General features: G+C 43.2%; 2 protein-coding genes across 2 annotated transcripts; both read left to right on the top strand.

Moving 5' to 3' along the window:
* The first annotated feature begins 11,297 nt into the window (after positions 1-11,297).
* CITED2 (Cbp/p300 interacting transactivator with Glu/Asp rich carboxy-terminal domain 2) lies at positions 11,298-14,105 on the top strand. Its single transcript, XM_005507688.4, has 2 exons — positions 11,298-11,493; positions 12,128-14,105. The coding sequence occupies exon 2, from the start codon at positions 12,135-12,137 to the stop codon at positions 12,855-12,857; it is 723 nt and encodes a 240-aa protein (XP_005507745.2). The 5' UTR covers positions 11,298-11,493; positions 12,128-12,134; the 3' UTR covers positions 12,858-14,105.
* A 14,765-nt stretch (positions 14,106-28,870) lies between these two features.
* On the top strand, positions 28,871-65,542 carry TXLNB (taxilin beta). Its single transcript, XM_005507689.3, has 10 exons — positions 28,871-29,086; positions 34,355-34,771; positions 36,710-36,801; positions 40,601-40,771; positions 47,017-47,211; positions 48,949-49,068; positions 54,631-54,705; positions 60,299-60,391; positions 61,101-61,196; positions 62,349-65,542. Exons 2-10 carry the CDS (start codon positions 34,369-34,371, stop codon positions 63,162-63,164), a joined length of 2,061 nt encoding a protein of 686 aa, XP_005507746.1. The 5' UTR covers positions 28,871-29,086; positions 34,355-34,368; the 3' UTR covers positions 63,165-65,542.
* Positions 65,543-72,089: the final 6,547 nt, after the last annotated feature.

Raw genomic sequence — 72,089 nt, 5'->3', positions numbered from 1 at the left:
GGGGTTTAAAAGTGAACCCTCACTCAGCCCCAAACCGGCATGTGGGTACTTGGGTGAGCCCTTGCTGAGAAAGTGTGATTTCTCAATTTTATTTTATTTTTTGAAGCTCTCAAGTGGCTACGAGAATTGCTTCTGAAGAGATTGCTACTCTTAGAAAAGCCATCAGGCCACTGGATGGATTTAGTTTATAAAGTAGCTCCCCGTTGCAGCAGCAGCACTGCAGTAAAACAGGCCTGAAGCTCACCTGCTTGTACGGGATGCCAAAATAACAACTCATAGCAAGAAAAACTTCGGGGTCAACAAACAAAAGTTTGCGAGAAGAAAGAGGGCTTTGATGTCAGATCTCTGGATTTTGTGCAATTTTGTGAAGCAATAGCAAAATGGGGAAGCAGAGGAAGTTATTTAAACAGTCAAAAGGCTTTGAATAAAGGCTGTTCACAAAGGGCTACTAAGGAAAGTCAGTTGCCAGGAGGAGAAGAGGTGGTAACATCCTGCCAGTCGTGGATGCAAATCCAGTTAGGGGATAGCAGGCAGGGGCAGAGCAGGAATAATTGCTCGGTCCTCTTCACAGCATTTAAGTCGTGGGGTGCCTCAAGGATCAATACAAACAGTGGCATTGTTTAATGTACTTATTGAGGACCTACTAGAAAGGCTGGATACGTAAGAGTGGCAGGCAAGACAACGCTGGTGGATCATGAGGCACCTCAATAAGCCTTGACAACACTAAGTAACTGAGTAATGCATCTGCAGAGGGAATGCGGTGTAGGTAAGTGGAGAATAGCGTCCCTTGGAAGGCATGATTTAAACTACTCATATACACAGATGAGTTCTGAATTAATTGTAACCTTTCAACAAAAAAGACTGAGGCATCAGCATGGACAGCTTAATGAAGATGTCGGCTCAGTGTGCCGCAGTGGTCGAACACAGAAAATAAGCTGTAATTAAAAAAATGGATGGCAGAAAATATTGTAATATGATTATATAAAACACTGATAGTTTCAGTTCAGCAGCCTTAGAGGCATGCCAAAGAGAAACCTGCCTACAGAATAAACTGAACAACCTTGTAGAGGTCTGTCCTGCCAAGTGCCAAGTTATCTCCCCTGTTACTGACTACAGTGAATCCTGGGCTCTCAACACCTCAACTGAGCAGAATGATGGCTTTTAAAGATAAAGTTCATGCAATGAAGGACAGACCAGACATGACACATGGCATGTTTATGTACGTTGTTCAATGGTAAGGAAATATGCCAAAGGACATATCAATGCAGCATATAACTAATCTGTAGAAAACTGGTCATAAACTGTTACTAAGGTAAATAGCTTGATTTACCACCAAAACAGAGAAGGCTTAAACATACATTGGGGGGAAGAAAAAAAAAAAAAAAAGAAAAAAAAAAAAAGGAAACCCAGTCTTTCAGCTCATGTAAATTGAATCAGTCCATTAACTGCTGTAATCAGTAGAACTGATTATACAAGCCAGGGAGGTACCATTTCATCAGTTGTGGTACAGAAAATAAAAATGACAAGAGCCTTCAACTTCCAGTGTTCAAAATTCAGCAGGGTTAAAACAGAAATCCCTCAGATTTATGTCTCCATCAGTGATGATATAACTGGCGAGATGCTTTATATTAGAGGTTTGTCTTCTCAGTTGTATGGCCACAAGGGAATCCTTCCCCAGGTATAGTGTTGTTGAATGCCTGATGCATTATGAGTTCCTTAGAAGACGTTAGTGTTGGTACTGCGAGTAGGCAGATACCGAACTTAGTGTACCAGCAGCTTTTTCTGTGCTATGAATACCTATCTTCAGGCAAAATACATGTGACTGAATTTCAGATATCCTTTTAGCTATTTGTTCTTACTGAAATCAAGTTCCCTTGTGCTGCACTAACAAAAACTGAGCCAGGGATAGCTAGCCATAATACATGAGCAGCAATGAGCTTTATATTACAGTTAAAAATAGCATTAATCAGAGCTATACACTGAATTTAAGCCAGTATTAGTCACAGAGCTGTTTGTTCTATTCCACAAGCAACATAAATATTCTTGAGCAATCAACTAGCCTTGAGAATTTAATACAAAAGACAATGAATGAAATGTTCATAAAACACTGCAAACTGGCAGGAGTTTTGTCCTTAAATGTGAAGACTTTTTGAAAATCTGTAAATGAAAATACAGAGTAGTGGATATTTCTCATTCTTGGAGGACTAAAAGCTATATGTACATGTTTATGAGTAGTAATAATCCTCTTTCTACCCCAGCATGGGACTTGCAGGGAGAACTGGAAGACCAGGCAACCTCAGAAGGTAGAAGGGTACACCAGCCTTACACTTGGAGGAAGTATATTGCTAAAGATCTTGAAGACAATTTCAGATGGATGTAAGAGCACTTAATCGCATTCTTGCTATTGCTGAAGACCTTCCATTCCAGTTCAAAATACAGGATATTTGTTTTATTGTGCATGGGCACTACAGTGAGTTAAAGTGTTGGATTTAACATTTTCTTCATGAATAGAAATGGTTTATTGAGGTGTCAGAGTCTAGAGAGAAGAAAGAAGTTGTGGTTGTGATTATGCAAAGAAGTTGTTGTCAAAGAACATAACTTCACTGTGATGGATAATAAGTTGTTGGACCACTGCTGTTCACCCAGTGAGAGATTTGGTGGGGGGTGTTTAATGTAGCTGCAGGAAATGGGCTATTTGGAAGGAAAATTGCAGTGATCTTCCTGGGCAAAAGCTATGAAGATTGAAAGTTTGCAGGGATGATTCATCCTGGAGCCGAAAGGACACAAGAGCCTCCAAAAAGTCTTGCAGAGGTAATTGGTAAGAAGTGGTGAGAGTGGAATATTTAGGATGCAGGGAAGGCAGAGAAGAGAGGCGAGCAACCTGATCTAGTTGAATATGTCCCTGCTCATTGCACGGGGGTTGAACTAAACAACCTTTGAAGGTCCCTTACAACCCAAACTGTTCTATGATTATATGATTTTGTCCTGTTGCTTGGGTGCAAGTGAGCGCTGCAAGGAGCCACTGCCAGGAGGTTATTGGAAAGGACCTTTTGTGTCAGATTAAAAGTGACAGGTTGGAACTTTCCTCCGTTTAACTTGATGATGATAATGACTCTTTCTACCCACACTAAGGTGGCCAGGGTCCCACTCATGATCTGAAACACAAGCAGAAAACTAGGATAGCTTTAAAACCTTTTTGAGATCAAGCATCAGTGGCCCCAGTAATGATACTTAGGCGTTCAGCCAAAAATATCTCTGCTGGGCACTTTTGAGGAGGAGAGTATCAGGGTTTTTATCCATTTTACAGAAAGAGAAACTGAGGTCTGTGTGAGACTGTCACAAGGAGAAAGGAATTTGGGTGCCTAAGTCTGATTTTCATTACATTGCTGGAATTGAGAGATGGGGGAGAACAAATACCCTGGCTCCTGGCCTGTTGATGAGACCACTACATAGGCTGTTAAATAAGGTATTTTCTTTTCTGATTACATACCACCATTTAAGCCCATCAGCTTCTCCTTTAAAAGGAAAAGAGTGGATGCTCAATTCTAGAGTAATTAGGTAATGTTGGTATTATGCTCTGAAGCTGTAAAGTGCTAATTTATGTAAAAGGCAAGTAGTAGTATTATTAGTGCTTGAGTATGATATCACCAGACTGACACACAAGAACAGCAAAGTGTGAAAAATCACATACATCTGCTGTGCCTTCCTAAAAACAACTTCAACTGAAATTCATCAATTGCAAAAATCAGTGTATCGTAGTTTTGCAGCACTCACAAAGATATGTCTGATAAGACAACAGGGTTTATCTTCATGTTTCCAAGTAAGGGCCACAAAACTTGAGTTTTAACTAGTTTCAGGAAATATGAATTATTTTGAACTATTTACACTTATTTTGCTTACATTTCATTATTTTTTTCAGGGTCCAACTGACTTACTGCACACATTTCAGAGCACACCCTGAAACTTAGTGAAATTGAATCTGTTGTTTCCGAATCCCATGGCCCAACGAAACAGCTACTTACACTAGTAGAAAAAACCACATGGCTGGTGCAAAACAAAATGAAAGTCTGAGAGAAAACAGGAAGTAATCCACATAGAAAAGTGTGTAACTCATCTTGAGAGGGACAGCAGCAAGCCCCCTCTGCAGCAAGCGCTCAGGAAGGGAGAAGCACAGATAGGAATCTTCTACACTGAGAATGGCCTGTCTGAGTGAGATTAACCCTTGCCACAGAGAACAAAGATAACATATCAGTGTTCCAGAGAAACACAATGTGAAGTACTGGATTGAGATGAGACCCAACTTGAAATGTAAAGCCTCAAAATCAAGGTTTGCAGTAGGAAGGGTGACAGGTTCTCAACTACAGAAATGCAGTGAAAATCTACTGAAGACAGCTCAGACTGGAATGATTCCCGGAACCTTCATACTTGCAAAAGGAAACCACACTGGAGAAGGTGTAAGCAAAATACATTGCCTGAAATGCTGAACGAGATGAGGTTTACTGCTTGCAAATTCTCCTGAACCCACAGCACATTCATAAAGGCCTGGAATGAATGCTGCTGCCATTACCACACCGTACACACATTACAATTATTTGATTTAGGAGAAAAACATAATCAAATCAAAGGAGAAAATATAACTGAAACTGCAACTGTCTGCTGACAGCGCGTGACACGTGACCACAGCTGCTTGTAACCCTTTATCATCATGAGGAGGATTAAACTGCTTCCCTCTTTATTTAAATAAAATTCAGAGTGGCAGGGATACTGGAGAAGGCTTAATGATCACAATAATTATACTGAAGAACTACACTGTTTTTGGCACACACCTGTTTGCTGTACAGTGATGCCTTGTAGGGTCCCATGGAAGTCAGCACTTCTCATGTGATTTAGAAAGATTCTGCTGCATATGATACCATTTGGTCCAATAAGCATGTCCAAAGTATGTGCCTACCGAAATCTAAATGGACATTCAGTACAGCAACAGAACGTTTCTCTTACATTACCATTATGTTAACTTTACTAACATTTTGTTCATGTGAGAAATATTGGAACTGCAAAGGGAAAATGTAGACTTAATCAATCAAATAATATAATCACATTCTAGATTGGGTATTATTAAATTCCAGGCCAGACACTCACACACATGAGTGTCTCAAGTGGATTCTTGTGCTGTAAAGATATGACCACCTCGAAATCCAGTCCCAAGTACAGACCATTCTTGGATTTAAGTTGTGTCATTTTGATCAGCTGGTGGTTTGAGAAGTTAAGATTTTGTTCAGCCTTACTCATACTGAGAAGTACCTTACTTCCTGCATAGCCTCAGTGATTTAAAATAGAGTATTTGTGTGCAGATACAAGAGAGTAGGGTACTGTGTGAAATTATCTGCCTAAAAAATGTCACTGATAATCGTGTGTAGAAATGTATCCTGGATTGGGGCCTATATTTGTAATCATAAATCTTTCTTTTTTGGAGCATTCAAATTCATTCTAATAATAAGCTTCAATTATTCAGTGGACTTCAAATAAATTACTTGTCAACTGCCAGTTCAATTAATTACAGAATATATGCAACGAACACTTTGGATGTAATCATCCGGGTCTAATACATACTTAGAATTATGTACTTTGCTTTCTAATAGTTTTTAATTAAATAAAACATTTCATCCTACCTGAAATTCTTTAAAAAGTCTTTGTTGACCCAAAACAGTATTATTATTACTTGGCTCGGTCCCCAAACAGAACAAAATCTTGTTTGCCCAGCCTAGCTGGTGACTGCTTTCCCTCTCTGTGCTCTCTTTGAATCTGGTGTTATTTGGTTTACTGCAGAAGCTACTAGCACTTTCTCAAAGGCAACTGGGCATTTTCCTTTTATTATTTCTGGTTCCCACTGATACCCAAAAGTGACGAATAGCAAAAAGGTCCATGTGTAGCAGAATACAAATGAAGCGATACTTGATTAATGGTTTACTTATGTATATTTATGTATATTTACATCCTCTTGAACCTCTTCAAGAAATTATGTTCTTAATAAGTATTCCCATTTTTACAGAGTTACGTTTTAAAAGAATATACCTTGCAGTGAAATTGCACATAACAAAGAACCTCAGTTGTGATCACAGTCTTGAAGCACTGTGCTGAGAGGGCACAACAGCAAAGCAATGGAGCTTGTCACCCTTCCCAAGACTTTCTCACACGAATAAGACAATGCAGAGGAAGAGTGCAAAGCCACATTAATTATTGCCAATATAAAATATACTGACATATTACTGTCTTGAGCCATCTAAACAAACAGGAAAAGGTAGGTGAAGAGAAAGGAACACAATTTGCATAGCCTGTGTTCCTTAATTTAGAACAGCAATTTGATTGGTACATCTTTGGTTTCTGGACACCAACAAGGGATGAAAGCACATGAAATCACACAGAATCACAGAATGTTAGGCATTGGAAGGGACCTCAAAGATCATCTAGTCCAATCCCCCTGCCGGAGCAGGAACACCTAGATGAGGTTACACAGGAATCTGTCCAGGTGGGTTTTGAATGTCTTCAGAGAAGGAAACTCCACAACTTCCCTGGGCAGCCTGTTCCAGTGCTCTGTCACCCTCACTGTGAAGAAGTTTCTTCACATATTTAAGTGGAACCTCCTGTGTTTCAGTTTGTACCCATTGCCCCTTGTCCTATCATTGGTTGTCACGGAGAAGAGCCTGGCTCCATCCTCGTGACACTCACCCTTTACATATTTATGAACATTAATGAGGTCACCCCTCAGTCTCCTCTTCTCCAAGCTAAAGAGCCCCAGCTCCCTCAGCCTTTTCTCATAAGGGAGATGCTCCACTCCCTTAATCATCTTTGTTGCCCTGTGCTGGACTCTTTCAAGCAGTTCCCTGTCCTTCTGTAACATACCCCCAAATGCTTCAGGAAGTTCCTTGCTGTGGGTAACTCTTTGCTTTTCATAAAGATTTATTGCTAACAAATACACTGGCAACCCCCATCCTCAGCAGAGTAACCCCTTCCAGTCAGCAAGGCGATGGATTACCTTGTGAAACCTGGCAAAGAAAAAATTAGTCCTGTGCTGACTAATGGACTGTCTAATGCTGACTAATGCTGACTATCTAGCACATGCGCTGCCTCTCTGCATTTCCACCAACTCTCCCACACTAGGCAGCTGTGAGGAACGCAGTACGGGTTTGCTCCCTCCAGTAACTCCTTGTAACATGCGCCACCACTGAAATAAATCCCCAGTGGGTCATCTCTCCCACATTTGGGCTGCCTACCCCTGTTTCAGGTGCACTACCTCACTGAGCGGTGGCTTTCCCGAGGACAGCACACTGTTGCAATGGGAGGGCAGATGCACAGCGCTGGTTGGTGTCTGGACGGGCAGAGGGGAGCTGTGATGGCTTCAGGAAGCCTGTGCCTGGTATTGAACTAATTGAACTGAGTTAATCCTGTGTTTTCTGCCATGGTCTGGGCTTCAATGCTGTTCAAACAGTCAGATTTGCCAAGGTTATTCCTTCCCACCTGAATACTCGGAGGAACTCATGCCCAGATCCGTGGCTAAACTTGTGTCCACTCTTTCCCCCCCATGTAAGAATAATAGGTCTCTCAGTAAAGCATCTCAGAAAACAGAACTCCCTCCTAGTAAAAAACCCTGTGTTTTCACCCCACAGGCAAAAAAAAAACACAAAAAAAACAAACAAAATCCTTACTGTTCTTCTCACAAAGGGAATTCGGGGCGGGGGGGGAGTAGTGTATGTTGAGAGATCCAAACAGTTTTGTCTTCTTCTTGTGTGTCCATCTGGAACAAACCTGTCATGTTCATTGCTTTTCCTCGGGGTGGGCAATGAAACCAGTGGCAGCCATCCAGCTTGGTGCCAGTAAAGCAAAAAGCTGGGGACCTCCTGCACCACAGTTCCCTCTTCCCTCCCAAGTACCAGGTGCCTCGGGAAAGGGTGGGATTGAAGGAAGCTATGAGGAGGTCAGAAGCGAGAGCAGCCAGAAAATCATGGCTTGTATTCTCTATAGAAAAGCTTAATAATTTCTACAGAAAGGGCATTTCTTCCAGGATATCATTCTAATATAAAATTTCCTACCAGATAACCCTTGCAGATATCCTGAACTGGGTTTTCCTGACTGCTTTGTGTCAGCGTGGGAGAGAACACATAGAAACTCACCTCCAGGGTGATCTGAGAGAGACAAGTTACAGAGAATTAGGGATTATATTTTCAGAGTTGCAAAAAAGGACTTAGAGATCCAAGTCCCCCTGAAATCCACTGCCCTGTGTATCTTGTTCCTGTGATATACCCCTGGAAATACAAGTATTCAGCCAGCTTGAGCATTTCCAGTAAATACCTGGAAAAACACCATCTGCAATTCTCCTTTTTGATTTTCCTTTCCTTCCTTTCACAACTCTCTCCAGACATTCCAGTCTGGAAGGAGTGAGTAGGGCTGCATCCAAAACCCAGCCTGAGTGCATGCCTGACCTTCTGATCCGAAATGTTAATACCCAAATGAGGATCCATCTTTTCCCTTCTTTTCTGTTGTCCTCGCGTTTGATATTTCTCAGTTATTCTTCCTAGATGGGCATAGCAGTCACGTTCTGCTTTCAACTCTACTCAGATTCTTCACTCAACAGCAACTCTGCGAACCTGCTGCTTTCATTCCCTCCACTGACGTCTTCGGCATTCTCCCAATACGCAGTGCCCCGCTTTCTTGCTGTTTGACTGAAGAACCAACTCGGGTATGCAGAAGACTTTGAAGAATAAGAGTGAAAATATTTCTTTAAATAACTGTGCCTTAGGTCAAGAGAGGCAAACAGCTGAGATCCCAGGCTTCCTCCTAGCTCTGTGGTGATGGGCTCATGCTTTGTCCTGCATTCTCTTAGCTGCCTGTCACCAGTCTTCCCACCGTTTCCTGGAAAGCAACTGATTGTGTTCCCACTTTGCTATGGCCATAAACAATGAAAAACTTGGCTTTTTTGGCACTGCTTTACTGAACCTTATCTGGACCCCATTGCAACCCTTGATGAAGAAAGCTCCATCCTGCCTAATTCTTTGTATATGGGCTGTAAATACCTGAAGATACGTCTTGAACGAGCGAGGTGCCAGGGAGGCTGCAACTTCCCTGCTATTGCTTCTGGCAGTCTCATGCCAATTCTCCATAACTCATTTTGGCAAGCTGGCAGCTTCCAGCATCTGAAAGTCAAAAATAGGAAAGGGCATTTGCAGGGCGGTGATATGATGTGTGCTTTGCTTTAAAAAGGATCACAAACTTAAGGCAGTGGAGAGCAAAAAGGCATACCAGTATCACCATGGATATGTGACATTAAACAAACCACTTGTCATGATACTCAGCTGACTACTTGCCAAATGGAACAGGATCTTCTTATTATTCATTGTTTCGCTCTACAAAACCTGCATGACCACAAGAAGGAAAACTCTCCAAAAAGGGACTGTCACTTTTCTGACCATCCCGGAGGTCCTGATTCAAAGGCAACTCCCAGACGTCCACCTACTCACACACATTTGAAGGCAAAAACATGAAATCATGGCGGGCACCTTTCTTAATTGCTGCAGGAAATGGAGCGGCAGGATGAGGTCACTTCCTCAAGGTAACTCAAGGTTGATTCCATCCCTGCTGTCCCTCACAGCTCGGGTGTCAGCAGGGCATTTTTCTGGCATTTTATATGTCCCCACCCACTGCCGCCTGCCTGCATGGCTTTGCCAAGGCTTGCACTAGCCACACAGGGAATTGCCCTTCTCCTCTCATCCACCACACCTCACTGCACCCAGTCACCCAGCTCTGCCTCCATCCCAGGGGGAGATGAGCTGGAGCTAACCCTACTTTCAGTTTCACCTTCATAGTTCACTGCAGCCAGGTAAGGGTCTAGCCCACCCAAAAGGGGGCAAGAGGGCTGCCACATGGACAGCATCTTGAAGCATCCAATTTGCCCTCTCCTGTGCCACCCCCAAGGAGGACCTCCTGCATCACTACATCCTTGTGGAGTGCATGAAGGAGCAGAAACCCCAGCTCAGCCTACATGATGGTCATTCTGACCTCAAAAGAGGAGTTTGGCGAGGGTGTCCTGCCTACCACTGCCCTCTCGGCATGCCCATGGGCAGCTGACAGAGGGAAAGTGGACAGGGTGAGCAGAAAGCAGAAAGCCAAGGCACTGTTGAAAACAGGTCACGATCCACAGCTTCCCCACGTCAGGCTTTCCTTGGCCCCTCAGCACTTCCCTGCTACTGCAGCACGAGTGCCCTTCGAAAGGAGCTGCCCAATCTGGAGCAAGAGGCAGGAGCGCTGGTCTTGTGGGCATGGGGTCTTGCAAACGCATGGCACTGCTGGGGTGGTGCTGCGAGGTGACAGGGGACATGCCCAGCCAGGCCGATCGCCTGTGCACAGCGTGTACCCACCCGTGCTCTTCAGGTTCTGTTTTTCTTTGCCATTCCAAGAGCAACAATCATAAATAATGCTAATAAACCCCACCACACCGGCCAAGGGCAAGAGTGGGTGGGCACTTGCCCTATACACCCCAGGTGGCTGTGGCGCTAACACGAGGAGGGAGTGGAGGGAGGTGGGAAGGTGGGGAACAGTATGCCGGCATCCCCACGCACACCTCCCACATGCGGTGCCCGTGTCTGTGGAAAAAGGTGGATCTCGGATCTCGTCTCCGGGAGTGGGGTCGGCCCCGTGGGCACCCACGCAGGTCCGGGGTCCCACGCCGGCGGAACCAGCGCCGGAGGGGCGGACCTCGTCCTTCTGGGAAGTGCTGCCGGAGCGCCCAGCTCCACGCGTGTCCGCGGCGGCCGCGCTGCAGCGACACGAGCGGACGGGACGCGAGGGAGCCCGGCGACGCCTGAGCCGAGCCGGCCGGGGCCGGGGCCGTGAGCAGCGAACGGCGCCCTCCTCCGCGGCCGCGCCGGAGGAGGGCGGGTGAGCGGCAGCGCGGTGCGCGGGGCGCCGCTCTCTGCCGCCCCGCCGCCAAGCCCCGCTTTGTTCCCGCGGGAGGCGCGGAGCGGGGCGCAAGCGACCCAGGCACACACATGTCGCCCAGCCATGGGGAGCGGGGTGCTTGGATGCCTGCCAGACCCGTTTGGCCCCTTCACGCGTGTCCCCGTGCGCGCGTGTGCCCTGTGCGTGTGCGCGCGCGTGTGTGTACGCGCTGGGTGCTGTGGGTTTTTTTCTCTCTCTCTCTTTTTTTTTTTTTCCCTCGCTTGCTCCAGGTTTTACTTCTGGTTGCCTGTAAGGGTTTTGCTCCTCCCTTCTGAAATCCTATATTAGCTGTGGCCAAAGCTGGGTAAGAAACACAGCTCATTGTTGGCAAGTGCCGATGAGCCTCGCAGAGGAGTGAAAAACAGCTCTGGGGCTGCGGCAGCGATCACAGCGCCGTCACGTAAGCGCCGAGGAGAGAGCCGGGGAAGCCCTCTCTATGCTGGGTGACTTTTACTGACTGATTTCACCGCCACCTTTGAAGCAAAAGAAGAAAGAAGCCGGGAGGTGAGTGCGGCGGTTCTTGTGGCTGGTGCCGGGTGTCCCTTTTGTGTGCAACAGGAAAAAATGTGACTGTTTAAACACGCGAGGAAAGGTATTTCTCAGCTGCCTGGCTTTGCCTCCGTATCTGTGCATTACTGTATTTTTACCAAAATTCGGACCTCAGTCCGAAAGTTGCTTGACAGCGGCTAGGTGGGACTTGCCGATTCTTTGCTTGTTTCCCGCAAGTTAGCGAGTGTGCCGTGGAAATCCGCTGCCTTCCCTGGCGAAGCCGGGGGGCTCGGGCGCGTTTTGAACGTGCGGGGAGGAGGCGGCTGTTGCCGTATGCAACCCTTTCCGCTGATAGGTATGCACAAGTTGGAGTGGGAAGGCGTGTTGCTTCCCGGATTAGCGGAGGGACTGGGATTGTCGTACCGCAGGCTCCCCTTTTATTTTTTCCTTTGTACTCGGTAGGATATTTCTTTTTTTTTTCTTCTTTTTTTTTTTTTTTTTTTTTTCCTCGCTTCCCCAGTGGAAGAGAGGACGGCGGGATCAGCCAGGTCGTTTCTCCCAGGGCCGGGTAGATGCAGCCGGTCCGGGCGAGGGCTGCTGGATGTCCGAGGGTGTATTTTCCTAATGTATTGGCACGCTGACTTTCCAGGTGGGCAATGGCAGACCACATGATGGCCATGAACCACGGGCGATTCCCCGACGGATCCGGCGGGCTTCACCACCACCCCGCGCATCGGATGGGCATGGGGCAGTTTCCCACCCCCCATCACCACCACCAGCAGCAGCAGCCGCCGCAGCAGCACGCCTTCAGCGCCCTCATGGGCGACCATATACATTACGGAGCTGGGAATATGAACGCGAGCACCGGGGTGAGGCACGCCATGGGGCCGGGCAGCGTGAGCGGAGGGCACCCGGCCGGCAGTATGCCGCCCCCCGCCCGCTTCAGCGGCTCCCAGTTCATGGCCCCCCCCGTCGCCAGCCCGGGAGGGCAGCTGAGCGCCAGCATGCAGCTCCAGAAGCTGAACAACCAGTACTTCAGCCACCACCCTTACCCCCACAGCCACTACATGCCGGACTTGCACCCCGGCAGCCACCAGCTGAACGGCAGCAGCCAGCAGCAGCATTTCAGGGACTGCAACCCCAAGCACGGCGGCGGTGGCAGCGGCTTGCCGCCCGCCGTCCCCCACGTCCCCGCGGCAATGCTGCCGCCCAATGTCATAGACACTGACTTCATCGACGAGGAGGTCCTCATGTCCTTAGTCATCGAAATGGGGTTGGATCGCATCAAGGAGCTTCCCGAGCTGTGGTTGGGACAGAACGAGTTTGACTTCATGACAGACTTCGTTTGCAAACAGCAGCCCAGCAGGGTAAGCTGCTGATTCATTTAAAACAAACAAAGGACTTTCTATCGGTGCGAATGAAAACATTCCCCTAGACACGGTGTCTCACTTTTCAGGGCTTGAAAAGGTGAGAATCTGGAAAGCAGAGTCAACTATGCGCTTGTATATTTTTTTTTTTTCTTAAATCGCTGCCACTTTTTTTGTAGCTTTGACATTCACGTCCCCTCCCGTAGTAATAATTTCTAGCGAAGTCTGCCTTTTTTTGTTGGTCGCCCCCCTCCCCTCCTCTTTTAATTTCCTCGCAGTAACGTGCCCATAATTCCCACAGTGCTGAACTGTTAGATATTAATCTTGGCAAATTGCTTAATCTTGTGGATTTTGTAAACGATTATTTCCAATTACTTGAACTGCATTCAAATTCTGAGTGAACAGGGGAAAAAAATTGCATTAGTTGGTTGCATGAACTTTGAAGGGCAGATCCTACTGCACAAATGCTGCCATCTTGCTTAATTTTTAACTATGCATTGCAGTGCAGACTATTTTTTTTTTTGAATACGCTTAAACTGGAAGCTTAACAGATGTGGGCCAAACCTTTCCAGATCAGGAAAAGTAATACTGTTACTTAAAAGTCTGCTACCCATTCCCCCTCCCCCATATGTACAGACAATAATATGGTGTGGATGGAATGTTGACTAGTGGCAACCATTTCACAGATTTTTTTTTTAATTATTATTTTGTTTCTGTCTTCAGCATTTTGACACTGTGCTAATATAGTTTATTCAGTACATGAAAAGATACTACTGTGTTGAAAGCTTTTCAGGAAATTTTGACAGTATTTTTGTACAAAACATTTTTTTGAGAAAATATTGTTAATTTATTCTATTTTAATTTGCCAATGTCAATAAAAAGTTAAGAAATGCTTTAGTTTTTCTAGAAGTCATTTACCAGTATTTTTCTTCAAAACAATTCCCCACTGTCCCTGGTAAGTAGAACATCTATCTGTACAACCGTGTTGGTGTGCAAAAAGACATTCCAAAATAGAAAGTACACTACACCCATATATATGTCATGGTGAACTCGGTAGGTGAGCGGGATTTGAACATAATTACAGCATAAAGCCTCATACATAACATTGTAATATGCCTGTCAGTGTGGTTTTATGAAAAATAAAGTTGCCAAGGCGCAACTTTTTTTGTGACTTGCCAACATACTTGCTTTAAATGTAGTTGTCCAGAGTTATGATGCATAAAGTATTTATTATATTTATCTATTAAACTTGTAATTTTATACATCTTCTTTCATTTATATAGTAGACTTTGTTTTTTGTATATTTATTATCTCACCTGAAAGAGCTGTGTAAATGACTAAGTGCTTAACATGCAAGTACTTGGAACTTGGGAAGGGAGGGTGGTGGGTCTGGTCCGCCCCTCTCACCTCACATGGTTAACACGGGAAATTGCTGCATCAATCCAGATCTGCATTCACCAGAACTGTGTTTCATTTCCAGTGCCTTAGAAGAAGGGGCATGTATCCCAAAAATACTCCACCATGGTACATCTCTGACCCTTCTCTCCCAGAAATTGCCACTAACTAAAGACACTGAGACAAATCCATACAGGTCTACTTTAATATTTGGCAGAAAAATGCCCATTATTACAAGGCAATTGACATCTCTCTCCTTTAGTGCCAACTGTTGCAGCCTTCTGCCCCCACTCAGCCTTTGGCAAAGCTCCCATCTAAGTTATTACTTGGGTGAGGACTGCCGGATCAGGACCCTAATAATACATGTAATCCCATTTAGCCGCGCTTCCAAGTTAAATACAGGAGCGACACCACCATGCTTTTTGCCTACTTTTCCAGCCTCATCTTCTGAATTTATTAGGAAGAAAAACAGCATGGTGGATGTAGTTAAATTTTAAACCTGGGCACATAAATGGACGAAGATAACACCACACAATGGGAGTGTAAATAACAGTGTTTTCCATCAAGCTGGGAAATTAAACTGATTACTATTGCTAAAATTGCCCCAGCTGGTGAGAAAAGTGATACTTGGCCTTCTTGGTATTACAGATGTGAGGCGGCTAATATGTTTTATGAATATTAAAAAAAACAATGCTTGTATTAAAGTATTAGCAAAACTGGAAAAAAGGAGGTGTACACTTCTGGGAAAACCCGATGATAAAGTGCTCTCTGCAGGCGATAACAGCCTGGTCTTAGACAACTCACAGCACCCAAGAATTTAAAAAAACTACTGTTTGGTTTCAGCAAGTGTTTGCTAATGTTTTGTGACAGTAAATTTAACATCAAGTGGCAGTGAATCATAACTTATCAACTCACCAATAATGTAAAAGGGTGTTTAGGAGAATACTGCTGTAGTTTTAAGAGCCATTGCCCAGCTTGCCACTATATAAGTCCTTTTCCCATTGTAAGGCTGTTTGATCTGTACACATTGCATTGCCCTCTTTGATTTTTCTGATTCTAATCAACTTCTTATAAAACAGACTATCAAATTATGTGCATGCCAAATTGCATAGCCTCCACGATCATCTAAAACAAAAGGGAATACTCTTGCCTTGAAAAGCACTTTTGCTTCACGAAGTTGGTTAAACAACAGATTCTTCACAGTTGAGACATCACTGCTTAAGTCTGTCAACATTGAATCCTTCTATAAGTTTTTCCAAGAATAGACCATTTCACGGGCACTCTGGTTGGGTATATTTGCATACAACTCCTTGTGAAACTCCTGAAGAGCTGCTGCCTCTAAACAAGAGCAGCTACTGAAAGCACTGGCTTTGAGCAAGGCATCATCAAGGATTTTTACCATCTCTTAACAGCACACTCCAGGGAATTTGCAAAACAATCATATTGCCTACCTTGTCCCTTAATTTCTAGTGAGGAGTCAGATCCCAATTGGCAGCACAACTACCTATTTTCCTATTCATAATGTCATCCACCAAGCAATATTGGGGGCCTGACCCTCATCTTCCCGATGTGAACCCCTTGGCAATGCTCCCACTGCTGAAGCAGTAACAGGCCTTCAAGCAGATCCTCTCTAGCCTCCACACTGTTTAGAAATACACTCAAGTCATTTATTATTTGAACCCAGAGATTAGTGGAAAATGCAGAGTGACCCAGTTTTCCAGCAACCGCCAGATCCTTGCGAAGGACGTTGCCGTGTTGCGTCCCATGAAGTTGCTTTCAGCGCAGGAAACTTGACCTCTGTACTTTGGCTGTTTTTCAAGAACTTCCAACGCGGTACATGAGATCTGCTCCTCTTTAAGCCGCGGCCGTAAATAGACGCGCTGCTTTATTTGGAAGGCAGATCAGCCTTAAGCCGCCCCGCCACGCAAGACGCGCTCGGTGGAAAATTAGGCGCCGATTAACGCAATCCTCTGCCTTTTTCCCTGGGAATAAAGAATGCACGGGTGGGCGCTGGGGAGGGCGGAGCGGGGGGGGGCAGCTGCCCCCTCACCCACGGGGGCCCACCGCTGCACGCCGGGGCCGGGAGCGCTGCGAGAGGCCCGGCCCGGTGCCGCTGTCGCAGCCACCTGCGCCGGGCGGCCGGCGGCGCCACGGCTCCCCCGTGTGGGCGACCGCGCTCCCTGCCACCGCCCTCCGGGCTCCGCGCAGCCGCCGCCGGGTGCGGGGGGCGAAGGGGTCCGCGGGGCCCGGGAGGGGCTTCTCGAGCCGGGAAGCTCTGTCCGCGCTGCGGTGTTGGGCTGTGCGAGGTGTGCGGGAGGGAGGGGTGGGTCGCAGCCCACAGTGAAGGGAGCCGGTGCCCGTCACAGCCCTGCCCGAGGCGCCCCGGAGGCTCAGGCGGGCGGGTGGTGCCCGCGGGCGGCGGCGCTGCCCAGCACCCTGGCCGCATGGTCCTGCACGGCATGGTAGCTCCAGGGGTGCGGGGCCTCCTGAAATTCCTTGGCGAACCTTTGTGAAAACACGCCTGTTGGTCTCAGGTTTTATTAAAAAAGAAAAAAAAAAATAAAAGTTATATAAACGAGGATTATCCCCTACTTATCTTGTCTTGCTACAGGGATTGGAAAATTCCAACATCTGGATTTGCAGAGTTCCTTTCATTTGTTTCTTTTTTTACTTACTTTTTTTTTTTTTTTTTTAACTTTTCTCTCCCAGGAGATGTTTTGCACACTCCGGATCTGCTAGAGAAGTTGGATTTGAAGACCGATGGATCGCTGCTGTTAAGCTGAAGGCTATGGCACATGTCTGTGGAGCCACATAACACTTCCCCGGGGCATGGGTAGCTTCTGTGTCAACGTCTTGCTATAGGAGCCATCCTGTTCCTGACCTGTTCCTCCTGCCTTCTGCCTCCACTGCCTCCTGCCTGTGCAGCACAGCAGGGCTTAATGTGTGAGCTGGTACCCAAGAGACTGATACCCCCTTGTATTAGAAGCCTTTCCAAAACCAGAGTGGGCACGGGCATGAAGGGAAGGGAAATTAAGTCAGAAAAAGCAGCTCTTGTCCCTGGCCCAACAGCTATGTGTTTTGAAGCCTTCATTTCCTCTAAAATACTTGCTGCGGTGCTACCACAGACAGGAATGAGAAATGCCAGTGTTACAGATCTGGGCTACACACACCGACCTTAACCTGATCTATTTTTGTATCATCACTCAAAGGGATAGCAGCGTGAACAAGGACTAAGTAACATTGACAGGAGCTGTTTAAATGATAAGACAAAGTATTTTTTAAATAGTCAGGACAAATCTATTTGTTAGATCACAGTATCACAGTATCACAGTATGTTTGGGATTGGAAGGGACCTCAGAAGATCATCTAGTCCAATCCCCCTGCTGGAGCAGGAACACCTAGGTGACGTCGCACAGGAACATGTCCAGATAACACTGCATGTCCAATAAAACTAGGATGAGGAATCAAAGGAGTTTGAGACCCAAGTTAGCAGCATTTTCTCAGGGTTTCATGTATCCTAAGTGCATCATTTTGTCAGTACAGAGGAGGTATTTTACATAGTTTCTGAGAATGTATTTACACATTTCAATATAGTGCCACTATTGTGTTCATGCACAAGATAAAGCTGAGTTGTAGTAACTGCAACAATAATGAGATACATCAAATGACTGAACAGATAAGCTGCTGTTATGGTAAGCTCTCTGTTATTCTGTTTGGCTCATTTTAGAAAGAAATTTGCAACACCAGGTTTTTAATAAAGTTGGCTCAGGTATTGCAGTCCTTCTCCATCTGCTGTGCCCTTCCCCCTCTTAAAAAATTACAGAAGGGCAGTTTGATCACAAGCTTGAAACAGAATTTGAAAGACTCATGTTTACCGTGTTAAAAATAGGCAAAAGATTTTCTAGCTTGTCAGGCTTTGTAAAATGCCGACCACTTTTCTCACCTTTTTCTTTCACTGGACCATTTTGTTACCACCGGGCCATTTTGTTATCTCTGTCTATTGTGGTGTTTATTTTATCAGCAATAAAGTAAAATAAAATAAACTTTCAGAAATGTCAAGCTCCTAAAACCGTGGCTGAAGTTACTAGTGTGAGTACACAGCATTTCTTAAGCTCAGACCCTAAATATTTAGCAGATTCTCATCCCAATAAGATGCCAAAGATGCACCTATATGCATGCAGTATTGACCAAGAGCCTCCTAACAATTGCACTGTGACTTTTCCACTGCAGCCTGCTTTGCTCATGCTGAGGCACTGTGCAAGAGAGGGTGAAGTTTCTGAAAGTCTATAAAAGGTCTTATCTGCTGCTATTTAAATGGAAGTAGCACAGAGAATTTCAGATTTCACTTTCTCTCTCTGCCGGGATAAGTATTTAAGGGCTTGTTACTCAAAATGTTTTCTGTTTTCTTCCAGCTATGTTATTTAGTCTAATAACTGATTTTATCTGTGTCTACAAACATCATACAGCTATATGTCCTCCATGAACTTTGTATGGAGTAAAGTATGTGTTTAAAGGCAGGAATGGCTTCCTGGGATTTTCCAGCAATAGGAAATGACACCAAGATTCTGCACGTCTGCTTTGTACAGAAGCTAAATAGTTATATTTTGGGTTGCTTCTGGGTTGGTTATCAGCAGGCTGCAGTAAGGCTATGGTATGTTCCAAAAAGGAGATGAAGGGCAAGGTATGAACACAGGTATGGAGATGCAGTAGGCAAAACAGAATTAGTTACCATCATCTCTGAGAAGGTTTTAGGGGACAGGTCTGAAAACCAGCCAGCCCTAACTCACAAGCTATACACAGGTGCCTGTCTGTGTGGAGTGATGGGAACAGTTTGGTTTTTGCTGTCATGTCTGACAGGGCAAAACATTATACGCTGAAGAACTGGAGAATCTGAGAAAACGTGACATGTTCACAGACCATTATTTACAACATGAACCTGAGTTTGCCCTGGCAAAGGTAAGTGAGCAAAGCTGCCATCGGATGGAGCCGATGAAGCCTGCGGTCCTGTGTGCCGGCTGCTCTGCTCTTGGGGACAGACACGACAAACAGGGAACAGTCCCATCTCCAGTCAGTCACCACACTGGAAACCATCACATCCAAAACATGGACTTGAAGCCTGTGCTCAGTTCTGCTTCTAAAAACTACCTTCCTTCTTTTTAAACTTCCTGTAATCCAGTATCAGCCTCGTCCGGCGGGTTTATTTTTCAATGGCCAGGACACACCACAGACCTCGTATTTTCTCTTGCCCTCACTTCACTTTCACCAGTGTGAAAACAAGCCGCTGAAAGTATTTTGAGGCGGTGTGTGTTCGCTCTGGGATGCCCCGTCAGCCGGTGTGGTGGTTTATTGCAGCCATGCCCCAGGATGGCAGGGGAGGGTGACAGCTGGTCTGTCACAAGTCACCTTGTGTGTGACTTTGCCCTATAAGGACAAGAGCAACCTCTGACGGGCATTTCACCCCGTCCCTGGCTCCACAGATGGGGACGTGCTGCAAGGCAGCCGCCGTCCCATCCCGTGGCTGCTTTTTCTTTTCTCATATTTTGAGACGGGGACCTCTCGCCTGGCTTTTTAATCAAACGCTTTACGTGAAAGACAGCAGTGCAGAGATAATAACACAGGTTTTTGTAAGGAGCTGTTTAAATTGTCGGTACTTACTTCAAGGGATTTCGTGTCAGTTCACAGTTTACATATTGAAACAGGGCAGGAGTAATTTAACACGACAGCTAAACATCGGAGTGGCTGAGAAAGGCTGAGATACTCGGAGCTTGTCCACTAGGTGTAGCTGAAGCCCTGCATTTCTTATTGATTAAAGTTGTTAAGAAGAGCGGCCTTTTAATTTGATTTATTGCATACGTTTTAACGGAATGAAACATAGTCAGAGTGAATAGTGATGGATGCTTATGAAGCAGAGCCTTTACCTAATGCAAGAACTACAACTCAGCAATTCCACATGCCATCACAAAAATTAGGTTAATATGCACAGGGACTCTTTACTCTGGTTCCTCTAGTCCAGACCTTCTAGTCCAGGAGTCTTTTTGACATGGTTCATTTTACGTGTAAATATCACAAGCGGTGAAGTCCTCTAATAGAGTACCTGAATTTGGCTGTGTGATTTTTCCCCAGGCTCTATTACCAAGGGCTGTATTTAGAAGGGGAGGTTGTCTCCACAGAAACCAATGAAGCAGAGCACTTCTAAATTCCAAAGCTGAACTCTCAATTAGTATTTTGGCCTAAGAAAGAAAGGGAGAATACTTTGCTTCCTTCTGTCTCCTTCAGATCTCTCTAGGTCTTTCTGTACATAACAGCTTTGCCCTGAATGGTACCTTCATGGCTGTGATTGAAGATAAGGCAAAATAAGGAAAATCCTGGTGCATAAGCCATGTTCAAGAGGTCCGTTCTCCATTTTGTTTGGTTTTCTTACATTTAGCTTTCAAAAGGCAGTGATCTTGATTTATGAATTGTGAAGATTAACAGGTATTAAGTTTATTATTCACCTGTGATTTTCCCAGATAAGCTTCATCACCAAAATCTAGATCAGTGATACTCTGGGTCTAGTTCTGGCCTAGGTAACAGCTTGGCCAGTGGTGTCCAAGTCAAAAATCAAGGCCTGACTGATGGCTTACCTAGTATAGTCATACCATTGGGATCCCTTTGGAGCATTGGCAATACTTTATGCCAAAACTGTATTCATATTCTAACACAGTTATTTCAGTCTCCCCTAAGTCACCCCACCAGTGTCAGTGGGCCTGAAAGTGCTCTGAACACATGTAATTTAATGGAACTTTATGGAACTTTTTTCCACAGAGTAAGTTAAAATGTCTTATTTTTTATTTTTTAGTTTTGTTTTGATTTGTGTATCACCCTGGTAGCAAGTGGCCTTTAAATACCTGAAAAGGAAATGAGGGTAGATGAAAGCTGAGTTAGATGTTTTCTGCTAAATCTGATTGACTAACATTTTCCTTTTTTCTTTTTTCCTCCACAAAAATGAACAGCTCCAAACTGCTTTTGGTCAGTGGCTTTTGCCAGCCTTTTTCATTGTAAGGAAATTGCATGTTACTTTTTAAGGAAACTTAAGTATATGCATATTTCATTTTCATGTATGCCACATCTTAGGGATATAGACACTTTAGTCTTTCTGGTTATTCTGCTAAAGCAGTGAAGAGATGGGTGTGGATAGTATTTAAGAGCCCAACCAATACAGATTGCCAGTAAACCATCTGTTGTTATCGGAAGGGTTTCATACTTTCCTTTAGAAAGGCAAGTTTCCGGCTTATACCTGCTTGTGCCAGCAGTTACCAGGTTCATGATTCCTCAGCGTTTTTTGGCCTGAGATGGATGATCATGCTGAAATGCTTCATTTCTCTCTTCTTCCACTTTTTGATGAAGGTTACCCGGAAGATTGATAACCTGTGGTATCCTTGACACCTGACAGTCTAGGAAGAAACGAGATGACAAAACAGGACTTTGAAACTGATAAAGCTTCACAAGGACCCAGCTAGTCGAGCATTAGTTGGTGACATGAAAGACAAGACAGAGCAAGCCAGACTTAAAGGAACTGTATGTTCTCCTTGTTTGCTCTTACATGGCACATAGGAGGTTTCTTGGGGAGACACTGCCCAGTGTGCCCTCCAGTAGCTTCTCCTTGTTGTGACTGGCAAGTAAGTGAGAAAGAATAGGACTACAGAGATTTTATTTTTTTTTTCATTCTGGTTGGTGAAACAGTCCACAGACTTACAAATAGAGACTATCGTTCCAGCCTGCTCTGCTAGCCAATCTCCTAGTGAGAAAAGATTTACAGCATAGAAGCTGACACTAAAAAGCCAATCAGAAAGCAGGCACTTGCTGTGCCAGGAGGGTACAAGAATGCAACAGGAAGGTGGCTCTGGGGGACTTGCCCACTGGTGATCTTACAAGACATGGAAGGCAGGTGGGAGACCAAATGACCAGAAGAGAAGAAAAAAAAAATAAGAAAACAAAGTGAGAAAAGGTAATAGTTGTTATCCATTAGAACAACAATATGACAGCCCTGGAATTTTATTTACATTGTCCTGTGTGGGTTGACATATTCACAACCCCCAAAATGGCTCAGAGATCTCACAGATAGCTTATCAATTTAACAAAAAATCAGAATTTCAATTTTCCGCCATGTGAATTACAGCTCTTTTGTACAGGGATGATTAGTTTATACTGGCTAAAATTTAGGCTCTCCAGTCCTGTAATTTACCTAACTTAGCCTTCCTTCGTGCAAAGCAGTTTGGTTTTTAGACCATCTTTATTCAAGCTGACTAGACAGGTCCTATGAATTTCACAACTGATACAAACCCTTTGCAGAAAGTGAAGGCATATACATTATGTAAAGACAATGACCATTTTTGTGAGTTGGACCTCCCCTTCACTCTAAGCATGCAACTCTGGTCCTCATGTATAAAGGAAGCATACCAAAATTAAAGTAGAAAATAATCTGAGCACATCTTGTTCCGGCCTGTATGACCTTGGGCAAGTCATTATTTAGTGTGTGTTAACACGTAACACTTTATGTCTCAGTTTGCCCTTTCAAATAATGAGTACAATGTGCTCTTTGCAGTTCATTGCTGCTTGATGTTGAACTTGCTTAACAGATTATATTAGATCCTTGCATGCAAGCTACTACACAAGTGGAAATCACTGCCACAGAAGTTTGTTCCTACGTCTTTAATTCAAAAAGTTTTATCTGAGATAACCCACAGATAACCCTGATTTGTAGCAAAATACATTTTGGGCTCGGAGAACAGAACTAATAGCCAAAGAAAAAAATAATTAATAAGGTAAACAGTAACTAGTATTGTGTCTTGCAATGCTATAGAAACACAGACATTACAGATTGGCTGATGACAATTTCAGAGTATCTGAGTGAAGTAGAATTGTTCTCTCTGATTCCAAGCAGGGTGTTAAACCGTTGATTTTTCCATGGTTCAGCAATTCCTCATACTCCAACTGGTTTGGAAGTATCCAAATCACATAACTGCTTTGAGGCTATTGAGAAGCACTGCGATCTAACCCATCCTCTCTTTTTGAGTGCTGTTAGAGGAAAAAATACTTTTAAAATTCCTAACAGTAGTAGTAGAGTTTTGGAGACACATCTGAAGATACCTAAGACTAAATATTATGCATATATCTATCTGGATTTTCAAGTCCAGGATCTAAATTAGAAAACAATTTGCCTTGCACAGTAAATATGACTTGCACAGGCTTTTAATGTACACAAAATGAAGTTTTACTGTATTCTAACAAATTTGTGACATTGGTGCCACCTCTCGTATTCGTCTTTCAGCTTTGTAAAATACAAAACTCACTCTCACCTGATCTTTATTCTTCCTTTCATCTCTTGGGTTTTATTTTCTTCTTTACTCATTTGGTCCCCCAAACATTATGTTTACAACCTAGACATCTAGAAAACCCTTATAAAAAAAATCCAATTAACACCATTTCACCGTTTTGATCTGTCAATGCCAATATTCTTTTTGCATCCTTTTGCAGTAGTGATTCTCTTCCCATGTGTGTCTTAAAATAGGTCATTGGTGTTTACATCAGCAGCAGTTTTAGGCATCACACAGTAGTGCTGCCAGCTCTGCACAGCACCACGTGGCTCCCTCTGTACTACTAGTTCATCAGCCACCCTGTCATTATCCTATCAAATAAGGTTCTCATTAGGACTTATTTCACAGTCATTGTCTGTGTTATTTTGCCCCTTCTTTCTAAGCATCTTTATCTTTCAGCACAAATGTCCCCCTCATTTCTAAGCGTACTTTAAGTTTTATCTCAATCTGTGTCATTCTCATTGTGTGAGTCCCTATTCTTCCCTTCCCTAGTCTTAGAACAACCTCAGTGTTGCTGGACTCCTTGCACGCCTCAGCTTACTTATGACTATCAGCAGAATTTGGACCTTGTCCTTTCCAGAGAAAGATTTTTGGCCCCCATTATAAGAAGTTTACTGCCCATGTACAGCCCAAAGAGCTGAGACAGCAAACCTACCATTTCTAATTTGCTTTATTCTCTGTGCTGCTCACCAGCAGGCGCTGCTTGGGAAATCAATGGCAGTTCCACCCATGGCGCAGCTGCAGGACTGAGCCTTTAATAAGGCAGCTCTAGCAGCAATCTGAACAAAAATGTTGCATATTGGTAATGGAACTGATGCAAGTGAACATTACTTGCAAATGGAAAGGACTAGAAAAGGAAGGGAAAGACAAAAAGCCACCTCATACAAAGCAAGTCAGTTTACATTGTCTTGCTGGAATAGATAATTCCTTCTCTACAGCTCAGCCTTGACCAGTGTACCTTTGGCATTTAAAAGACTTCTTCCAAATTGCACCTGATATGTGATTTACAGCATGGTCATATCTGAATTAGGCCCAGAGATTTCCCCTGGCAGTTTCACAAAATGTCCAAAGTTGATGATTGACTTGGCTCAACTCTGTTCTCACAGATTGTCATTCTTACAGAAGGTCATTTCTAGCTAGAGGGGCATAATTTTAAAATTAGATTAAAATTAGACAGTTTCAGGATTCAGTACCTTTTTGAAGCTTCATACCAGTTTTCATGATAGTTTATAATGGTGTAAATCAGCTGTAACTTCACTGCAGTACCAGAATAACTGGAAACAGCTAATACTGCTCTTCTGCTTCCCAATAAATTACCTGTATATACTGGAGAAGAGTCATTTCCAAACTGCAGAGATACGTTCAGGTGTGACTGCATGCCTCAGCTGAGGGGTTCTTTTACCTTATGTGTGAATTTTCAGGTGAAGCTATTCTCCACTTTGCAAACTTCTTCAAATAGCATAACGTATTTATGGAGAGTCTCTCTCTTGGGCAAGCTGAAGCAGTGGAAATTGCCTGGAGAAAATTGAAACCCTGATAATTGATTTTGCTTGCTCTTAAGGTTTCAAAAGACTTTAATCTTTCCAAGAATAAATCAAAAACTGTTCAGTAGCAAACCATGGGGAATTCCTCCAGATTCTTAGAGTGGTTTCCTTGCTAAATTTCAGAAATTATATTCTTAGTGATGTAGATTAAGAATTAAATTATTTGCTTAAAATAGTTAAGTATGTTGCCTACTGGGATTTTCTGTGTCAGCTAATTTGGTTGTGTTATTAACTGTCATTGGTAGCCAGGATCTTTGAGCTGTAGAAGAAAAAACCTGGCAAACCTCAGGTATACGACAAACCCTTCAGGCCATAAAATCTTATTAGAAGGCAAATCATAACCTCCCAACCCTTTAGAGATTGATTTGGAGCTAGGAAATTTGTAGAAAATTGATGCAGTGTGGAACACCTGCTTTGTGTATGCAAATAAATGCTTTTTTTTTTTTTTTTTTTCCTTGGCATAGGACTAAGCAAGAGAAATTATTCTCAAGAGATCATAATGCAAAATGTCTGATTGGTCTAGATGTTTACAAAATTTCTATAGAAGTAAATTAAACCAGGTGGAGATTGGTCTTGATGGGCTTTGCACTGAGACCTCATAGGACTCTCCCAGCATTGGTTCAGTCAGCTTCTGACTTCTAGCACCTGCTCACACATCACTATGCTTCTGTATCTTAAGACCTTTATGAGGGCTCTTTCTAGATTCTACTTGTATGGTTTATATTATGTGTATTTCTAAATCCTTCATACATGCTATACTTTGTATATCTTACATACCTGCTTGTTACTATATATTATCATGCTGTATAATTATATAATGGCATAACTATATTATGGTACATATTTAAACAGAATGGATCAATTTTATTTCCAATATAGTTATCTGAAGTACTGGTATTGCAGGAATTGGTTCTGCATGAGTACAATAACTTGAAAGGCCTGTATATTTCCAAAAATAAACCAGAAACTGCTCAGCAGGATAACTGTTAAGCACTCCTTCAGGTTCTTTGTGGAATTTCCTTGCTAGAATGCACTGAAGTGGCAGGCTGTGTCAGGCCATGGCAGTTCTCTGCAGTCTGCATCCCCATGTGTGACATGATGGGGACTGGTTGTCTCCAGATTTTCTTGTGCTGCTGGCAAGTGTGATCCCATGGAACAGAGCAACTACAGTTCACAGAGGAGTGCAGATGGTTCGTTTCTGGCCAGTGCAAAAGGCAGGAGACCCTTCCCAGCTTCTTCACCTTCTGTCAAGAGGCTGGCCTGCAGGCCAAATCAGTCTGTATCACTTTCAGGGGATATTAGGGCTTCTGCAGAAACTAAGCTTTTGTTCAGGTGGAAAAAAAAAATAAAAGCTTGCCATTACTTGTGGGGAAAACAAACAAACAAACGAAAACAACCTTGTGAAATCACCTTTAACCAACATGATATTGCCTTCAGAGAGAGCTTACATTTTTTTAAAGCCTTTGAGCATTTGAGAGAGTTTAACTGACAGTCTTTTGCGGAAACTTTCCCATAGCACACAAAAAGAATACATAAAATCCCTAAAAATAACTGTTGTCAGTACGCCCTGATGTCTCAAGGACGTGACCAACTTCTCACTACCCAGTGAATCCTTGAGTGTTATTTGAGCTGTGATAAGAGCCTGCATGCACGCTGTCAGGCTGTTGCAAGAAGGAGCTAACACGTAATGGCTTTAACCCCAGTGAAAGAAAGCAAAGCTGAACATGTTTCCTTGTGTTTGTCAAGGAGTGCAGATATGCTGGAGTAACTTTCTGCAGCTCAGCTGTTGCTTAGCTCCTTGGTAGCTCAGTTGTGCTTTTTGGTCTCAGAAACCCTGGAGCTGGTCTTATTTCAAAAGAAAAATGAACAAGGGACTAGAACAGGAGAATTTTCCAGTCAAAACAGAAGGAGCACAAGGAGCCCACACAAACACTCTTATCTTCACTGGTATTCTGCTCACTCACTCTGCACTGTCACAAACAACTCCAGAGCTTTATCTTCTCTCAAAACACGTCCAGCTGGTTTCCAGTGCCCTCCAAAAGATTCTTAACAGAAGCCTCTGACCTTGCAAGCTCCCTTTCGTTATTATTATACTTAAATCTGTGACTTCCTAAGGAGCACTACTGAGCCACCACCAGTGCCTAAAGAAGGTCCAAAGAACTGATTTTTCCTTAAGCCATGATGCCCACACATCCTTAGATAACATGAGCTGCCTTTTCCAAGTAGATGAATAAAAATAATGAGAAATCAACCCAAGTATGTTCTTTCTGCCCCACAGACACTGTCTCCACAAATATAGCAGGACTTATAGTCTTCTCTAGTGTAAGTCTGAGATGCTGCTCACATATGGACTATTCCTGAGCCAATAGTTCTTCATACTGAGCTGCCCAGTACTGTTTACTCTTGTACCCCTCGTAAATGAGGTGCAAAACATTTCTAGATCCTCTAGTCCCATGCAACAATTATTCCGTTTGAAGGCTTACTCCAAATAATTGTAGCATACCTGTATTTTTCCTCCTGTCATTGTTCTGAGCCTTATTATTTTTCACTGGAGCCAAAGTCCCATTTCTCTTCGCATAGCCCTGATTGCCACTTCCAGTATGAGCCCTATTGCTTCTCAGTTGTTTGTGTATTTGTGCATTAAACTGACCTACATCTCTCTCTAGGGAGTGGGCAGCAGATGGTCCTTAGGCCATCTGGCATCTCAAGATGCTGCCTGAGTGGCTTGTGGGTTACAGAAGTGGTAGATGCTGGTTGCTGGATAAACAAGATACAGCTGAGCTCCCTAGGGAATGCTCTGCTTGTTTGTATAAACAACTCTGGGCCAATGTGAGCAGCAAGGTAACATGGAAATAGTAGGTCAGACAGATTACCTTGGCAGCAGTGAGAACATTTGTTTGGGAGCTATTGAGATCAGGGAGACAGCTACACCAGCCAGCTCCATTAGCACTGCTGCCCCAATGAGAAACTGGTCAATTCACTGCAGAGGCACCACCATGACTGAGGCTGGAGCACTTTTCCCTTTCCCCTGAGGCTGGGGAAAGTGGGATGTTCAGCCTGGAGAACAGACAGTTTTGGAGGCCCCTAGCTGCAGCCCCACAATACCTATGAGGAGATTATCAAGAAGACACAGACAAGCTCTTCATAGGGTTGTAAAGTGGGAGGAGAAGAGGCAATGGGCACAAGCTGAAACAAGGGAAGTTCAGGCTGGATGTAAGGAGAGACTTTTTCACCATGAGGACAATCAGGCAGGAAAACAGACTTCCCAGAGAGGTCATGCAGTCTCCATCCTTGGAAGTTTTAAAGACTAATATAAAGCTCTGAGAGACCTGGTCTGAGCTCACAGCTGAGCTTGCTTTGAACAAGAGGCTGAAGTAAAGACCTCCTGTGGTCCCTTCCAGACAGTGAGTCTATGATTAAGAATCAGTCTGGTTTTTAACAAATCCTGCCCATATCCCATTCCACATTATGGAAATCCACCCTGGTCTTTCTGGTGCAGACAGAAAATGTACACTGAGTTTGACCGATCAATAGTCAATACTGACAAATTTTACACAGCACGGCACATTAAGTCATTGAAGGATTAGGACTTAATTTTGAAGGGCAGCAGCTGTGTATGAATGCTTCCTTCATTTTCTCTTTCTGTGGGCCTGAGTCTCTAATCTCTTGTGCTATCTCTGTCAGAGCAGGGAATAGCCAGCAGAGCTGGCTTAAGCTGCCAGCTCGCAGGCAGCCTCCCTGCTCGCCTATCAGAGCCAGTCCCCTGCATTCGGTCTCTGCTCTGTTTGCTCCTGCTGTGTCATTCTGTCCTTCCCTTCTCGTTTGGTCTTCCCATCCCTCTTCCCTCGGTGACAGGATTACAGCACCAGTGTCCTGTTGCTGGCGTGCTCTTGTCTGAGCTTTCTGCCTGACTTTTTTTCTCCACTCACCTCTTCTTTTTGCTCCGGTAAGTCTGATGAACGGCTTCCTTGCTGTCACTGTGTGGTGGCTTGGCGCAAGGGCTTTAGTCTAAGTGTTTCCCTTTGGGACTTTCAGCCCACGTTTTCTAGGAATAGCCTGAAAAGCCTGGGCACTAGGAAATGTGTGAGGAAAACAGGCGAGTACCTAAGGCTGTTGGTAAAAGTAAGAAAAGCTTCTCTAAAGAGTGATCAAAAATTTTAAGCTGGCTTTGGTAGAGCTTGCTTTTAAGTGAGACTAGGGGCCACGGCTGGTTTGCTACAACAGTCAGTGGTCAAGACTCAGGTGCTGCGTGAGAGGTGAGGCAGTGGACTTCAGAAAGTCTCTGAGTCTGGTTCTTTCCATGCTTGTATGAAAACCTACTGTGAAGCCTCCTCACTTTTGTTCAGTTTTGTGCTAGAAAATTGTGCGTAAATCATAAAGCTATTCAAATGTAGCATGTAGTTGATAAAGCTGATTTTGTCATCGCTTTCTGAAGTAATACATAGGACACTGTCTAAGCTATAAGAAGGTGATTGTATTTTTCTGGAGGGCAATTGGAGCTACAGTAGTGTGGCCCATTCCAGAGTTTAATGTATGCTGCTTTGAGGTGTTAATAAAGTTCATTCTGGTGTCCTGTAGAGGTAAAAATTCAGATTTTATCAGCTTATGCTAGCTCATGTGAGTATATGGAATGTGTCGTTTTAGAGAAGTATGTCTATGTATGTGAATTTTGAGCACAAAGTGCTAAATATCATTACCCATTTTAGAAGTGCTTAAAATAACTCTTGGCTGCAGAGCAGGTGCCATGTGTCCTTCTGCTAGATACATGGGGAGGCAAGAGCTAAATATAGACCTGTTTGTAAACCCTCTAGAAGTTCAAACTGCAAGAAGGGAAGGAGAAAGCAAATCCCTTGAGAAGGAAGGGGAAGCGCTCTGTTTAAAAAAAGATAAACAAAACTCTGAGACAGTATGCAAGACAGTCTGCAAGAGAAGCTAAGAAGACAACATTTAATTTGTGCTTTGCTCATGCCAGGACGGTGCCTCGGCAGCAGTGTCTGCTCCAGCGGCGTGAGAGGTGGCTGGTGCAGCCCGGCATGGGGGATGGTTCTCCCAGCAGCAGAGGGATGGCTTTTGCTCCTCTGCTAAATCAGGCACTGGCTCTTTCCCATTGACCTTTTACTTTAGAAGTACTAGCTGATTTCAAAGCACAGCGAAAGCAAATTGTGGCATAAATGTGAAATGTTAAGGGATACGGTCGGAGACAGACAAACTCAGCACATTACCAGACTGATCTTAGCGGCACTCTAGTAAGAAACCACATCCCTAAGAACCTCATCTAAATGCCTTTTAAACACCTCCAGGGTTACCTTGGGGTGCGTCTGTGGCTGTGCTGTGTGCTCAGCCCAGCTTTGTGCCTTTGGGGACAACCACAGACTGCTGCTTTCCCAAGAATCAGTCTCACTGTGGGACAGCAGGCATGGCCACGAGTCCTCCTACAGAAAGACATCAGCCTGAGACCAGTGTTTGTTACCTCCCACCTGAGACCGGGGGTCACCTGTGCCCCAAGCGGCTCCATTGGTCTCCTGGGTTATCCCAAGCATTTAACAGAGGAAGGAAGAGAATGGAGAAGAGGGTCTCTCACAGTGGGGAGGAAGCAGCACCCTCTGGCTCTTAGTGTTTCCAACTGGAGGAGAGGAACCACAGAGTTATAGAATAATTTTGGTTGGAAAAGAGCCTCAAGATCATAGAGTCCAACTTTTACTAAACCATGTTCCTAAGAACCTCATCAACTTGTCTTTTGAACACCTTCAGGGATGGTGACTCAACCGCTTCCCTGAGCGGGGAGGACAAGAGTGATTATCTATAGGCAGCAACTACAAATGTTTGGGATCAAGTTTCCATTCAAAAACACCAGGGCCATGAAAGGGCTATGGAACAGGTCCCAGATTTGGAAGGGCAGAAGGAAAAAAATAAACAAGATCCAACACTCAGACTCAGTCAGATCCTCCAGTCAGTCCTCCCTTTCGCCATAAAATAGGATATGGCCCTGTTGGAAATTCTGGTGCCTGGAGGCAATGGTAACGGTGGTAGGAGTCACAAATGTCAAAAGGTGGATTGCCTAAAATCGGGCAAACCAAGGAACCAAGGTATTTATCTTCTGGGCACCTAATTTTTAGGCATTACTGTATCTAAGATAGCACATAATGTAAACACTTTGGGTCTTGCTGATATTGGCACTGTAAGACTTTTGTGGCCCGATAAGGAAGAATTCCTGATGTATATCAAGGTTAAACAAGCTGGAGCATGCGGAGGACTGGGGCCAGCTGCAGTAAAATTTCCCAGCATCAAAGGCTGTAAAAGGAGGCTGTTCTCAGCAGCACTCTGTGACGCTGGGGAAGCTGTTACACAAAACAAGGTGTAGAAGTCTTAACAGGTGCCGTGTTTGTGCTGAAAGTGGTTAGCAGATCCATGGTTCAGCCTGAAGGACAACAGAATAAAACATTAAAATATTTATTTGTATGTGTAAATATGATCCCCAGTATGATCCATCAGGTGGCTACCCTAGGGTTAAAGATTTTTGCTGGGTATTTCTGTGGTTCCTGCATGCTCAGGCTGGTGGACTGAACCTCAGCAGATGTGAATTGCCATGGTTTCAGAGACTGATTGTTACTAACCCCTTTCTAGCTACGTTAGGGAAGATTTCCTGTGCGGCCAGTGTTTATACATCTTGTGTCCTTGTGTCCTTGATTCTAAACATCCAGTTTATCTTTCATTCACCTGTGTTTTTCCTAATTACTTAGAAACACTGTGCATAAATCAATCACCGCTGATGATTTAAAGCCTACTGTGTTTGCAGACATGCTTTGTGATTTACGTAGGAGGAAACCTTTAGCAAAATGGAGCTGCTCCATGAGGGATGCAGTTGGGAGTCAGGAGGCAGACAACGGAGAGAGTCAGGGTGCAATGAGAACCGTGTCAGCTTGTGCCTTCTTACAAAGAGAGTAGGTAGTCAGAAGAGAAATTCATATTTGGAGGTGGAGCATTTAGCAATCCTGTTTTCCCTCTGTGATGCACATGTTACAAAAATAGCTAGTTTAAATCAGGGATGTACTTTGTGAGACTTTTGTTCTGTCTAGACAAAAGCTGGTGAACCTGGGATTTCTGGCTGATTGATTGCCAATTGTCAGTTAATTCAAATTAATGAATACAATTGTAAACACTAGTCTGACCATGTCAGAGATAAACACATATTTTGTGGAGCTTCTAGCTTAGCATTTACAATAATCTAACTGACCTTGAATTAATTGGCAGTCAATTATCTCTAGTTAAAACAAGATCACAAACTGTAGTCTAACATTCATGCTATCTGGAATTATTTACCTAAATTGCACATGTAGGGTCTAATATTTTGATGTAAATTAAACTCAATATGAAATAAAATCAGACAGATATAATTTTACAATCACTTTGCAGTGATATAATGACCATGCCACATACAGGAAGGAAAGAATGGGGTGTGTCTGTCTGACAGGGTCTATGGGACCAGGTCCAGCTGCCTTCCCAAGCTGTTCCCACTGGCAAGTTGTACCTGTGGGTGGACTGCAGGCGCAGGGATTTGTAGCTAACAGTTTTCAAGCACATCCTAAACCTCACTCAAATCTTTCAATTATAGGTTCACAATTAAATGCTTGAGAGATTATAAACTATAATATTTGACTATCTTATAAAATAGCTAGACAATCAAATATTGAAAATGTTGCCTAAGTGATGGCTGTCACTGCACTTCCAAACATCACTTTGACTGGGGAAAGTTTAATAACAAACACTGAGTCATGTATGACAATAAATTACATCTTTCTTATCATATGCTGCCTTTGGCCAAGTTAGTTTATGATTTTGAAAGCTGTAGAAATTTAGACACCATAGAAGATAAAGGTTACAGGCAACTGAGCAGAGAACAAAGTGCTTCTCAGTTAGCTCCATGTTTTCAAAGCAAGTTGTTTTTCAGAAAATAAGAGTCACTTCAGATGCTAGAACAGAACTGAGAAAGCAATCTTTTTCCTCTCTTTGTTCCCCATTGATACCATTGTAAATCGTGTCATTAAAAGGAGGAACAAAAATCAGCCTGAAAAAAAGAAAGAAAGAACTCATTGGCTATAAAGAGTATGGAGCATGTAGTTAAGCAGAAGTGGGGGCTGGTTCCAGGCTGACACCCAGCTGTGCATCCAGCACCTCTGTGCTACCTCGTGAGGGCAATGCAGTGGTGGCAGCAGCTCTGCTGGCACTCTGAGAAGGCAGGAGTTTTCTCTACACTGAGGTTTCCAGCCACATGCAGTCAGAGATGCTATTTCTACTGGTACACACCTGCAGAGGCTGGTGTGGATGCTCTTGCTGACAACCTCATTGCCAGGTCCCGGGTAAGCCAGAGCAGCCTCCAGAGGAACACAGATACTGGGGGCTTTGGATTCACCTGGCTGAGTGTAGTTGCCCAAAGCGGTGGGAAAACAAAATCTTCTCTTTGCAAATTTGGAACAGATTATCTGAAATTTCCCCAGAAAACACCATGGACCATGGTACTTCTGGTCAGTTTTACTTCATTGTGATTTATTCCAGTTTTTGTACTTTGTTAAACAAGCTGTCAGCAGCATGCAGCAAATACAAGAGAAGAGCAGTTTATAGCTGTTTATCTTATTCTTTGCCATTATTGTGACAGTGCCAAGCCAGGCCATTTGTAGATCAAGCACCATGCTGGGCTCTCTAAGAGCATAGTGCAGTATTCAGTGCACCAGATTAATTTAAAATATTCATTTTTCATGATTATTGACTTAAGATGTGCTGGCAGGAGAGAAATAGGAAATGAAACTGATGCAGCTCTGAAGTAAAGCTGCCCACCTTGCTAGCCAGCATTTGCAGATAAACAGATCAAGAAAAGTAAACAAGTGGCAAATAGTATGTTCAGGGAGGGAAGTGATAGAAATGACTCAGGTGTCATTTTGTGTGTTATTGCTGGCAACAGGAATAAAAGGGTTTGATTTTTAAGTATTAGGTTTGGGCATATTTTTCCTCTTGGAAAGTAGATAATTTGCTTTTCTCCCTCAGGCAAATCACTTTGGTTGTTCATTTAAGTGTGACATATTCATCAAGCCAGAGCCAACCGATAAGGTGCCATACCAAATTCCGCACAAAATCACTCACATACTGGCTTAGTTTCGGGAGCAGTTATAAGACTAATTTTGCCTGCTTTTAAATTAATCCTCCATGTGTTTTCTGTCAGGTACTGCACCAAGCATGGAGAATGACCAGTCTCCCACCTTGCCCGGGCAGGACATCCAGGGGCAGAGTGGGGACAAAGCTGCCCCAGGCTCGCAGCCCCCTGCTCCAGCCCCCACAGAACAGCCAAGCACCTGGCCCGAAGGAGCCGTGTGTGACATCTCAGAGGAGCTGAGCCGGCAGTTGGAGGACATTATAAAAACTTACGGGTCTGCCGTGAGCCTGATGGAGAAGGAAAGCACCACTACGGGAACCAACAGGCCTGAGAAGGGAGAGCCAGGCAGCGTGGAGGATGCTGAGTGTGAGGATGCAAATGAGGAGGGTGAGAAAGAGAAACTGGCTCCTGGGGATGCTTCCAGAGCAAAGGAGCCCAGTGGCAGCAAAGAGCAAAAGCTGGAGAAGAAAATCCTGAAAGGACTAGGCAAGTACTTGCATACTTACCCAGCCCTTCTGTGGACAGAAATAAAACCTCCCTGCTCCTTGCTCTTTCCCATGTTAAGCCTCTGCAATGGATGATGGGGACCTCTAGTTATCACTGAAAATTATGGTGACTGTTACAACTTTTCTCTAACTGATAAGTATTTTCAACAATTACAAAATAGATACACATAGGCTGTATCAGATATTAGTTCTTTGAAAAAGACAAAAGCTTAGGATTGTATCACACAATTCTGATGTGCTATTGGGCCACTCAAACTAATTAGCCAAAGCTGTGAGTCTGACGGCACACTGCAGAAAGTTGCTACTTAGAGAAAAGAAAACCTGATCTCTCATTTGTGCCTCAGTAAATTTTTCTTCCCCTGCTTCCTCAGTTACAATTTCTCAGTAGTCCTAACAGTGCTAATGGTGCTATTATGTGGTGTGGGAATTTGCAGAACAAATTCACTAACATGCCCAGGTTATTTTTCATCTAGCGGACCTCCAGACTCATGATGGACTATGTGAAATAAGGCAATGTGCTCTTTCTCTCTAAGCACAGTGCTTAGAGAGCTTCTCGGCCATGGCAGTGCTCTGTTAGCTGAGCCAGAAAGAAGTCAGCAAGTTTTTGCGAAGGTTGTCCTTTCTGCTGGGCAGCCACTAGAGAGCAATGTAGTTACATCCCAATCTAATAAGCATGTAATTTATTTCCCTTCCCACTTTAAACTCCCGCCGATCTTCAAGCTTCACCTTTATGTGAGAACCAGAACACAGCCGTAGATCAACACTATAGAAAAAATCACTGCAGGACGTTCTGACAGGCAGGGGACTAAGCGTAGAACAGTGCAGGGCTTTTTTTCCAAGTGCCTTGAATATCCAGGAGAAAGCTCCCCCTTTTCTATTGCCCTGGCTTAGATGCAGTTATTGGTACCTCTCCAAGATCAGTGAAAGTACCAAAGCACGGCTCTGCAGTTGCACTTTCAACAGTTTTCACTCCAGGATTTGATTTTAGCTCTTGAGAACTTATTTATATTGTTACTGTAGAGACAATTTAGTGTGAAATAGTGGACTTTCTCCACAGGCAGTACTTCTGGACTGCATTAGGCTTAAAGTAGAAAAAGTCCAGCCTAAAGCAGAAAGCAAATTTGCTCTCACAAACTCAGGAAAGAGAAGCATTTGGAAAAGCACAGCCAAGCCCCTGGCACCACAGCCATCCTTATCTGCAGGTACACCAGGGATATTTTGTATTTGATGAACAAGTGGTATTCAAGCTCCAGCTCATACTCAGGGCTGAAATGAATACCAAGAGGTATCAGAAGGGAAGCAATATATAAATGGCTACGCAGTGAATTAGCTATGCATGCCCAGATAGTTATTAAACTGTGAAAGCATTGTCTCTGGTATTCATTCTCTCTTTACCAAGTCAGAGAACTGATTTACATCAGGATCATGTAGCCCAGACCTGGCTGGCAGTACCCGCCACTCTCTGATTTTTCCATCTGCACTATAGTCCCTTTACCTGACTTAATCTTCCTTCTGTCTTGCATGGCTTGAGCAGTGCAGGAGCTGATTACACCAGCTTTGATCAGTTTTTGCCTGCTAAGAGATCTGGCTTTTGAGCCTCTGGAGTCAAAATGTGCCATATATGTGATCCTGTGACATTACAAAAACAATACATTAAAATTAGGCTAAACAGAAAAAAGGCTTTTGCTAGAAGACAGCACATTACTGAGGGCTGAAATAGAAGAAAATTCAAGCACGTTTGTTCTTGTGAGGAGAAGAAACTAACATGAATTCAAAGAAAAAATTGTTTTGTCCCAAAATGCCTCATTTCTCCCTGAGTTTTTACAGATTCATGCATCAGACAACCAATTTCGTAACAGTACACCAGTTACAAACTACCTCTACCATCAAATCTCTGCTTCTTTTTTTTTTTTTCAAGGAAAGGAAGGCACCCTACTGATGCAAAGCTTGAACAAGCTGAATACTCCAGAGGAGAAGCTGGATCTGTTATTTAAGAAGTATGCTGAGCTGGTTAGTACAACATTGGTTCTCTTCTGTGCAAACTGTCTATACAGTAAGATATAAAAACCATATGCCATGCAGCATGGTCAAAGTTCATGTAGTAGTAGCATCTGTCCTGCTAAGTGAATCCCAAAATAGTTGTCTGGGTTAAATAACCAGTTAGAGATGAGAAGGAGAGAAAAAGTGAGGAAAACAAGCTGGGCTCTTGCCTTTGTCTTCTGCAAGGAGTTTTGCATACCTCCATATGCAGGTATTGCTTTAAATTACATATGAGTGATTTAATAATAATTTTAAAAAATAGTGCAGGGCTTAGTTTAAAAGTTAGGAAGCAGACAACCAGGAACTAGAGACCTTAGGCTAATGGTAAGAGAAACCACAGCTTAGTGAAATGAAGAATCAAAGCCCCTGCCACCATAATGTCACCCCTGTAACAATGCCAGCAACCTCTGTTCTTTCCACACTTAAGAAAGGTTATTTTCAGATCAAGTGATTTTTTCTAATAAGTCATTACAGGGTTCTGTGGCCATAAGCTGTGAAAATCTTCCAAATGAAAGGGCTGCAGCATTTTACTTTTTGTGAAGTGCTAAAAGATTTGCCAAGCAGAACAATGACTTTGTAATTGGTTTTATGTGCAGATGCATCCATGTCTCATCATAATGTGAAGTTCAGCTTTCTCTTTTTTCATGTAAAATCCTCTGATTTCATAAATTTGGCTCGGGCTGATGATGGTTTAGCTTGTGCTTAAAGAGACTTCACACCCACAGATTAACTGAAATAGGTCATCTTCTTCCTCTATAATATACTCTCCAATGCATTCAAGCATCATTGGAGCAACTGTATAAAACAGGGGCAATATTGCAAATAGCCCATGCAGGAGAAAGGTGCTAAGACAAAAAAATACTGAACATTTGTTTTTGACATCCTGTGTAATGTACATCACTGTGTAATGTAATCAGTTAATAAATACAACTGCAAGCTTATTGTAAAAAGCCTTATACTGCTCACTCAGCACAGCTGAGGGGTGTAGTGTGATCCTTGTGGGTCCCTTCCAACTCAGGACTTTCTATCATTCTAATAACTTATCAGCAGTCAGGTGTAGTAATTATGACTATCTCTGCTCCCTCTTGTCCATCCCCATCACACACTTTAGGTCACTTTTTGCTTTTGCTAAGTTATTTTCCAGCCTTCAGCTCTCCGGCCTGGTGAACCACCACGTAGTGAGGCAAACCCTTGTTGCTGCTCAGGGGAAGGTGCAGCCATGTGCCAGGCTGAGCTGGGTGCTGGCAATGGCTTCAGCTGCATTAAATAGTGCTGCTGCTGCCACCTGTGCCCAGCTGTGACCCCACACAGCATCAGCACTTCCCCACAGCCACCCAGCTATGTGCTATTTAAGTATTTATGCATGTGCTATTTATGCACATGCCCTGGCACAGCCTATAGAAAAGAAAACACCAGAAAATGGAAGGCATCAGGGAAGAGCATGGGCTAGTGTGACGGATGCCATGACTGCAGGGACAGGAGAAGAGGACAGTTTAGCCATTTTGGCACAATCCATGCCACATTACTCGCCATTAGAGAATGTTTCATTCACTAATACTGGTGTAGGCAGAGTGTTAGTAAAGCAGACTCTGCTTTACTACAGCTTTTGCCTACAAACAGCTGTTGCAGAATTACTTGAGACTGGTTTATTTTCAGAGGTCCTGAGGGTCTCACAAGTGTTGAGCACAAGAAGTATACACAAATAAATTAGTATCGTTATTGTCTGCAGTGGGGTCAAGATAAAACTTTTTTTCCTAAATTGAGAGTTTCTCTCTCTAGGTCGGCCTTCCAAAATCAGGATTTCTTGTATTTGTAGTCAATTTTAGATAATATTTAATTAATTATTCATAAAAATGTAGCATTGGAGGCCCTTTTGTCATTCCAGTTTACCAGTAAATTCCCTTCTTCAGTGTAAGAATAAAACCATATCTTAGGCACTCCTGAGAACTTTGAAATATTAGTTTCTAGTGCAAGCCATTTTTTTTTGGGTGGGGGGAGGAGTGGAGAAAGAGAGAGCAAAAACTGCTTGGAAGATGTTTCATATCACGATTAAGACCTATTTTATTCTAAGCCAGCTATCTCAAGCACAGCTTGAGTGAATCATCTAAAATTTGGATAATAATTATCCGCTCAGCACAGGCTACACATGCAAAATGTGAAGCAAAACGAATCTTTTTTGTGTTTTTAAAAGGGAAGGAGAAAGGGCCAAAATCAAGCTTGTAAAGGAAAACAAATCTCAGCCTTAATTACGAAGAGGCTATTTTTTTTCCTACAATACTAGAAAAATTATTTTAGCTAGTGCAGCTTGATTAGATGCAAAAGTTCCTATTCTGATCTACTAGGGTAAAAACACACAATACACATGCCGTAAGTTGGGCATAAACTGTAAATATACACCAAGCTGATGACTGCATTGTTTTGTGGTGTGCCTGATTTGACTGATAGTACATAGAGCTCTGTACTGTAAGCATAAATTACAGAACATCTGCAGAAAACAGATCCTCAGGCAAAGAATGTGTAAAATGCAGTGACTGTTGACTGTCTTGTTTGAGCTGCACATCTTTTCCTGGCACTCACAGACTTTCCCAGTCATATTTGGGTTAATAATTAATACTAGTGGTACGTATTATTAGATAATGTAATCTTAATAGCAACTATCATTATTAAGGGTTACCCATTGCAGCTCATATGCTGCTGGTTTTCAACCAGAAAACATCTGGACTTCAGAAATATCTCACAATGTATGCCTGCCTGTAATGCAGCGAGGAGTGCGTCGTAATGGGAGACGAGATCTTTAAAAGCTTAAGAGGTGAAATGCTCTTTGACATATGTGTCATGGTGTTAATTTGCAGTGCAGGAATTCTTTTTTTCAGAGCAGCCGGTAATGGGCACGTGTCAGAAGAAATGACCAGTCTGTGCAGTGACTGCTCTTAGTAATTCTGTTGCTGACCTTCATCCCTCCTCCAAATACACCGTTATTCCTCCACAGCCCTCTGGGGAGGCAGGAGCCACCCACCCACAGCAACAGCAGGTTCCCAAGTGAATGTCAGGAACTGACTGTCCATATTTTCTGTGGTAGTTACGTGGAGCACAAAAGAGGTTTGATTCTCTGTAACCCACCCCTGTTGATGACAGGACCCCCAGAAACACAACTGACAGATTCTCCCATGTGCTCCTGGGAGCAAGAGGAGCCTGGCAAGAGGAGGTGCCTACAGATCATTTTGGGGGGACTCCTCTCTGAAGAGCATTCTCCTCCATCAGCAGCAAAACCCCCACACAGACGGCATCCCGGGTCTCCAGCACCTCTTTTGCTGTTGTTTTTTCCAGCAGGTTCCTGGGTAACTAGGAAGCTGCTGCTTTTTCAGGAAGCTGCAAAACAGATTGAGCAGCTATTGCTTTATTTCATGATCTGGAGAAATCTCACCATGTAAAGCACTGCTGGCTGCTCCAGTTCCTAATGTTGAAACAAAAATAAAAACCTCACACATGTCCTTCAGAGAAATTCAGCTCAAAGAAGGAAGGGCTGAAGCGATGTGAAAAGAGTGTTAAAAACTATGTTCAGCCACACTACAAGCACACTTGTGACTGTTGCAGGGAGCAGGCTTGAGACTTCCTCCAGGTTGCTTGCGCCTCTCCCATTAATGCTGATAAATAGAAAACATTTCCTAAGAGGTTAAGAAAGTGTGAAGACTTCCCCCAAATCAAAAGAACTAGTTTCCTCTTTTCTTCCTCTTTTTTTTTTTCATTTTAATCCCTGTTCCCTGCTCAGCTTGAAGAACATCGTGCCGAGCAGAAAAAGCTCAAGTACCTGCAGAAGAGGCAGGCCCAGATCACCAAGGAGAAGGACCAGCTGCAGAGCGAGCACAGCCGAGCCATCCTCGCCCGCAGCAAGCTCGAGAGCCTCTGCCGGGAGCTCCAGAGGCACAACAAAAACCTCAAGGTGAGTGGTGGCTTCATCAAGGTAGCCGACAGTCGGGAGGGAAGAAGATGCTGATGCATTCCCATCTTGCTCTAGTACCAAATCTAACAGACCTTTGCATCTGCATGTGCAATATATAACTTCATATACACTCTAGTCTTAGGCCTGTTTATACCAAGGCCCCTTTATTCCTCGTTTGGCTATATCAAAGCATTTTTGGACATTGAGTTTGCACACATTAGCTGTAAGCCCTCCTTGGATTAACAGGAAGCTTAGTGCAGATAAAACCAGTGGTGCTGACAGGCCAGGTCCGTGAGGCTGCAGATGTGCATGTATGGCCAGAATAACAGGAGCACCAGCCTTGCTCCAGGGGACTCACAGAAGGCTGGCGGGTGTTTTCATGCAGTTTCAGCACTTGGGCATTTCTGGGTGATCTGTGAGGGTTAGTCAATCAGGACATTTGCCTCAAGACATTGAACCTCAAGACAGGAAGAATGCCAACACTGTTTGTGGAAGTCATTTGGATTACAAGAATCAGTTCAAAAAGGAAATTTTCAGGAGTGTCAAAAGGCTGGGATCCATGTGGATGTCTGCCTACTGTTTGGTGCATCATGCCATGTAAATGGGAAATTTATAATATAATTATGCTTCTTAAGAATTTTTGTGTTCAAGAGCTGTATTTCTGTTGTGATCTTCCTTTTCCCTGAGTACATGTTAATGATGGTGATGTTATTATAATAGAAAAAGCCTCTCCTTTGATCTTTTCAAAATCCTTCTTTATGGGGATATAGTTATGTATAGAATTATACATATGAATTCTCAGTAGCAAGAATTTCACCTGATATAACCTCTGCTAACTGTAACAGATTTTCATTGATTTCCACCACCTCAGGAGCCGGTCTTCAAGGTCTATCACTGACTTTCATAGTATATTGGTAAGAATATAGCTGGGAGGGGAAACGGCCATGTACACACTCAAACTGTGCACATGTGCACATGGACAAAAGCAGTTTAACAGATAATTGAAAAATCTAGAAGCAAATCTCTGTGTGCTCAGTTATAGTAGCACGAAACTGGCAGTGTAAATAGTATTTGTGCCTGTCATTTGTAACAGACCTGAGCTACACCTCAGTATTGATCCACACTGATTTACCACGCTGTCTTTGGGCAAAATCTTTCAAAATAAATACAAGCTAATTTTAAAGTGATTTAAGAGTACAGTATATGGTGCTTTGCATAGACTTAAATGAGATTTCTCAAACAAACAAATTGTATCAGTGGAACAAATCAGTGGAAATGGTGGTATAGAGAAAAATAATTATATTTGGAACAGCTTTTGTTGAATTCTTCGTACAATTTCCCAGCTATGATATGCTTATTAATCTCTCTAATAGAGAGCATGATTTTTCCTTTCTCTTTGCATATAAATACTTCATTACGCATTTCATCTTCAAATTTAGCAAAGTCTCTTTCCAACGTCTTTCCACCTGTTGGGCTGTTTTACTTTGAGATTAGGTCCCCTAAATAAACCTATTAATTTCAGACTCAGTTCTGATTTTTATCCTGTACCCATGAAGGTAAGCCGGGAAAGGTATCTGAGCTGATCTTGTAGTAGGAACAAATGTTCACATTTCAGCCACATCTTTCCAATAATTTGGAGACCTTTTAAGAAATCCTGAATAATAGCTTTCCTCTGGTTCCTGTGCTTTCAGTGTAAAAACGACAAAGTTAAATAAAACAGTAAGACTAAACAACCTTGCAGAATGAATGAGGATTAAATTAATAAACAAAGGTGTTAAATATCTTTATGCAGTTTTGTCTCTCTAAGAATTTTAACATAATTCTTAGAATATTTGCCTTTAAGCTTTAGCTCCTGGACATATGTGAATCCCCAGAATCTCATGTGCTTATTTAAATGAATGCAAATTTCTTTCACTTATGACTGTACTGAGAGGGCCCAAAACGAGAGAATCAATTGAATGTTATTTTTAAAATCTCCTGCTTAAGTAATTTTTATTTTGGTTTTGGCAGGACAGAGAAGATGATTCATAATTTTTTAGCACTTGGAATTAGCACTTTTGATTATGTTCCAAAGCATGGAAATTAAAAACTGTAGGAGACTGTGTTGTTTCAATAGCACAGGAGAAACCTGTCCTGTCCAGATCATGAACCTCCTCTGACTTGCCACGTGGTACGTTATGCGCACATCACGTCATGTAAATGTCATCTTCACTCATCTGGTGTGTGGAATTCCCATTAAGCAGAGATCGGTACAGCCAAGTGGTGATGAATATGCAATAAGGAGCTGGGGTGAAATCCACAGAGCAGATCATCCTTGCAGTTACACTTCACAGCAGAAAGCAGATGTTTAATTCTCCCTCCAAGAAAAGCAGAATAAATGTACATGAAATAGCATAATGTGTTCCCACTGCAACAGAGAGCAGCTCTGCTCAGACCAACAGCATTTCTCTGCGTGGTGTTTGTGTTCTGCCAATTATCTGATAGTTTGGTGGCTACTTAGCATCTTGTAGTGACACGAACCTCTCAGGTCCCTTGTCTTTTCTGCTACTGTGCATTATGCAATGACTTTCATACAAATGTCACATAAACCAACAGCTTTGATTATGGGCTCAGCTCCAAGCTGGCTCAGACCATGATGCCTGAAAGAAAAGAATGCTTCATTGAAAATTAGGAGTCCCTGCTCATGTCATCTTGGCTGATAGGACTTCAGCAGACCAAAAGTCTTTTTGAGTTGTGCCAGAGAGGCATGAGAACCAGAGATGATCCTGCCCTTCTATTTGCAAATTATTTCACATTCCAGTGATAAATCCCAAACTACAGAATATCCTTATCTTAATTTTACAAGTTTTTATTCAATTCATTCTTGCATTTTTAGCAGTAAAACGTGAGAGTGATAGCAGTATTGCAAGAGAACACAAGAATATGTCTTTTATAGGGTAGATATGGAGCACAAAGATTAAGAAAGGGCAGAGGAAAGGGAACAATAGTTTATGGCTGGTCTTCCACAACTGGAAATCTAAAAAATAATTTACAGTGCTTTATTTTTCTCATTAAAATTGAATACTTAATTTAAAACATGGTTTGCATGCTATGATTTCACCATGATAATCCTGAAATGTCACCATCCTAAACACCTTGTGCTCTGCTCCCTTCAACCAAGCAAACCAGGAGCTTTGGACTCCACACAGCTATTTCATCTGTAACAATAGTAACACAAAATAGAAGTCTGTCTTCAGCCCTCCAATTTTGGAGGAAACTTAAGGATCTTGCTTTGTACTATGACGTTATGAAGGGGGGAGGACTAAGGAATCTACAGGCAAAAAGTACATTTTCTCAGATTATGGGAACGTACATAAGTGAAGAGTTGGGGCTGTAGCCATGTGATAATAAAATCTGGGTGATGCCAATGATTTGAAGTTTGCCAGACTATGCCTGCCCAGGTGAGATGGGTGAAGGGCAGCCATCCCCACAGCCCTGGAGCAGAGCTGGCAGGGACACAGGGCTCTGCTGGTGGCACCATGAGCATCCAGCCCCCACCCTGACTTTTACAGCTGGTAAAGGTTCAGGTTTAAAGCAGACACCTCCAAAGACCCTTCACTATTCACATGGTATTATCGGTAGCACCCAGAAGACTCTGAGGATGAAACTGTATTACCTGAGGGACAGAGCACTGAGACACAGAGGGGTTGTTCCTTGGCACAGGGAAGAGGTGATGCCTGCAGGTCTCTGCACAGTGCCCAGGCTACACAGCCGCCTTTCTGCTCAGCCGGCTCCTCACATCCACACCCACCTTTAATCTGTAGCTGGGATCTCAAGGATTTAACAAATCATTGCTATTTCACGAAGGACTCTGAGGAGCTCTCTGGGACACAACTCATCTCCCCTTTTCTTCAAATATTTTTTTTCTCTGAAGGAGAAGAGGTCAAGAGAAATACTTTGCCCTGCAACTATATGCTTCCTGGCTCAGTGTCTTTAACCATGAATCTTTGTATTGTTTCTGTGCTCTGTATAATTATTCTACCTCAGAAGAGAGGATGAGCAGGAAATAAGATCCTGAATAACACTTGCCTTTTTTTTTTTTTTTTAACATTTGCATGATTGCTATTCTCAGGATGTCTCATTTCACCTTGTGACAGAACTGCTCAGTGTGATAAACACACAATCCACCAGGTTTTTGTTTTATATTCCATTGGATTTATTACTCCAGAGAGCTTTAAATCACAGCAGTGACATGTTATAACACCATTTGGTCCACTGAAACAACAAAGTATTTTTGAGGAAGGATGTTTTGAAGCCATAGAAATATGATTCCAGACATGCAATTTCAATTTCTCACTCTGACTTCTTGAAGTGAAAACACTTGGTCATTCTCCTCCCTGCTCAGGGCTGCACCTATACAATGGAGAACTAAGAGCAGCTTTTTAAAGAGTGTATTAGATGTAAAATGGAGATCTGACTTGACCAAAACTATTAATATCTAGGAATTCAAGTGAAATTTGGCAAAGTTTTGAACAAAAGTAGAAAGGATGACATTGTTTGTAAACATCCCCTTTCAAAAGAAAATTAAATGTTTCATTTTGGCAATGTAGCATTTTTAAGTCTACTTTGGAACAGCATTTCTTTTCCACTATTGTACTAAAAAGAGTTAAACAAAAAGTAACTACAAACAGAACAAAGCTTGATTTCTGACCAAGCAAAATTTTTCAGGCTAACTCAAAATCATCCTCACAAATTAAAAAAAAATAATAATAATTAGAGAGCTTCATTTTCATCTTGCTGCAGATTTTTTGCATGTCAAATTTCCAAGTCAGGTGCTGAACCAGCCCTCCCCCCTGACATTTGCCCAGCTCTGTCTGAAATTCTTTCTTCCTCTTAAGAGTGAGAGTCCTGGGCTCACACGTGGTTTTATTCTGTTTGTGAGTGCACACACGTGTTCTCGTGTAAACTGCAGAACACTGTAGGGCTTCGTGGTGATTTCTGTGCATTGAGGTATTATTAGCACTAATAGCTCCAATACTTTCCTCCCATCATCCAAGGAGTTGTCATCTCTGTCACTCCCTGGTCAGCAAAAGGACAAACGTCCCCTACCTTGAACAACAGTTGTCCAAGGTCCGGCTTGTGTTGTGCATGCTAAATAGAAATTGGGTCATTTGGTATTTGTCTTACTTTAAGAGTAGGGCCTGAATCAACACCTTTTATGTCACATTTATGATATAGATTATACCTCATTAGAGTCAGCTAAGGCTTTATTCAAGCATATTTATAGAAAATACACATATGCAGTGTTATCAGAGTTTTTTATATAAATGACTATGCTAGTCGAAACCTTATTAGAGTATGCCATTTGCATGCTGTGGAGTGGATTCTTAAACACGATTCTGGCATGATTTGTAACTACAGCAGATATGGTCCTGACCACTGTATATCAGGATTATATTCCCCAGAAGGGCAGACTACCCTGGAAGCAAATGAGTAGGGTATAAATATAGTCCATATTTCTTGATTCAAAGCAGTGAATTCAGATTCTTTCTGCACTCTCTTTTATATTAACAAATCCAAAACAGAATTTCAACAATTGGTTAAAAAAAAAAACAAAACAAAAAACCCAAAGTTCTCATTCTCTGCTTTGATTCTGTGAAAAACAGCCCATAAGCTTGCCTTGATTCCACCATCCAATAAATTAGTCCAAATGTTGGTGTCAGTTAAAAAGCAAGGGAAGGAAAACTGAGGAACTGGGAGAAAATCTACAGAGAGTGGTGTATTTGTCTTAAAAATTAAAATCTCAGAGACCATAAATTTGATATGAGGATTCGTAGTTAAAAGGAGGCATTCTAAAGGGTGAGTTTTTAATCCAATCAGAAAGTATTTTGATAAAAGAGCTTTCAACTGCTTCAACTAAATATCTTCTTCCAACGCAAAAGCTGTGCTGCAGTACCATGAATCAAGACATGCATGTATGTCCCTTTTCCAGGCTTGCTTTCATCTGAAATTTGGCTCTACATCCACCTTTATAAATGCAAATTCTTAGTTCCTAATTTTTTTGAGGCCGCTGCATAATTTGCTCTGTAAATTTAGAATCATGCCTAATGTTGGAGCAGATGAAAGCAAGAAAATCTCCAAAGAGGAATGCAAACATGTATAATCCTTCAAAGGGAAGCCTGATGCTACTCTGAAACAGTATCTTTCAGGAACCACTTATTATACATCTCACTTTCATGCCTGACTTCTCTCCCATTTAACACCAGGAGGAAACAATTCAGCGGGCACGGGAGGAAGATGAGAAGAGGAAAGAAATAACTAATCATTTCCAGGGCACGCTGAGTGAAATCCAGGCTCAGATCGAGCAGCAAAGCGAGAGGAACATGAAGCTCTGCCAGGAGAACACGGAGCTGGCAGAGAAGCTGAAAAGCATCATTGACCAGTATGAGCTGCGGGAGGAGGTGAGAGCAGCACCCTGGCTGCCCGTGGGGATGGGCAGTAAATCCAGCTTCCCCAGGGGACAGCACGAAGCATCGCCAGCCTGTTCCCCCTGACAGCTATCATTAGGGTGTCTTGTGGAGGTAACAAGGGCAGCGTCCATCACACTTTGCTGTCCAAGCATGACCAGGCACACAGCGAGCCTGCCGGACCCTGTGTGGCCAGCTCTGCAGCCAAGGAACTGCTGAGGCAGACACCCTGCCTGCAGCACCCGCGGCAGCCTGGCCATGGTGGGTAGAGAGGCCGGGTTATCCCAATGTTGAGGTGTGCCAGCCACCTGCTGAGCTGCCCCCCACTCCCTCGCCGCTCCCCCAAATCCCCAAGGAGCTCCCCAGCACCTGTTCCTGCTTCCCTCTCCAAGGCCCCACTGAGCACTTCCCACCTCCCATCTCTTTGGACAAGCCTGTTCTGCTGGTGATGCCAAGTATACTTTTATTCCGTCCAGGCACAGGTAGCTGAGAAGGGGTCTGATGTGAATGCTCTGACCCTTTCTCAGAAGCAGTAAATTAAGAAGACAGATAAAGAAGGCCCTTTGCAATGGAGTAGATTCTTCTTTGAAGGCACAATGCTCACCATAAGATCTAGCAGACAGTATACAGATGGGAAATTATTCTTTCTGTAAACACTACAGTTGGTCAGAAATTTTTGAAACAAAAAATAACCACCCTTCAGTGAAACCCTAAACTACCTTCTCTTTTTTTTGTTGTTGTTTTTTTTACTTTATGGTGAATGCTAGCAGATATCACAATGAGTCTTTTTATTGTTTCTAAATACACCTAAATGTGAGCCTCAGTGCAACTAGACAACATTATCATACTGAATAAAATATAAGTAATTTGTCCTTACAATCTGGAATGCCCAACACGATACATCCATTTCCAAATCTGTTGCATTGTGTATGAAGTCTTATGCTGAATGAAGGACAGGTACATCCCTGTCTTGTAGTTTTGATGAGAAGACAATGTGAAGCCAGAGGGATGCACTCATAATATTTGCTCCTGTGAATTTTGTCTAAATGCAGGAAGAGTGAAGAGGACTATCAGCAACATTTACCTCCTGAAGGTCACCATGGAGCCAGATGTTTTATAGGCCAGAGGAGGCCTCTGGTTCATCTGGTCTGAGGTTCTCCACATCCCCAATCACGTACTTTCACCCAGGGCCTCCATGCCCACATTGTGCATCTATGGCAAAGGGGATGTACAGGGCTTGTATTTACTGAGAGGACAGTGGGAGCCACGCAGATTCTCCCAAGTACTGCAGGTGCAATGTGTCTTCACACATTTATCCACACAGTGGCTTAGGGCCACCACATAACAGCTCCAAAAAAGTCTGTCACCTGCATATTTATTATTGATGAGCAATTATTTAATCTTCAAATATATTGCATTATACTGATGACTTCATATGCAGGCCATAGAACTGGCAAAGATCCTAAGGCGCTATTTTTAAATTTTTTTTTTTGCTATAATAAATCAAAATAGATAATGTAAACATGTTAAACTTTCCATGCAAATTCTGTCACAGTTTGTTCTTATCAGCTCTGTGTCTTTTTAGTGATTGCAATAGGTTGGGAGTCTTCCTGTGTTGCAATATTTTTGTTTTATGGGTGTTTGGGTAGATAGCTGTGCATGTATGAGCATGAAGGTCTGTGAGTGTGTGTAATTAAACCTGCACATTCAGCAGAATTTATTTCCTTACAGCACCTTGATAAAATATTTAAGCACAGAGAACTTCAACAGAAACTGGTGGATGCCAAGTTGGAGCAGTCTCAGGAAATGATGAAGGAAGCTGAGGAGCGACATCAGAAAGAAAAGGAATACGTACATATCCTTTTAATCTGTCTGTCTTTTAGCTAACTTTAGGCCAAAACAAGCCCTGCACACTATTTCACTGATATGTTGGTTCTTTGGGTCACAGCTGGGATGCAGTAGCAGAGACCTTTTTATTGCTACTGTCTCTGCTGGATGTAAAGGAACAGCCTCTGAAAGGCTGCTCCTTTCATTGGCATTTGCAGTTTTGAAGCAAACTGCAGAGCAGTAGGTTAGAGCAGAGACTGCTCTAGCTAACTCGCTGTTAATACACAGTTGATGGATCATGACATTTGGTCAGGTGATGCCATTAGTTTTGAAACAACTGTGATATTTGATACTTCATTTCCCCTCATGATAAATGAGTGTGTTTAAACAATCAGAGAGGAGAACAAGAACATGGGATTAAAGTGAGATGGCTGAAGGCGGCTATCCCCCTAGGCGCAGAGCCTCCCCTGGCCTTCTCCTGTGAGTCTGGTTTTGCCAGCAGAGGAGGGCACAGGAGCTGCTTGCTGTGATGGAGCCTGCCCTTCTCTTTTGCAGAGGTTCCCCAGCCCACACCGGTCTCTTTTAAGTAAAAAGGATCTGGGTCCATTCAGCAGCCTCGTCTGCAGTTCCTCCCTCCCTGGTGGAGGGAACACCTCTAGCAGGGGGACAGCGAAGAGCATCTCCAGGCAGGATATCCCCTACAGATACAGCTGGGACAGGAGGAGGGCATTCCTCCATGGTCTCATACATTTTGCAACCCAATCAGATCAAAATTCATTTTCTCAGGCTGTCTGGTATTTTCACACTAATCCTCACACCTACAAAGGGTCCAAGCTCAACACAGACACATAGTCCCTCTTCTCAGTGGTGGCAGCAGCTGAGACTACCCAGGAGGAGCGACAGGCTCTCAGCAGCTGGGAGAAAGCTTTGGTTTTCACCAGTCCTCCAGCTAACTCAGGAGCAGCATGAGAGTGCTCTAAAGATAAGATATTTATCCCCTCCCCATTTTTAGCACAAGCATGGCCGAAGTATCATAAAATACGGATGAAAAAGTGAGGCTCTAAGTCCCGTGGCTAGAGCACAAGGGAAACACAGCAGCCATCTCTTACCAAAAATTACCCATGAGAGTGTTTATCCCCCTTCTCAGCACTGATCTTGTGGCTGGAAGACCCACTCCTGCTCAGCTTTACACCCAGCTAAATACTGAGGAGGGAGAGGAGCTGGGGCTTCTCCATGTGCACATCTGCATGTTGCTGCCTGACAGCTTGTGGTCCAACTGAGTTATTCCCTGTCACTGTGAGCCATATGTAAAGGCAAACCCCAAAATTTCATTCATGACCACAGATTCTTGGCAGATTCAAACCCCAAGAAATATTTCCAAGAAATGCCTTACAATAACAAAGCAGATTTGGGCTTACTTTACTGCTGTCACTGAGAGTTTTGCTACTGAGTACCAGGTTTCAGATACTGGGAAAACAAACAAATAAACAAAACAAAATAAAAATTAATTAAACATAAACAAACAAAAACAGGAGATGCAAAAGACAGGGCATTTGCTCTGTGGAAAACGAACATATACAGACTTGTATCAATGAATGACCTTTCTTGCTGTGCCTCACAGAATATGAGTTTGCAGGCTGCCTGTTGCCTGTGACTGGCCCATTTCTAGCCAAATATTCTTTGTGCATTTTATCCAGAGCTGATATGCACAGTTTTGGTATTTTCCTTTCTTTTAAAGCAGTGAAAATCATTATCCTCTACATTTGGGAGTGGGAGATTTTATTTATGGTTTTGCTGTATGTATGACTAGCACCTATGAAATAACAGGTTCAAAACCAAGCTACAAAGCCTTTAAGCAGTGGGTGTATAATGATATGTACCACATACAAAGAAAATTTTTCACACTGTCCAAATTAATCCTTAAAAACCCTGTCTTTGAGGTATGGCTAACGTCACCTCAGAGCGAGGTAGATTTAGCTGAAGTCACTTAAGTGACTGGCCAAAAGCCATACAATGAGTCAAGGCACGATTAGCATGTCATGATTCATAACAGGTAGCCCAGCACCCAGAGAGCTGGCCCACACTTCTCTCCCACCTCAATCCTATTGCTGAGCTCCTAGTCCCACCCACCCCCTATTGTGCTGATGTCTGTGGGAGTAAGGTATATATATGTATGTATGAAATTAAGGTCTTTTAGATGAAGTCCTCTCATTTGGCTGTAAGTTTGTCCAGCTCAGTGATGTGCAAAGTCAGAGCCTTACTGAATTTCAACATTCTGTCGTTGGAGGGAACGACTTTCAGAACTATATACCAGTTCTCTCTACACCATTTTTTACAACCCTGTGCATGACTTTTGTTGCAGGATGTTGAAAATGTCTTTAAATGACAACTTTTGTATTCTTTTATCTATCTGATTACTCCTTGAACACTCACTTTAATGTCTTCCTAGGTAGTTCTTCCATGTAGGAATCTTTGCCTCTCTACAAAACTTCTTTACCTCAGACAAGGAGAGGTGTCCCTTTCTGCAGCCTCTGTACATCACATCTCAACAGGCAGGTCATCTCGCTGCTTGCACCATTCCTTCTACACATGCAACAAATAATTCAATTCCCTATATAAATAGCAATGGTTCATACCATGTGTCCTTCTCAAAGGGTCACCTTAACCTAAGGATGCAATTTTACAATCAGCCCATAACTCGTCAGTACTACTTGGACTTCCTACCTATAACATACATTTTTAGCACTTGTAAGAGAAACTTTGATGTGCAATTAATTGCAGTTTAAAGCCTCTGTGGCTTTCAAGTGTATGACTGGAAGGTATTGATCAGATTTCTACATAATTGGACTTTGCAGAGCCTGGCAGCAAAAAGGAAAGCTTAATTTTCACTAAGCCAGTCCCTAGACCGATGTCATTAAATGGGAATGTATGTTCCTGGGCACTGGTTCTTTTTGTCCTGAGCATGATGTGACTGCCTCAGCCTGCAGCAGCTATCATAGCTCTAATAATATAGTGTAAAATCACCACACTTCACTGAAGTGCTACTTCATAAACAGCACATGCAATATTTATTTATTTCTTTATAATTCAGCTTTCTTGTTACCACTTCATAGTCTATTAATAAATGTATCAGTTCTCCTCATTTGTTTTCTCCCAGCTTGGTGTTTGCAGATGACCTCAGGCTGCATAAAAGCGCATGCAAATTTGAGCAAGCCTTTCTGTGGTTTCCATTACAGAAGAGTTTATTAACTCTTGGATTTTTACTGGCTGAAGAACCTATGTGGGTCAATAAGAGAGAAGGATTTCATTAACAGGCAAAAGAAGCAACTTTTCTTTGCCATCTCTGTCCATCTCTCGTGCTATAACAGAAGACATGGCGTGGGAGGTGGGACCTTTTCATTATCCCAGGGACAGTGAGTATGAAGGTAACTCTAGTTAAGATTTAGGCAATAATGATAAAAGCCCAGTTCTTGGAAGTAAGGACTGCCCTGGAGATTTGGTAACTCTGAAGGTTTTCAAAGCATTTTTCATGGAATCATTCAAATCAGACACGTCATGATTCCTAAAAACAAACAGACAAACAAACAAACCCAAACAAGTAGATATCAAAGAAATGTGAAACTTAAAATTCCAGATTTCAACCGAACTTAAAAAAAAAAAAAGTGTGTGTTTAAAATATACCACTCCCAACAAAACAAATGCACAAACTGAGGCTCGTTTAACCCAGGCCTACTCATGCCATCTCTTTTTACTGGCTATGACACAACTTAATTGAAATTTTAGTCAACAATATCTAAATTCAGGGACCAGACTTTTCTCCATTGAACCAAATATCAAATTAAATTCTCAAAATAAACGTTAAGAGGCAGGAGGGTTTTTTAAAAAATACAAAACACAAACAAAAGACCCCACAGAACATGGTATTTCTTCATAGAATGCACACCTGAGCTGTAAAACATTCTTGTCTAGGAAACTGTAGATGGTAAAAATTCAGTGAATCCAAATCAAAATGCCAAATTGATGGAAGAAATCTTTTTCTAGAGCTAATATATATATATATATCGGCAACAAGTCTAATGCAGGCAGTCTTTGTGCCACAAATAGCTACAGACAGGGAGGGAATTCATTATGTTGTTCAGTCAGCATTTATAGGGTACATCTTCAGCTATCTGCCAGGTGGTATTCAAGTTTCCATGTGTTATTTCCAAGAAAAAGGCTAGAAGAAATGTTTTTATTAAGAAGCAGATACATTTTCTGCATGTGGTTATACTCACATTTTGCTTCCAATATGAGAGTAGGATCTATTGACTGAAACAGTACTTTTCAATATACTTTCAGGGCCCAACTGAACTATTTTTAAACAGCACAATTGAATCCAACAGAAAAAATCCTGTGGTAAAATAATTTATTTATATCTCATTTCTCAAGCTATCATTAGTACTATTTTTCTAAAATACATTTGGCCTAACCAGTAAAATACTTTATAAATGTTCAGTAAGTGATAGGCACATGTCTTTAACACTTCAGTAAATGTTTCCTGCTTTCAGATTAAACCAATTGCTATAATATTGCTATGTGCTTTGGAAGCGCTGACTCAGACCTGCAGCCTGGAAAAACCTCTGTACACCTCATTCCTACAATTCATTCAGCCTCGATCAACCCTCCTATATGCAGCGGGCACGTCAGAACATCACGTTGCCAAATACCTTCAAGTAGGGAATCCCATCTTCCCAGGAACAGTCAGGCGTGAAACTGCAGTCAGGCTTTTCCTGGGCTGCCTCCTTGATCTAAGAAGGAAGGAATTTTTTACGATGAGGGTGGAGAAACACAGGCACAGGTTGCCCAGAGAGGTAGTGGGTGTTCCATCCCTGGAAGCATTCAAGGCCAGGCTCGATGGGGCTCTGAGCAACCTGATCTAGTTGAAGATGTCCCTGCTCATTGTGTGGAATTGGACTAGGTGACCTTTGAATGTCCCTTCCAACTGAAACTATTATATGGTTCCGTGATCTAAGTGAGAACCCCCTGAGCTGGGGTTCTCTGCTGATGCCATGTCAATACAAATGGAGCCGAAAGATAGCAGGCAGCAGTGAATGTATGACATTTACTATGCATTCTCTTTCTGAAAGCTCACAGATTTTTTTGCGGCATGTCTGACTGTGACCATACCTGTATGCTAAGTCCTGATCATTGATGCAAAAGGGAGTTTGCCATTTACTGGAGAGCAGGAATTTGGACAAAGCAGTGCTGATATGAAAGTGCCAGAAAGTATCATAACTACTTTCTAGAAGTCCAGTGAAGATATGGTTAAATACCACACTTTTTAGAGGCCACTGTATTGCACACTTAATTCCATGTAGGTTTTGAACTCCTATTCAAATATGCTTTTGGAGACCAAATGCCCTGCCCTGCATCTCTGGATAGCAGTAAATACTCTGTTTTGCCTAACTCCTCTAACTACATTCATCTGAAAGTTAGATCACTCCTTATCAAGGTAGCAGTGGCAGAAGCACAGGTAGCTGGAGGATGAGGATTTCCAGCTGATAAACTACGGACCTAACAATATTCTCTCTGTTGCCCAAAACACAGCTCCTGAACCAAGCTGCAGAATGGAAGCTCCAGGCCAAAATGTTAAAGGAGCAAGAGACTGTCCTACAGGCACAGGTGACGTAGGAGAGGTGATTGCATGGTGTGCCTTTGTTTCCCAGTTTTTAACCCATGAGGCACGTTCCAGGTAAAGTATCCAAACTACTTTCTGTGTATTTCTTCTAGCCTCATTCTATGTCCCATAGATGATTGCAAAGGAAACAGTTTATTTTCAAGCCAACTGTAAGGTAATGCCTATACTGCAAATCATACTGCAACATGTGGGTTGTTTAGTCTGCAGAAGTCTCTAGAGAGACGTTATTGCAACCTTTCAGTATTTAAGGAGGCTTGTAATAATGATGGAGAGAGACTTTTTACCAGGGCTTGTAGTGACGGGAAAAGGGTTAATGGTTTTAAATTAAAGGAGGGTAGATTTAAATTAGATATCAGGAAGAAATTCTTCACCATGCAGGTGGTGAGGCACTGGAACAGGCTGCCCAGAGAAGCTGTGGATGCCCCATCCCTGGGAGTGTTCAAGGCCAAGTTGGACGGAGCTTTGAGCAACCTGCTCTAAGTGGAAGGTGTCCCTGCCCTAGGTGGGAGTGTTGGACTAAATGGTCTTCAAAGGTCCCTTCCAACACAAACCATTCTATGATGCTATGATTTATGAAGGTTTACAATATCCAACTGCACAACAATGTGGGTGCCTTGGCTTGATTATTCACCATAACTACCCTTCAGGCAGGTTTCTAATCCAGCAAAGCATGGGAATACAAACACACCATGAAATATGTTTATCAAACTGCAGCTGATGTGCTGATATGCTTTTCTAGACTGAGGTGTGAAGGCAGAGATTTCATTACCTTTAGCAGGAACTCTGCCTACTAAGGGCTTATACAAAGAGGTCTCTAGGATTTCAGTGTTTAGTTGGAATTTTAAACATTCAATAAAATATAATTACTTGCTGAAATTACACTCAGAATCAGGCTGGAGTGGAAGGAAGTAAAAACATGAAACAGGTAGTCTGTACTACACTTCGAGAGTAATGCAATCATGAGCCTCGAAGACAAGTAAGAACACTGCTGACATGCTGGACTTCCATCTCAAAAAGAGACACCATTAGTAGATTTTCCTAGATTTACAGAAAGTCATGTAGATTTATCTTCTTTGACCTCTCTGTGAGTTTCCCTGCAGCAGAGCTTTGGGGGGTTGGAGTGTCAGTTCTTCAGCCCCCTTTCAGCTGCCCATCTCCTTTGCCATCAGGAAGCCACTCTGAGCCCCTGCTCACAGCTAAGCATACTGATAAGTTGTTCCAGCTCTGCTCTTGCATATGGTCTAATTCTTACCTGTTGAACAGTCAGGAAAGGTTAGTGTTAAATCGATAACCTGGAAACATGCTAAGAGGGGTTTGCTCCTTTATGTGTTTTTTTCAAAGGCTAAGATAAGCCAGTAATGCACCAAAGAATATCCCATAAACTGCTGCTGACACTAGTTTGACAGGTTCTACAATAAGACCCCCAGCTGAATCCATCCCAACTGCAAACTTGCTCCAAATTTTCTCAGGTTTAATTAAACTTTTATGTTCAACCAGAAAGAATTTTGTATGCAGGCAGACCTCTGTAGCCAGTTTAATGAAACTGAAGGTATTGATAAAAGCTAGAATATATTAAGCACACATTTGAAATGGTAAAATTGCTTTTAGAAAAATCCAGTTAAACAAGTCTGCAAAGGCATTGATAATACATATGCCCTTTCCAGACTTGCATAAATGAAAATTAAGTGATTCGCTTGCTGAAATGAGACATGCGTTAGGTGTTCTGCTCATGTGAGAGCCCTGTCACACAGCAGCCTCCATTTGGAATTACTGGGAATAGTAACATCATTATTATTATTATTATTATTATTATTATTATTATTATTATTATTATTATTATTATTATTATTATTATTATTATTACAACAATATTAATATTATTAATATTATTTCCAGTATGTTAGCACTAAAAGGCCTCCCTCATGGACCAGATGCCATCATGCAAGGTGTTGTGCAAGCGCAGAGCAGAAAGAGCTCCTTGATGCAAACAGCACAAAACAACAAATAGATATTAAGAACAGCTGCATGGAAATTATGAGAAGACATTGGTCACTGAGATAAGGACAAGCCATAATATAGTCCTCACTGCCTACTGTAGTGAGTGAGATACCATGCCAGTTTAGAGGAGGTGATGAACACCCTTGCTTCCTTGAGCTGTAAGGAACCAGGGGACATCAGCTTCATGCCAGCCTGTCTCTGGGTGGCACAGTGTGTCTGAGATAGCCAAATCCAGCCTTTCAAATGGCGACAGGGATCTGGCAGCAGCTGAGGAGATACACCCAAACCATGGTGGTGCTTCCCAGGATGCTGCACGCCCTCCCCAGACACATTTCTTAGGTCAACTTGTTTTAGGTCTGTGTTTTGAAACAAAATGAGAAGATAAAAGTCAGTCAAGGCCTCCCATTTTTGGTAGCTGGCGTGATGCAACCACTGGGCTATGGCAACTGAAAGGAATATGAGAGGGCCAAAGAGATGTCCTCACAGTAGCACCCTCACAGCATGGTGATGCTGAGATACCCCCATTTCCCAAAGCCTGGCACACACAAGTTGTCACCGGGCAGCAGCACTACCTCCAGTCTCCCTGCCTGCGCTGTCAGGGCACTGGAAGGGCAGTGGGCAGCAGCGAGGGGGTCCTCATCTCCCTAACTGAGGAGTATGAGTGCGTGGTCCTAGTGAGAGACAGCTCTCACAGCCTGTTCCCAGGCACTAAGAAAACATTCATTTATTATTCAAATTTAAAATGCACAAGCTATTCGTGGTGCTATGGTACTGCTGAGGGCCCCAGCTGAGATCAGAGCTTGCCCTGTTCAAACCTGAAAGGTTTTTGATCTAGTTAAACAACAGGAGAAAGTTCGAAGGGAAGAACAGAGATAGAATTGAGGTGAGTTTTTTTAAGACAACAGCTCTGGGCTAGAAGATTTGTTAAAATTTAAATTCCAAAGTAAATTTATTGATATAGCTTCTAACACTATTGGATTTGAGAAGTAAAAAGCTTCAAAATAATAAAAGATCAGTTATTACCCATAACATTGCTTGAAACACAGCTTTTGAAAGCTTCAACCCACATCCTACTCACATTAATAACCCTAATACGGAAGCTAACAGATTGTGTTAGCACCTGACTATTTTTCCAGAATCGGGGCCCTACATGTGCAATGAAATATGATCTTTCATTTCACCTTGACTTGCTGGCTCCCACCCCTGCTCCCTCACCTGGCTCAGGGGTGCTCAGGAATTTCTCCTTAAAGCGATGATGTCTGTTCCAAATGTCTCACTTGGTATCAGTGTCCCACTCATGCTGTGGCACTCGGCTGCTTAAAACACATGCCTCTGAGTTTCTGCTTGTGCATAGGTCACAGGTCTGGCTACAGCCTAGTGTTAACACACACATGTCAGCATCCTGTCAGGTAGCTCCAATACTGGCACCACAGAGCTCTGAAGGGTTTAACCTCCTGTGCTTGCATCCAGCTCAGTGGGGAAGGGCTGCAGCTAGTGCTGTATTCACAGCCACCGAGAGCCTAACTACCTAGTTTAAACTCAGTTCGGGCACATCCGCACTACACTGCAGCTATGGCCATGACAAGGGGCATCATAACAACCAGCCAGAACCAGCACAAAACATAATACAACCATATCTGATTTCAAAATCAGAATTAAACCCCCCTCACCACTAGAAACATTTTCTAAATATTCTTTTGCTCAGTAACAGAAGAGTAGTGTCAGGGGAGGGTGTGTGCTGGCTGACACTGCACAGAATAGAAGCTCCTAGCTAATCATTTAGTCAGCTCCCTGCCAGTGTGGAAAGGGCACCTGCCTCCAGCCAGATGCCTGAATGCTGCAGGCTGCTCTGGAACCTCCCAGAGCTCTGCACCCATCACACCTCAGCCATGGTGTGTTACATCAATCACCCTTCTTCTAACAAGAGCTGTCAGACCAGACAGATGAAATGTCCAGTCACCTGAACACTTCTGGGGGTGCTCTGGCTCCAGTGAATAAGTTGGAGCTGATCTTCTTTTCCAAAGAGTAGATAATCCTGCATTATCTATATAGCATCCTGCATGATTTTCAAACTTTGAAAGTGCTTTTCCTGCCCAGAAGAGAAAAGGAAAAAAAAAAAAAAAAAAAGTGGCAGCAGAAAACAAGAAAATCTTGCAGAAAAACTAACCTCGGATCTTTAGAATTTTTTTTCAAAAACGTCCACAGATTTTAGATACAAAAAGATGGATTACTGATGAAATACAGCCAGAGATGAAGTTTCACGTGGCTAACACGTGTAAACGAATAGCAGAATATGTAGCCCTAATAGTCTTAAAATGCTGGCACATTGCAACAGATATTTTTTCTGCTCTGCTTCATGAAGTGAAGTGAAACTGGCAGAGTAGGCTGGCAGGGGATTATTTTCTTCGCCTTTGCTGGCCTTGCCCGCAGCTGCAGCACACATGCAGGCTACAAAACAGAGCTGACAAGATGCCCTCTCAGCTCGCTCAAGCCAGGGTGCAGGGACGCAGCTTGAAGGAACCCAGTACAGGATCATGGTGGCATGAAGCGAAAGGTGGGTGTCAGTGGGTTGGTGGGGTTACCCCGTGTGCCAGGTAACAGGGGAAGGGAGCAGTGATGCTCCTCTTCAATCGTGGAACCCAGTCAAGCACATCAAGTGCTGCCTGTTGCAAGCTCCTGCCCACAGCCTGAGCCACTGAGTGTGGATTGGGAAGATGGCAAAGGGGAAACTGGCTGCAGCATGATGCGGGGATGCCTCTCCCCTGGCTTGCTCAGATACCAGAAGCAGCATAGTCAGGGCAGCACCCAGCTCCCAGCCTGGCTGTTTGGTAGTCAAGAAGGCAGGTAAACAGCTGGGCAGCCAGGTCTGTACTGAAATCCTCCACTAAAGCCTGACACAGCTTTCTCCCGCAGCTTAAAGTTGGAGTTTGGCAATGTCTGTGTGTCGAAGCAAGGCTTGGAGCTCAGGCACAGCTCTGGCCACTCTGACTCTCACCTTAAGTTAATCCTTCTGCCTGGTCCTGCACAGCATCAGTGGTTGGACCAGCTCAGGATAGTGCCTGCCCATGGAGACGGCCCAGGGATCACATTATCATTTTCCATTCTCTAGGTTATCCTAGGAGAAAAGCAGTGTACAGGGCTTGTGAGAAAAAGCATGCACTGGAAATCTTTGCAGACTTTAATGATGCCCTTTTGAAGTCCCCACAGTTACCAAGGGAAATGTTTTCAGAAGTGTTAACTTCTAGGAAATTATTTTGCTTCTGGGTACCCCATGTGGAGACACCATAGCTGCAACATTCAGAACAGAGCACCTATAATTTCTAGGTCTTTTTAAAATCACTGGCCTGGGTCTTTCTGTTCTACCTCAGTTTACCTTTCTGCAACAGAGATATCATAATAGTTTGCAACCTTAAAGAGATGCAGAGAGTTTCAGTTCCCTGATGTTTGTGCTTTGTGGTCTCGAAACAGAGCTAATTTCCATGTCCAAACATAATGCTTATTTTATTATCTTCTAACGAAGTAGAAGTTCACTGTCCTGGAGACTCTGAAATTACTGTTTTGCTTTGGTTTTAAATACAGATCACCCTCTACTCTGAAAGGTTTGAAGAATTTCAGAAAACATTGACCAAAAGCAATGAAGTGTTTGCCACATTCAAACAGGAGATGGAGAAAGTGAGTAGCAGCTCTCACCTGAACTCTGTGCTGAAGCCCACCAATGCCTTCCCACCATTAAGCCCAAGTGACTGTTTCCTTGCAACTGGTATACTTATTTCCTGTAATGAATGGGAATCGGAAACCAAAAACACCCACTGTCGTAATAAACAATGTTCTGCTCTGACACCAGGGCCCAAAATCCTGGTACTCTAATCCAGGCAACCTCTAATGACCCACATAGAGTTCAGCCATCAGAAAACCAAAGGGAAAGGTGGTGCCATATAGCTAGTCGTCCATGTTGGAGGTGGTATAGAGGTGCCTAATCCAGAGGGAACTTCCTTGACAGTGCTGGCTCAGGAGATACAAGCCCTTCTTTAGCTTCCCAGCAATACAGCACTGCAGTCTTTGTAAAGAGACAAACAGAATAATGTCACTTCTTCTTTGGCTTTTGTTTTTGTGATAGTTTGTATTCTGGGAGTTTGCCATACTTTTAAACATGTAATCAATTGGTCTTGCTTTAGGACTGCAGACTGGAGGCTGAAATTTATATGGCAGCTACTTAAAACTAAATGTATCCCTTAACATAAATTATTACTTAGCACAGCCACTACAGCTGCTAGTAGCAGTGTTATGAGTACAGTCAAAGACCTAAATAAAAGGGCTGCCCTAATTTAATCTGCAGCATGGAATTCCTGTTGTGATTCAGCTTTTCCTCCTGCTTCCATAGATGACAAAGAAAATGAAGAAGTTGGAAAAGGATACGGCTACATGGAAATCCAGGTTTGAGAGCTGTAACAGAGCATTATTGGACATGATTGAAGAGGTGAGTGGTCTTTTTCATCTCAGGATGCACCTCTTCTCTCATGTAAAGCCTTAACTAGCACATGAGGTGACCTGAAACTTCCAAAAGTCAATGAAAAATTTGTTCTTGAATATAAGGTGGGGTTTTTTTGTTGTTTTGTTTTGTTTTGTTTTGTTTTTGTTTTTGTTTTTCAAACTAACTTGATAATTAGATGTCTTTAAAAAAAAAAAAAAGGACAAAAAACCAAAAATCCCAACTGCTGGGGCTTTCAGATTGTGCAGACATTCATTACGTCCATGAGAAACTGAATTATGTAACTGTGAATTTTAAGTGCTCTAAAAATGTATGATTGTTAATGTTCTCATATAGAAGCAAATTGGCATTAGTTCACTCTATTTTCTTTCTGCATGGAGCATCCACCCAGGGAATTAATGTGCTCTAGCTAATGAACTTTAAATTCACTCCTTTCATTAACTTCCTGTGTGGGCAAACTCTTAAGAGCTGAAAGAAAGTACGGTAGCTCACCATAGCAAACATGCAGTCACAAAGGCATTACAGAGGAAACTCATGAGCATGTTGGAACTCATTCAAGTACGATAAGAGGCTGCCTGAAGTTTCATCCCAAACTTCTACTGACTTTGGACCAGGTCTTTCTAGTTAGCTTTGTAGCTCTGTGCTATTGCTATTTCTATGGGTTTCTGTATTTCTTGATTCTTCACTGGGTGCAGAGGCAAGAAAATGTTCCAACTCAGGCCTTTCTCACAGAACTTAGAAGCAAACTAAACAAAAAAAATAATACAGCTTGTTTTCCCTGAAATTCACACCCACACCCACCAGAAGTCCCAGTAGTCCTTGCTTATCTGTATGAACATCCACTGTGGTTTTCCATCTCTAGATATCATCAACAGGTACTTCAGCAAATATTTTTGAGTGAAATTGATCTGAATCTGTATGGAGAATGCTAATACAATACAGTAACAGGGATGAATTTCCTTTTAAAGCTTCAGTACAAAAGATCAGAGCTATTGTAGAGCAATTGGTGAAAGCCAGCTACCTGGCAGAATCCTGTGAGAGCTGCCTAGATCTCAAATTGTTCCCTAACTGCCAGTTCTACCAAAGAATTTAATGCACCCAAACTCAGTCTGCACTTTTGTCTGATGTCTTTGACCACAGAAAGCCATGAGATCCAAGGAATATGAGTGCTTTGTGCTGAAGATCCAGAGGCTAGAGAACCTTTGCCGGGCTCTGCAGGAAGAGAGGAATGAATTGTACAAAAAAATAAAGCAAGCACAGTTCCCTGAAGAGGTGAATGGAAATGGCATCTTAGAAGAAGAAGAAGATGAGGCTGATACGAGCCCTTCCTCCACCGAGCAAGCGAGCATTGAGCTGCACACTGCTGATGAGAGGATGCTGAAGGAGCTGGCAGAAGCTTTCAGGGTGTCCCACAAGGTGGAGGAATCCCTCCCAAACGACAGCAGCAACCCAGAGACCTGTCACACTCAAACATGCAATGCTGTCCTGGAGCCAGAGCTCCCTTCTCCTCTGACCCCACGGCCAGAGGCTGGGAATAGCTGTGAGCCACCCAGCACGAGCACACCAGCACCCGTTGAACACATGCCAGCACCCACCAGGAGCACACCAGCGCCCACTGAAAATATGACAACACCCTCCGAGAATGTGCCAAAGCCCACCAAAAGCATGTCCCCGCTCCCAGAAAGGGTGCCAACACCCACAGAAAGTGCCCCAATACCTCCCCAGAGCGTGCCAGTACCCACTGGGAATATGCCAAACCCCACTGAAAGCATGCCAGCAACCCCTGAAAACATGCCAACAGCCACACAAAACATGCTCACTCCCCCTGGGAATATGCCAGTACCCACAAAAAGTGCACCAAAAGCTGCAGAATGTGTGGATGACCCAGTGGAGCGGTCTGTTCAGGGTCAGCTGGCAGAGCAAATAGGGGACACAGACATGGAAGCAGTGGATTGAAGACACTTGGTGTATCCAAGGCTTGTCTTCTATAAACCACAGCCCTACTTCACCCTCTAAATTGATACTTTTTTTTTTTTAAAGAAACAAAAAGTGGGTGCTAAATCACACTCACATATCTGCAGGCAAATGTAATGCACTTCTCTTTGCTCCCACTATCCAGCAATAACGGGTCTGCAAATTTTGCTGTCCTTCATCTGCTCGAAGCATAGTATTTTCTTAATGACAGGAAAATACAATGAAATTACAGGATCTTTCTTCTCAGGCATAATGAGTCATCTCATTCAGCAAAATAATTTTAAAGTGTTGAAGTTTCATGTTTCAAAAATCATTGCAATTCACATACATGTATTTGAAGACTCATAATTAATTGTATCTATTTGCTGTGATGTTGCATAAAAGATGGCCCACTTGGACACATAGTGATTTTAATAAATGAGGTGAAAGACATCTGTAGTGACAAAGTAAAATAGTGAGACTGTCAATGTGGTCAGCCATATCCAAAGAGGTGCAATAACAAAAGGTGATTTTTGTATGAGCAAACTACCAGTCAGCACTGTGGCTTGAACACCCATGAGCTCTTAGGCTTACCTTGAATCAGTCTTTTCTGCTTAGTGTTCTAAAAGAGGTTCTGTGTTCAACAGAACTACAGGGGAGGGGCGATCTTTTCTAGATTGCTTATAAAATGGCTGAAAACAAGAGCAATTTCCAAATTGATGTTTATTCCCAAGGTAGGGGTCACAACCCTCTTTCTGCATCTAAGAGTAACCTGCTAGTTTGTCACACTGTTTGGGATCATGAGCCCAACAGGGGCTTATGGCTGATTTCAGCTCACAAATGAGGTCAGAAGTTCAAAATTCAGTTGCAGATCCCAGCTTGTAGACCAGGAACAGAAAGCATAGTAGAGCTGTTAGAAGGTACCAGGATGTATTCCAGAAGATACCCCTGAGATCACGCCTCTTGATGATGCTACCTCTCCCAGTCACAGCCACACAAACCTCTTCTCCACAGCTTCCTCCTGGCCCAGGCGCTGATGCTCCCAGGAGAAGGGTGAGCACACTTGCCTGTTACCTCATTCACTGGAGTGCAGCACAAGTAAATAGCCCAGAAGAAAATAGGTACCAGGAAAACAGGAGTCCCTCTCACAGACACCTTCATGGACTGGCTACATTCTCATCCCCTCTCTTCCCATCTGCCTGCCAACACACCATTGCTCAACAATGTAGACACCATGAAAGAAACTGCTTGATTCTGGCACGGAGAACAGAGATGAAGAAGGAAGGGAGCGAGAGAGGGCACCTAGCCAGACAGCTGTATGGTCTCAAGCAAGGAGGCTAAGGTTATTTGAAAGAAAGTTTAAAAAATCCTGTTGGCACATTTCTTGTGTCTCATCCCCTTCTTCCAAATTCAGTCCAGGCCTTTTGGAGTCTGACCTGAACAGCTCAAGAATTTGAAAAGGGCTATTAAACACGATGTCCAGAGGCTGGAAAGGGAAATGTTACAATCAAAGAAACCTGAATTTATAGACAAATCCCAAGAAGCCCCCAAGACAAAGTGACTCAGTCAAGCCGGAGTTGAAATAATGGTGAGCCAAGAGAAAAGATGCCATCTTTGGCAGATCATGGGAGACCGCGGTCACAGAGTCCTTCCAGCATGCCACCCTCCAAGAGTGGGGTGTGAATCTTTGCTTACAGCCAACATGGTCTGCACCCTGGTTAAGTATGTCTGTGTCTGCACTGTTTGGTCCAGCCTTCTCTAGAGGTAACCGCTGGAGTACACAGAGCGTGATTTGCAACAGGTTGTTTTGATATGGCCTTTCAAGTAGCTATTATGGTTACACTTTCCAAATTTGGATGCTCTATGTTAGATGCCAAGACTGACGGGATTTACTTAATGTCTTTAATCACCTGAAAGTAGATCCTTCAAGTCTTAGTTACCTTAAGCTTCTTTTATAAGCAGTAGAGAAGAATAGGCATCTTTCGAGGACAAGACCGGCATCCAAGAGAGAATAAATTACTTTCTCTCTGAAGATGCCATTTCTAGAGCTAGCTCAAGAAAACAAGCTTAAATTTAAAATGTCTGTTATTAGGTGTCTAAATTAGACACGATGAATCCCATCAAATATTCAGATTCAAAGCCCTAAGTGAATGGCCATCTCTGAAAACCGAGCCAGCTAGGTGCCTGTGAAAATGTTAATCTGTAACAAATCCGTATTGTAAGATAAAACGTTATACTCACCTGATTGACTTTTTTTTTTAGTTTCCATTGACTTAAGTCTGTAGAAATATAGTTTCAATTAAGAGTACAAGTTTTGTTTGTCATTAGGGTGACTTAAAATTAGTGCAATTTATATACCCATTAAAGTTCTTTTTCCTTTGTTGGTTTTGTTTGATTCTGTTCCCATTTTAGTACCTATCTGCATGAAACCAACTTCTTTTTCTTCAAGTAGGCCCCTGGAATGCCTTTAATTGTTTAAGTTTTTTTATACATTTGAATTTGCAATGACATAATAATAATGGTTGACATGGCCTTGCAACTTTAACTTGGTTCCATTTTGCATAGCCATATGGTCACCTCTTCAATTATATCATTGTTGCCTCATACCTTCCAACCTCAGCAAGCAGGGAGACGAGGATCCTACAGATGAAAACTTCCTACATAGTCATGACTGATTCTTACAGCATCATCCCTCATGAATAATTACCCAGCCTTCTGGGAAAATTGCTCCCACTCTCTTCCACCTTCTTCATTTTCACCCTTTTAATTCTTGCATCTAAAACTGCACTTACATGTTGAAATTCCTATTACTCCATGAGTTTTCACCCACATACATGTTGCTTCTCTTCTCCCATAGCATGTACCAACCGCATTTTATCCCAAGCAGTTTCCTCCTTGTTCTCAGTGCATACATATAACATTGAAAGCACAGAAGAGTGACCCTCCTGGCTTTTAGTTCCAGGATTTGGCCTCATGTGTTTGCAAGAGGTAGGAGAAAAAAATGTAGAGAAAATTCTGGCTGATCCCAGATGTATACCTGGCTGGATAGAACACTTAGAGTCAAACCACAGGGATGGTTTATGTGTAATCTCATGTCCTACTGCTGCGAGAGACTGGAGTACCCTCAGTAGAGGCAGAAAAGCTAAAAAAATTAAACCAGGCACCTGTTCATGATCCATTGCGTTAGACTGGCAGTTTAAACCACCATCGCCACTGCAGATTTCTGTGTGTCAACCAACTTTCTCCCATTCTTCTTCAACATTAATTGCTGGCCTCCTCTTGCTCTCTTCTTTTGCTGGTACCCAATACAAAATTGTCTCTGCATGGTTGCAGTGTCCTTGTGAAAAGCCTCTGGGATTGCAGTCTGTACATCAGCTCTGCTGCACTTCCCTCAGGTATGTCTGCACTCATGACACAGAAACCCACCACACTCCTGTGACCATTCAGAGACAGTGAGCAACAGTGAGACGTGTCTCTTCCCTGCTGTTCATCCTTATTATTATTCTCCTACTGATACTGCCAGTCCCTTTTAATTCTGGTGTGTGCCTCCTTCAGTCTTGCTTTTATTTCACACATTTATTCCTATACCACCAGGCACAGACTGGGGGGTAAGGAAAGGTGGGGATGGTAGCCATATCCTCCTTACTAAAACCATCCATTGCTGCACCGCTTCCAAACCAGCAACAGCCTTTATTCACAAAAGCTGCAAAGAAAGAACAAAAATATTTTCACTTTCTGCATGTCTGACCTTTGTCACCTCAAAAAATATAACAGCTCCCCTGCTGAACAGGTAAAACACAACATTTTTCAATAACCCAGAGTTTCTCCAAATGTGAGGGGATTTTCATGACGACAGCTAAAATCACATTCATGATGCTAACATGACCCTCTCACCTAATTTCTGATCCCTGTGGCATACCAGAGTAATGATAAATCTTGCTGATGAGAGATTAGTAAAATCATCTGATCTGTTTTAGCTTAACTTTCCCCACAAAACTGAACAGAAGTAGATGCAGGCATGGAATATACAATCCAGATGACAGAACTGCAGCAATTCTGCAAGTGACCTGGAACACTGACGCATGGTAAAACCCAGTGAAACTTTAAATTCAGATTGCAACCAACCACATATGCAGTCATCTCCGGATTCACACCGCCCCTCTCTCCTTGCAATGAACATCACTGAGCTCATCAGTGTTGAATTTAGACTTTTCTTATTACTTTATTAGGAAATGGCAGCAGGACCCATTCCTCTTCTGGGCCCACACACTACTCTGCATGGCCATCCATACTAATGCTCACCAATGACCTTTGCTGAGCCTTGGGGCAAACGTAAGGAACAGAGACAACCCTGCCCTCAAGTTAGTCTGCCCAGCAATGCAGTCCATGACAGCTGGACAAAGGAGTTATGAGGACAAGGAAGGGCAGACACGGGGAAAGGGTGTTCGCTGCACTGCTGGGCTCACCTTCCCCTGAATTGTTTGCACTAGCACCATTCACTACTGTACAGTGCTGTTTTTTTCTACTTAGAAAAGATTTATCACATCCCTTTCAAAGATGCAGGAGGAAACAATGGCTGTGGCAGGACAGTGCTGGGCCAGTGCTCAAACCCCAGGGAAACCCAGAAATGTCAACATTCACAGTGCCCACTGGCTCACAGCTTCATATGATGGACAGCTCCCATCACCCCGCAGCCCCCATCGCTCATCACACTTGACCCAACACAGAGAGTCAAGAGGTAATTGCTCATGGGCTGCAGACAGCTGAGCAAATGATGGGCCAGCTCCCCCTTCACAGGGACAGCAAGAGGCGGTGGAGGTTCTTTCTTATATTTCAGTCCTGGCCTTGGGAGAGGGGTGGCAAAGAAAGATGCCAGAGCATATGCCATTTGTGAGCAATTCTCTACATCAGCAAAGTAGCTTCCATGCTCCTATTTGAAGATGGTCTAAAAGAAAGGGCATGTGAAGGGCCAAAAGAGGTAATGGTTCAGAAGTAAGCCCAGAACAGTGTATTTTTCAATAGCTACATCACATGTGTAACGACAACAGTCTAAAGGGAATGGTCTTTGCTCTTTGCCCCTACTCAAAGGAGCCACATAATGTAAGCATGCCCAGGCAGAGCATCTGAAATCATGCATCCAGACTTGGGCAGTCCTGGCTTTACCCTGAGGGTGCGACGAAGGCATGCATATACACTCATTCATGTTGCCTAATGAGGATTGTGCTCTCTGTCCCATCAGGATGTCCCACAAGGAGGAAACAACCACATCATCCTCCCTGCCTGCCACAGCTGCTTGCAGCCATGACTGGAAGACTAGGAAAAGGCTTTACATTTCTCTCTGTATTTGGATCCTGGGTTATTTTTGTTTTGTTTTGCTTTTTTTCCCATGCATCTCTGATTTGAGGTTACTTTCTCTGTTTTTCCCATTGAAAATATTTTTATGCTTAAAAGAAAAAAAGGGAGAGGCTTAAGTGCAAGCCTGTCTCTGACAAAGTTAGTAGGCTTCAGCTTTGACGTGCAGCTGAAATACTTGCAATCGAGTCCAAAAGAAAGGCAGCTTTAGCGAAAGACTCTGTGCTTATCACAAAAAAAAAAAGAAAAAGATTCTAAAGTTGGAATAAGATGTCTCATCTTGTAGCCACAAGCCATGAAATAAAGAAGTGATGAAGAAACTATGTCATGTTCACTAATCAAGAAAATAAGTTTTGTATTAGTAGAATATTCCTTTTTTTCTGGAAAAAAAAAAAGGCGGGGGGAGGATGGGATGTTCAGGAAGCCCTCTTGTTTGCATGAATCATTTTATAAACTGATTATCAAAATACACCACAGACGGTGAGTTCAGAGGATCCCAAGATGCTTTTCAAGCTATAAATGTTACAAAATGACTTATGACTTCACTTTGGGATGAGGATCACCTGCTCTGGGTTGTAATGCAACAGCAATACGCAGCAGAAATACAGAGAGTAAAGGCAAAAGCACTCAGGAAGTATAAACCTGCAGAGAAGAATCCAATCGCCAACTGTGTGGTAATAGAAAGAAACCTTTTCAAAGACCAGCTTATTCCCTTATTGCTTATATTTTTTGTACCTCGCCCTGATAATTCTGGTGCTGCCATCAGTGGAAATAAAGGTCCAGCTCTTTGCAGGTGTAAATCAGAGTTGCTCCTTTGGAGCCAGCTGGGCACCACATATTGATGTCCAATGAGAATCCCATCCAAGGGTCTGAACTACTGGGCTATTAGCAAGTCCTCTGTTCCAATGAAGCAAACATTCTACCCAGCCGTACTTCAGGGGCCCTGAGAAAGACAGAGTGGATTTACTCAATTAGAATTTGGCCAACACATTGCATTTCATTAAGCTACTTTTAGGAAAAGTGCCAAAACCACAATTTTCATTGACCACAAGTGGCCACAGCCTTCACTTTGCAGCTCATCCAAACACCAAGTGCCGCAATGCTCCAGCTCCCATCCTCTCCTCAGAAAGGATGAAAGGCAGAGTACCATTTCCTCACCCACTTCCTGCAGCTCTTCGCTCTTTCTCACACTTCTCCCACTCAATGACGGGTCTAAACCTATTCTGCTTGCTGCAGCTTGCTGGATAGTCCTTGTTAAAAATAGAACAAAATATTATTAGATTCAGGTTTCATTTCACACGAGATCTAGGTCAGGGCTGACAACGCTGTTTGAGCGGCTGCAACAACAGCTCTCTGTCTCCACGACCGGGGAGGTCCTGCTCCTCTCACCAGCTTACGGCTCTGCAGACCCTCCTCTGCACCCGGGCTTGTCAGGCTCACTGATGGACTGATCTAACTCACTAGCCCAACAGAAAAGTATTCCAACTAAGGAAAAAAGGGTTATTTTCCAGCATGTTAGAGTGCTGACAAATGAAGTGGGAAAAGTCCTTCTGGCAGCAGCAAGCTGCTAGGTCAACCCAGGTGTCCCAAAATCCTGCTCACTTACTAGTTAATTGCAGCACTACCTGAAGGCCAATCTGCTGATTGCCACAGCTGGAGACAGAATACAGGGCTAGATGGATGACTGCTGTGAGCAGCAGGGAAATTTGTATGCTTTTAAAGACTAGCTACCACTTAAGGAGTCCTCCTCCCTCCACTTGTGCTGGGCATCACGTCCTCATCTCCTATTTGGGTGCTGGCACCCCTCTGACATAGTTGTGGGCTGATTTGGGGTTTAATCTGGCAGAAACCAACCCTGCAAAATAAAATATAATTTTTTGCTGGTGTGTCTCCTAAAATTGGCTTCCTATAGGGTTGGGATGCTAGTGCTTCACTCAGTGTGGAAGCTGAGAGGAGCCAAGGGCTTTTTTTCATCCATGTGCCCCCACAGATCAGTAACACTCAGGCCATGAAAAGGTCCTCTGGCAGATCCCTCTTATTTCACATCACTTCTAGTTTGCAAAGGTGGGTAGTTTTCTAAGCTAAAGAAGCTACCTCGAATGACAAGCTGTGGCAGGATATGCCTTTGCAGCCCAGAGGGAAAAGGTGCACTTTACAACACTGTGGGCCCCTTAAAGAAAGGGTTATGGTCTAAGCACCAGAGGACTGGAGATGCCTCTGAGGTCCCATCACCATGTGCCAGCTCAGCAAGGTGTGCTGTGGACACAGGGCTGGGCACCTTACCAAAATGGTAACAGGGCTGGAAGAGCTGGCTTGTGCGACTTGGGCACATGGACCATACCAGACCTCACCCAGACAGGGAACTTTTCAAGATGCCTCCTAGCTATACCGTTCCATGATTTGCCAAGTGTCAGCAGCATTGAAGGTGGGCACTGTGATGCTCAGTCCCCTTTTCTATCCATGCCTTTGGAGAGTATTACTGAAAACAAGAACAAAAAAAGCAATAGCTTTTTTTTAAAATCAGCATTTGCTGAGATATGTTGGTTTTCTAGAATTCTTGTTTTGTCACTTTAGGTGGTCCCAGTGCCCCACAGCTCACACCAGAAAGCTTCAGCCTACAAGCTGCCAGCTAGTTTAGTTTCTGAGAAACAAAGTCGCAAGCTGAACACCTCCAGTGTCACAGCAATCATACACAGAAAAAGACCTCAAGCACATCCCAGGGGAAGAGTCAAGTTGTCCTGTTCATCATGTTACTCAGTTATCTCTTCCAGGGTGTTTCCACCAGTTTTCACAGAATTAAAAATAAAATGCCAGCTTGAGCAGTAACATGACTTACAGCTTCTTCCTCCATCCCCTCGTTCAAGGCATCACTCCCACCCACACACTGCACTCACTGCACTTGAGCTGGGTCGCTCAGATGATCCAGATTAAAAATATCCACTCCCCACCACCAAGAAGAGCTAATTTTAACTCAGCACACTGCAGTGATCCAGTTGGGGTGGTTTTTTGTGACAGCACCTCATAAAACTATGACCTGAATTCTGGTCACAATAACTGCTAATTGAACTTCATCCATCCTTTACTCATAAAGGAATCCACACAGCAGAGAGACAAATACACAGCTGCGTGATGAGAACCCATTCATTTTATTTGGATGTTAACTCTGAAGCGTAATGCTGCTCTCAGAGTTAATAGTAACCTTTCCATTGACTATTTTAGCAGAAAACTCCTGAACTGAAAACAGAATTTGAAAAGTTGAATTTTAAATCTCAGTCTGACCCTCTACACAAAAGCTGGGGAAGACACAATACCCAACACGCAACACTAATGACCAGCTCCACCATTTGGAACTGTGTGTTGCATGTTCCGCTCACAAAGAAAACGAAAGCTCTCCTGTTTCCTTATGGACATGATTGGTTCTCACATTCAAGAACAGGTCGTGTGCCAGCAACAAGGTTGCTCACACTTCAAGGATCAAGTGTTCCCACTCATTCTGGTAGATCCTAACTGGAAAATCCCCTCAGCAAGATGAATGTACAGAGTTTCTTTCTTGCTTTCCCTATTGTACCACAAAAT

Source organism: Columba livia, chromosome 3, assembly GCF_036013475.1.
Source record: "Columba livia isolate bColLiv1 breed racing homer chromosome 3, bColLiv1.pat.W.v2, whole genome shotgun sequence".
NCBI lineage: Eukaryota > Metazoa > Chordata > Aves > Columbiformes > Columbidae > Columba > Columba livia.
Note: the sequence above shows the minus strand (reverse complement) of the source record. Positions and strands in the feature narration are given on the sequence as shown.

What these genes read in the sequence shown, in the direction of transcription:
- CITED2 (XM_005507688.4), top strand. Translation starts at nt 12,135, where the DNA reads ATGGCAGACCACATGATGGCCATGAACCACGGGCGATTCCCCGACGGA.
- TXLNB (XM_005507689.3), top strand. Translation starts at nt 34,369, where the DNA reads ATGGAGAATGACCAGTCTCCCACCTTGCCCGGGCAGGACATCCAGGGG. An exon ending in GGCACAACAAAAACCTCAAG is followed by an intron (nt 40,772 to 47,016) that starts GTGAGTGGTGGC and finishes ATTTAACACCAG; the next exon opens with GAGGAAACAATTCAGCGGGC. An exon ending in ATCAGAAAGAAAAGGAATAC is followed by an intron (nt 49,069 to 54,630) that starts GTACATATCCTT and finishes CCCAAAACACAG; the next exon opens with CTCCTGAACCAAGCTGCAGA.